General features: G+C 43.1%; 1 protein-coding gene across 1 annotated transcript; it reads right to left on the bottom strand.

The window, feature by feature from the left end:
• Window positions 1-8,089: 8,089 nt before the first annotated feature.
• LOC140126341 (START domain-containing protein 10-like) lies at window positions 8,090-38,727 on the bottom strand. Its single transcript, XM_072145652.1, has 6 exons — window positions 37,869-38,727; window positions 14,163-14,310; window positions 13,972-14,075; window positions 12,081-12,198; window positions 11,176-11,228; window positions 8,090-8,641 (listed from the first exon to the last, which is right to left on the bottom strand). The coding sequence occupies exons 1-6, from the start codon at window positions 38,013-38,015 to the stop codon at window positions 8,411-8,413; spliced, it is 801 nt and encodes a 266-aa protein (XP_072001753.1). The 5' UTR covers window positions 38,016-38,727; the 3' UTR covers window positions 8,090-8,410.
• Between the last annotated feature and the right edge of the window lie 29,419 nt (window positions 38,728-68,146).

Here is a 68,146-nt window from a genome sequence, read left to right as displayed (position 1 = left end):
AGGTGCCTCGGCTTATACTCGGTTCGGCTTATACTCGAGTATATACGGTATATTTCCTTTAATGAGTTTTCAGGGATTTTGATATTTGCAGTGGGGATCAACACTGTGCAGCGTACATAACAAAAATCAGACAGCTCTATACACTTTCTAGTGGCTGTGTTGGGTTACTACAGCGCAGCTCCCATTTATGATTCCCTGATCTCCCTATTACTGGATTCTTGTTACATGTAAGGGATGTATTTCACGATCATCTATTGGATAGTAAAGCGCACATATGTTCTTCCATTACTTGAGCCCACCCTGTAACACATCAGAGATCATATGATTTATCTATAAATACTTATATCACAAGCTAAAAAATACCAAAAACGCCCCCTATTTACAGCTGTTTCCCTCAGCATCAGTCACATTGATTTCCGTGGAATATTACTATACAATAATATACATCAATTTGCAACAAACAAGGACCCATATATCCTCCCTATCTATGGGCGATACTTGAGCTCCCTCTAACTTTAAGCTTCTATTATGCAACTTCCTACAAAGTTTTGCTGAAAATTTGGCTGTATACAAAGGGGACTTCCCCATAATGAAACGACACGGACTCTAGTCATTGTATATAGACCGTCGTCCTTGTATTCTGCGCTGTATATTCTCCTGCATCTAAACAAAGGAAAATCAGATTGCTCGCAGGTTCTTTGTTAGGTGACATACTCGCTAGGGCTCAGGGCTGACGACTTATCTCAGGTCAAACACAACTTCCCATTTCCTGGACTATACAGTGTCCGGAAGACAGACGTCAGGACTCAATCAGTGGCAGGAAGTCAATGAGCGACTCTGTTGAGTCAAAATGTAGCCCTATGATTTATGAAACCTCTTCTTTGTCTAGTGATACAACCCATAATCCTTCTGTGCTGTATATTCACCCTATGTAGTCTAGGGAAAAGGGGGATTCATGATTGAAACATGCACTGTATAGAAGTAGCTGCTCCAATATTACTGCCATATCATTCATGCCTGGGGAAATGTAAGGAAAAAAAGATGTCCTTGAGGATATTCAGGAAATTTAATGCAGTGTTGAATGTGCAAATAATTGGTTTGATGAGTGATGGGTCTTTGGGAACAAGCCGGCTTATTCACATGAACAACGCAAGCTCACTAAATCGCGCTAAATAAACACTCACCACGCCCCCTTTAACCTGATAAAATCGTGTTAAAAGCGGTGTGATGTGACTGTTATGGAGTCGTTCAGGAGCTGGCTCTCCTTAGTGAGTGGAACCTAATGAGCCAGCTCGCTAAGAAGAGCCAGACATATTTAACTCACATACGCCTCCTGCTGGCCTGCCCCATACATAGAGCGGCCACCTGTCCAGTATCCTGCCTGCCTGGCTTGTATTTTTTCTATTATATCAGTATACACTCACCGGCCAATTTATTAGGTACACCATGCTAGTAACGGGTTGGACCCCCTTTTGCCTTCAGAACTGCCTCAATTCTTCGTGGCATAGATTCAACAAGGTGCTGGAAGCATTCCTCAGAGATTTTGGTCCATATTGACATGATGGCATCACACAGTTGCCGCAGATTTGTCGGCTGCACATCCATGATGCGAATCTCCGGTTCCACCACATCCCAAAGATGCTCTATTGGATTGAGATCTGGTGACTGTGGAGGCCATTTGAGTACAGTGAACTCATTGTCATGTTCAAGAAACCAGTCTGAGATGATTCCAGCTTTATGACATGGCGCATTATCCTGCTGAAAGTAGCCATCAGATGTTGGGTACATTGTGGTCATAAAGGGATGGACATGGTCAGCAACAATACTCAGGTAGGCTGTGGCGTTGCAACAATGCTCAATTGGTACCAAGGGGCCCAAAGAGTGCCAAGAAAATATTCCCCACACCATGACACCACCACCACCAGCCTGAACCGTTGATACAAGGCAGGATGGATCCATGCTTTCATGTTGTTGACGCCAAATTCTGACCCTACCATCCGAATGTCGCAGCAGAAATCGAGACTCATGAGACCAGGCAACGTTTTTGCAATCTTCTACTGTCCAATTTCGATGAGCTTGTGCAAATTGTAGCCTCAGTTTCCTGTTCTTAGCTGAAAGGAGTGGCACCCGGTGTGGTCTTCTGCTGCTGTAGCCCATCTGCCTCAAAGTTCGACGTACTGTGCGTTCAGAGATGCTCTTCTGCCTACCTTGGTTGTAACGGGTGGCGATTGAATCACTGTGGCCTTTCTATCAGCTAGAACCAGTCTGCCCATTCTCCTCTGACCTATGGCATCAACAAGGCATTTCCGCCCACAGAACTGCCGCTCACTGGAAGTTTTTTCTTTTTCGGACCATTCTCTGTAAACCCTAGAAATGGTTGTGCGTGAAAATCCCAGTAGATCAGCAGTTTCTGAAATACTCAGACCAGCGCTTCTGGCACCAACCAACCATTCCACGTTCAAAGGCACTCAAATCACCTTTCTTCCCCATACTCATGCTCGGTTTGAACTGCAGGAGATTGTCTTGGCCATGTCTACATGCCTAAATGCACTGAGTTGCCGCCATGTGATTGGCTGATTAGAAATTAAGTGTTAACGAGCAGTTGGACAGGTGTACCTAATAAAGTGGCCGGTGAGTGTATATTTTACCAACTTTATTAGCCAATTAGAGATGAGCAAACATATTCATTGGTTCACAGATTTGGTAAGAAGATTCCGTTTGCCGGGACTAAAACAAACCAAAATCACCAAATGTTTTTTTTTCAGAGCTTGTACCCCAAGGGGGTGTGCCAAGGGGGGCAGAGTAGGCCAGAAAAGGGCATTCCTGTCAGGCACCTGTGCACTACCTATAGTTCCATGCACAGGCTATAGTGCAATTCTATGACATGCAGAAGCCCCCAGAAGAGACCCTTGTGGCAAAACGAGAGCTGCAGGGGGAACATCAAATGCTGGCGCACGATGGCCGGTTGGAACAAATTTGCTAGTGGGCAACAAGTCACTAAAGGTTTTCGTGTTTTAATGCATTTTTGTCTTCCAATCAGATGTTACAATTAGGTCAAACAGATTTTGAGAATTATTTAAGTGATCATGAGCATTTTCTTTAAAAAAAAACTTATACAATGGCTTAGTAATATATATACACACTTGCCATGTTGTTGTATTTTTAGGTGTATTATATTAGTGGAATTGTTATTTCAGGAACATAATGACAATGTGATAGACGGGTAAAAGACACTGTCTAAAATAGTACATCATGTACACTCTCATCACCACCATTTGTTTTAGCCTTTCACTCCCATTATGTTATTTAAGGTGTTATACTTTGTTTGCGGATGTGGGTGTGGACAGGAGGAGATGAATTTCCTGTCTATTTTAAAGCATGATTTTCTATATTTAACCAGCCTTTAAAATGAGTGGGCTTGATATAATGGATGGGAATACAAACACATAGAATAACAATGCAACGACTCAATAACATAATAGTATCTATCATTCCGTTGCAAACAAAAAATGTAATGGTGATATACTTATCCAGGTAAGATCAGTTTAATTTCAAGTTACAGTTTATATTACTCACACACATACAAAAAGTGAACTTCTTGCGAAAGGTGGGATCTCTTGCAAAATATACACTCACCGGCCACTTTATTAGGTACACCTGTCCAACTGCTCGTTAACACTTAATTTCTAATCAGCCAATCACATGGCGGCAACTCAATGTATTTAGGCATGTAGACATGGTCAGAACAATCTCCTGCAGTTCAAACCGAGCATCAGTATGGGGAAGAAAGGGGATTTGAGTGCCTTTGAACGTGGCATGGTTGTTAGTGCCAGATGGGCTGGTCTTAGTATTTCAGAAACTACTGATCTACTGGGATTTTTACGCACAACCATCTCTAGGGTTTACAGAGAATGGTCCAAAAAAGAAAAAACATCCAGTGAGCGGCAGTTGATGTTTGTTGATGCCAGAGGTCAGAGGAGAATGGGCAGACTGGTTCGAGCTGATTGGAAAAACGTTGCCTGGTCTGATGAGTCTCGATTTCTGCTGCGACATTCGGATGGTAGGGTCAGAATTTGGCGTCAACAACATGAAAGCATGGATCCATCCTGCCTTGTATCAACGGTTCAGGTTGGTGGTGGTGGTGTCATGGTGTGGGGAATATTTTCTTGGCACTCTTTGGGCCCCTTGGTACCAATTGAGCATCGTTGCAACGCTACAGCCTACCTGAGTATTGTTGCTGACCATGTCCATCCCTTTATGACCACAATGTACCCAACATCTGATGGCTACTTTCAGCAGGATAATGCGCCATGTCATAAAGTTGGAATCATCTCAGACTGGTTTATTGAACATGACAATGAGGTCACTGTACTCAAATGGCCTCCACAGTCACCAGATCTCAATCCAATAGAGCATCTTTGGGATGTGGTGGAACGGGAGATTCGCATCATGGATGTGTAGCCGACAAATCTGCAACAACTGTGTGATGCCATCATGTCAATATGGACCAAAATCTCTGAGGAATGCTTCCAGCACCTTGTTGAATCTATGCCACGAAGAATTGAGGCAGTTCTGAAGGCAAAAGGGGGTCCAACCTGTTACTAGCATGGTGTACCTAATAAAGTGGCCGGTGAGTGTATATTGGATCCAAAAACTGAAAATATACGTGTCAAATATTTTTCAAAAATGTATTCAATGATATCAAACCCGTGGTCAACTTTAAAATCTTAAATGGGGAACCCCATGTTTTTATTTCAGATTCGGATGCCCAATTTCTGGGGAAGATCTGTATCTGCATCTGCAGTGCAAATTACACGAAGCGTCTGACCTATTTTTCTATATATATACTTATATGGATATCTGTACATACTTATTTCATGCAATAGAATGCAAATTAATGATTTCATTTCATACTATGTGATATTCTAGATTTTTTTTTTTAAGGTCTGATCTCTCGCCAATTGCAGGTTTCCTCATTCTTTGTAGGTGGGGAATTTTCTCCACTGTATCAAGGCTCGGGGTTAGTGAACCCCCTGGACCACCGTGGACGATGACACAAGCCGATACCTGGAACCAGAATCTAAGTGACATCCGGTATTCACAGGTTGGTCTTGCTGCAGCGTGTTAGCACCAGGTCGTTCCACAGGTGCGACATGTCCGCGGTGGCAGCCTAGGTCAAGGTACAGGAACACAAGGCAGGCTCAAGGTCGGGGACAGGCGGATAGTCAGGATAGGCGGCAATGGTGCAAAATCAGGAACGGAGCGGGAGGTCAGGGCTGAAAGAGCAAGGTCAGGGTCAGGTCCGGGGGTCAAAACAGGAGGTCAGAATACTAAAAAACGCAACCAGGAAGCTTTCTCATAGGTAAGTAGTACTAAGTATCCGGCGGGAGAACCCGGCTTTTAAAGAAAACTCGGAAGGGACAGGATGGGAGCAGGAACACGGAAAGGTGAGTTAGCTTGGGACCGGGCGCCGCCACGGATAGGGGCACGGGTGGGCCTGCGATCCGATACGTGGATCACAGTGACAGCCTTGACACACTTTTAATAAAGCAGGGGGTTAGCAGAAGCTGAAGCAACAAAGACGGAACAAAAATTATGATTTCACACAGTTTTATTGCTGAAGAAAATATATATTTAAGCACACTTTTTTTCCTGTTAATATCAGGTCACATCACACTTGCATTGTACAGAAGAGATCATTCAGGAGATTTCATAAATGCTAAAGGAAATGTTCCTCTATTCTTTGGGCCAACAATTTTATCTGTTATAAAATCTAGTGACGTTATACATCTCTCTACTTTATTAAAAACTATGGCTTTTCTTTTCTATACAAATATTAATGGACAAGAGGAACTTGTTTTACCGATTCCCTTCAAACTGCTGCCTACAAAATATTTGTGGAAAAACAACGGAGCAGCTCATTTTATTAAGGAAAAAAAAAATATTTTAATCTTGCAAAAAAAAAAAGTGTTTGATAAATGTTTTCATTAAATAATTATGAAGAACCTTTTATATGATTATTCACCCCGGAAGTGAAACTCATTGCCCCAAAGCTAGTTTGGTCCTACAAGCTCAGAATTGAGCTCAGCATGTCCATTCAGTCCACTGATTCTAGGTATAGTCCTGTAAATTCTGCTTGTGCACAGAGAAAGTTGTTAGACCCAACTCACTTGTGGGCAATCAGATTACCGGACATCTACTGTCTAATCAATGGGATAGGGCCTAACTTGCTGATCAGTGGGGGTCTCTGTGCTAAGACCCCCACAGATCAAGAAAACCAGGGGTCTGATGGGGACCCTCTTACCTCCGTCGGACCCCTTGTTGCTCTGTCAGATTAATGGAGCAGACGGCCGCGTATTACAGTACTGCTCCATTAATCTCTATGGAGCTGAAGTCGATATGGCTGACAGACCCCTTGTTTTCGTGATCTGTGGGGGTCGGGAGATCAGCAAGATAGCCCTATCAACTTTTCTTTGTGGGAAAACCCCTTTAAACTTTAATTTGCATATACATAAAATACCTTCAGAGGTTACTCCAGTGTGGAGTAACTTCTGAGGGCCCCGAGGGCCAAGTCTTCTTCATGCAGCAAGCAGCCTATATAGAGTCCCATGCACTCCATGCTGCCTGTGAATGCAGCGTCTACAGGCTCAGTGGCATGGATAAGTAGGGGATGGCACTCTGCAGAGGATACATGGGGCACGGAGTAGCCTTAGCCCTGGGAGCTCACAGAGGTTACTCCACGCATGAGCTTAAAGTTTAAAAACGGATAGGTAGCTTTCAATTTACTATGGAAAATGCTTTTAAAATGATGAGCTACAAAAATAATAAGGCATATGGAGGGTCTCATTTATGAGGAAAGATCAAAACAACTAGATTTATTTGGTCTGGAAAAGAGACGACTAAGAGGGGACATGATTCATTTATATGAATATATGAATGCTCCAGACAAAAAAAAAAAAAAAAAGTGGTTGAAAGTTGTTCCAGGTTAAATAAAAAAAGACGAGGGGGCACTGTCTCCGTCTGGAGAAAACAAAGGTTAAATCACCTGAGATGACAGGGCTTTTTTACTATGAGAACTGTCAATCTATGGAATAGCCTGCCTCAGGCTCTGGTCATAGCAGGGACAGCAGAGAGCTCCAAGGTCTAGATGCCCTTTTACACCTAAATAACATTAACAGTTATGTTATATAGAATTGTTTCCCATCTCTTCCTCATCCAAACCATTCCCTTCCTTGGTTGAATGTGACGAATATGAGTCTTTTCAACCGTAATAAAACGGGTGTCAACAATGAATTACCCTCCTCCTTGTCCACAGAGCATGTCTGCGGAGTCTGACCCCATGCTGGCAAAGTCAGATGTTGAAGTGGTCACTTCATGTTACCAGGAGGAATAACAGAAGGCCATCACAACACAGTGGCAGGGTGACAGAGACATGTTGTATTACATGCTTTTAAAAGTTTGTTCACTTTTGCATACAGATCTCAAAAACAATCATTTTAAAACCCATAATGTTAGGGACTTGCTTGCTGCTTGACAACACAATATACTGTATTAGTATCTAACTGTTGGCTCAGTCCGATTGTTGCGGGTCATGTCTCGCTTAAATTATACATTTTATTATGCCTAGTGGATGGCCTGAAGCGTAGTGCTGCAATACTTATACTTTTGTACTTATGGTACTTTTTTTTTTTTAATCATTATATAAGTCTTGCCTGGAAAGTTTAGTTTCAGCGAAAACTTTGAAGCCATTCATTTTTTATTTCAGAAATAAATAGAGCAGGTAATAATAGTAAACTTTGTAATATGCTTCATTAAGTAAAGCAGCTGCCCTGTGGCCATTTTTCTCCTTCTTCTTTCTCCTGTAGTGAGCAGAGTATCTGAAGTTCCATAGACAATACAGACATAAGCAAAGGAAATTAAAGATTAACTCATTCATTACCTAGAAAATATCTCCCTTAATGATTCAGGTGTAAGGTGGTTAGTCTTTCCAGAGACTCTCTGTAAAGAGTTAACAGGACAGAAAGCTGATTTACACAAACTGCTAACATAAAAAAAGAAAGTTTAAGAAAAAGAAGGATACTGGGACATATTTCTTTGATAAAGTATATTACAAAATTTACTATTATCATCTGCACCATTGATTTATGCAATTCTGTTAAAAGTTTCGTTACACTTTATGTTCATATAGATGGACTAAAGAGAATATCAAATCAAAAATAATGAATTTTCTCCAAAATTTGGATATACAACTACCATAGGGTTTAAGGATATGTGGTTGAATCTATTATCAAGAGTAAACTGTACAAAGTGAGTGAAGTCATTGAGGGTTAATTGTAAGTGGTAGCTGAACACGAGAGTTAGAAAACCATCCTAAGGTTTTATCTAGAGTTTCTATTCTTCGGAAAAGCGCTTAGGAATCCTTGGTGGGGCCGTCCTCATCATCACTGATGTGCATCCTCACTTCAGACACTCCACTTTCATCAATGTTTTCCAGCTCATCCGCCCGCTGGATGGACAAGTCTTCCAGATTGACTGCGGGCAGCGTGTTCTGCTCCGGGTAGACCCACGGCTTAAAATGAGGGTCGTGTTTTCTCTTCCATTCGGGATACTTTATACCAGCCTTGTAAATCTTCTTCATCGCCTGCAGAAATCCGAGATATTGTAAGAAAACAGAAATGCTACAAAAGGTAACTGCTGCGGCTAAACATGTGATCAACTTTACAGTGATCACATGGGATTTATATAAAACCTACCCACCTATCCAAAACATAAAAAGTCTATATACTCGAGTATAAACCAAGGTCCCTAACTTTGCCACAAATAACTGGGAAAACTTATTGACTCAAGCATAAGCCTATGGTCAGAAATGCATTGGTCACAGGCTCCTCTGTGCAGCCAACCACCCCCCTACTGATGAAATGTCCCATGCAGTCAGCCTCTTCTCTTAAGAGATGCCCCCCCCATTGATAAAATGCCCCATGCAGCCAGGCCCCCCTCTACTGATGATGATGAAAGGCCCCATGAAGCCAGGCCCCCCTCTACTGATGATGATGAAATGCCCCATGCAGCCAGACCCCCCCCCCCCAGTGATGAAATGCCCCATGCAGCCAGGCCTCCTTCTGATGAAATGCCCCCTGCAACCCCCTTTGCCTTTCTTCCAAAACTGTTATTTTGGGGCGATTATACCCCATTGATTAATGTTACTATACTTCTCAAGGGGTTTAGTTTTCAACTGGGGTCACCTTTTAGGGGTTTCTCTTGTTCTAGTATGTTATAGGCTCAGCAAATGCTACATTGTGCCCTAAAATTTGTTTCAGCAAAATTTGACCTCCAAAAGCGTGGTGGCGCTCCTTCCCTTTTGCGCTCAGTTATAGGCCCATAAAGAGGTTTACATCCACACATGGGGTATTGTCAAACTCAAGAGAAACTGCACAACAAAATCTGAGATGTGTTTTCTCATTTTATCCTGCAGAAATTGTAGGGCTAAACAAACTTTTTGTCACAATTTAAAAAGGCCATATGGAAACTCCATTTTGTTTTATTACATGTTCGATGCCTAAACTAATAACAATAATAATATTAACAATAATGTTTAAAAGTTTGAGGGGTGTAATTTTAAAATCCCTTCGAAGTACCACATTTTAAAGTTCTATTTATTAGAAACACCCCACAAATATGAATAGGTGTTAATGGAGACTGGAGCCCCTTAGGCCAATTTGCATAATTTTAAAGCCCTTTTCTTATTAAAAACAAGTGCATAAGAAGTTTAAAGAAGAGCAGATCTTGGTAGAGCTATCACACACCGATATGTCAGTGTGCTTGGGTTACTATCATTGATCCTGGAGGACCTTTATATTTTGGTTGAAATGTTTTGCATTTTAATAAAAAATAAATTTACCACTATATACCAATATAAGGTGAAGTTTATGCGATTTATAACTTTTTTACGTGTCAGTGACGTGGCAGATTTGAAAAACTGGGCTGGGTCCTTAGAGAGGTTTCCCCACAAAACAAGTTAGGCCCTAGGTACCTCGGACCCCCCGTTCTCCTTATTTGTAGTGGTCTCATCACCGAGACCACCACTGATCAGCAAGATAGGTCCTATCCTGTGGCCCGATTTATTTTGTGGGAAAACCTTTTTAAGGTGAAAATAATCTGGATTAATAAGAGCCCTTTGTAGTTTTAGTTTCCCAAAGTTTTTCTACAGTTCCTAAAAAATTACAATTGTCAATAACTGCATTTGAGAGGTGCTTAACTTTTTTAGGGCAAAAAAAACCTCTCAGATTTTTTTTTGTGCAAAAATTACCAAACTTTTAACCATTGTGCACCAGTTAGCCACTTTCTTGAACGACCTTCCCTGCGTCTCACAATTGGCTACAATTACCAAATTTAACTAAGGTAAGAACAATCCCCTAGAAGGTTCTCCAATATTGTACCTGCCCTGGAAAACTTGCCCCTTCTGACTGTATGAGCCGCAGCTTATGTTACCAGGGAAGTCTCTCCAATGTCTTTGGATGGGCCAAGGACATCGGCACAAACCATGGGACATGGGAGTTGTGTTCAGAGAGAGGGGGCGTACATATGGGAATGAGCACAGGTTAGCGCTCGGCCCCATTACTCGCTGGAAGTCCTGAAAGTCTTGCAGGTCACATGATCTGCCGCTGGTACAGCCAGAAAGGGAAAGTTTACCAGGGTAAGTAAAATGTGCATGACTTTATTAAGGGATTCTACTTACCCCGTTAACATTTTAAAAATGGTGTCCAACCCCATATATCTCTGATATCTCTGTTGTACTTCTCAAGACTGGCAAATAAGATGCGGAAGCAGGGGCAGAATCAAACTAGCACATACTCAGGGCTGTGGGAATATTATAGCCCCTACAAGTCTGGAATTCTTGAAGAATGCTTTTAATCTACGGTTTCAAGACCTTTAAAAGGACCTTCAACGGTCCAGAAATGGCTCTTGTGAATTTCATGGGTGAAGGTCCTTCGGAGTATAAAATTTGGTGGGTGATCATGGGCCCTGGGAATCGCCTATATTATAAACCACTAATAGCCTCTCAATTAGACACGACTTGTTGCAGTCCTAGTCTGAATTTATTACTTTTTTGGTGTGATGTTAATTTGCAGTATACATATCTATCTGTACACACACGTTAAACAAATACGTTTTTACCTTGGGAGCGACAAATTGAGAAACTTTATTCACCACCCACTTTGGTAATGATCCTTTATTGAAAAAGAAAAAGATTGTTAACCACATATCTAAAAACATGCCTGACTCTAAAAAGTAAATCTACTTGAAGTTGACTGAACCCTTGCAGTAGAGCATTTTTTTTTTCACCAAAAAATTAACAAAAATCAACAGCGCCACCTTATGGTCAAATTGTCTTACTCCTTCCTAAAAAGCTGTAGAATTTATAGAAATATTAAATCCTCATCAAGAGAACCTCTTTATGTATAGTTTATTACAGCTTCTTTGTGAAATAAAAGTGTTTACGTATCTTGATTGGCTCTTTTTAGGCGCAAAGATTGCTCATAGGATTTAAACAGCGGTACAATGAGGAGTCGCCCCGAAAAGTATGGAGTAAATGTGTGTGTCTTGAGGATTGTATTGTTTCTAGAAGTCTCTTTACTCCATAATAGAATACAGGCAGTCCCGAGGTTACATACAAGATAGGGTCTGTAGGTTTGTTAAGTTGAATTTGTATGCAAATCGGAACCGTATACTTTATCATGGCAACTCCAGACAGATGTTTTTTGTCTCTGTGGCAATTTCATTTTAAAAATGTTGGGTTGTCATCAGAACCCGGATTAACACTAAAGCTTTATTACAGACACATTTAATAACTGTTACAGCTGTTTATTGTAGTCTAGGGCTAAAGTACAGAAAATTACCAAATACCAGAGGTCCGTTTGTAACTAGGGGTCGTCTGTAAGTCGGGTGTTCTTAAGTAGGGGACCGCCTGTATACATCCTTCTCCAAAGTGAGAACATTGCAATAAAAAAAGTTTCATAAGATTTCTTATTTTTAGGGACACTATACTAATACTACATAGAGTGATAACACGCTCAGATTACCTTTAGGGTCGACTTGCGTAAGGTAGTAGAGGATACAGCTGTTGTCTCCATTGGATTTAATAAGATATCCAGTCTGCAAGGAAACTGCTCTCACAAAGTCTTTTCTAGGAGGATGTTTCTGCAATGTGAAGTTAAAAAGTTAAATCAAACCCCCATGCCCGATGTTAAAAAAAAAAGATTTTATCTATTGGCCATCACCGAATTTCAGACCCAGACAATTATGGTAAATGTATACCGTAATTTAAAAAATCATCCGTCTTTACAAGTATATGGAGAGCACCGCACATATCAAGAAGGTGGGACGTGTACTGTTATATTCATGAGGTTAACGCTCCCCTAGAGACCAGTGTATTTACAAGTGCAAAATATTCTATGTTTTAGCCAAAAGTTTTCTTCTATCTCCTAGACTACGCTTTGCATTCAATAGGTACTGCATTCATTTCTGTAAAAGTCAGGAGGGAGACCAGAGCGGGGTCTTCACATTTGGAAGAAGCTGGTTTGATTCTGTGACCAAACGATACTAAAACTTAAAAAGGGAACCCGTCATCACTGAGGTTCCAATAGCCCAATGTATGTTCAATACAAAACTGCATGTGTTAAATATTTCTGGTGCTTTGTAATCCATTATTTTACCTTCCCTGGCTCCCTGCCAGCATTGTGTGGAGAGGCTCGGGGCAATTCAATAGTCAATGATCGCTTTCTCCACAATCCCTCCTCCCTTCCACAGTCTATCTTCTGCTTCAGGAAAAGCAGAGGAGGGATTGTGGAGACTTTTGAATTGTAATCCCCCACATCCCGGGACTCACCAGAGTGGCAGGGAACAGCTTTGTAATGAACATACAATGGGATTTTGGGACCTGTCATCAAATAAAAATGACCTTTGTGATGACAAGTTCCCTTTTTGTGTCATTTACAAGCCTACTTTGTGGATGGGCATGCGGCTTCTTCAACAAATCCTAAAATCCTAAAAGATTTGGTACATCTCAATACTTGACATATATTAGATACTTTTCTTTAACTTGCTCTACTCTTGGTTAGTTTTCTTCAGACCAGTAGAATTCCCCACAATTGGGAAACGTGACCTATAAATTTTATTTTCGGACACTGATTCTATAGTATGTAGAAATATCCTTTTTATCACATTATGGAAGCCATTTAAAGACTTAAGAATAGTACACAAAATAGTATGGCCAGTGAACCCCAGCCTTGTATCAAAACTAAGTATCAAAGTCCAGATTGGTGAATTTTTAAAAAAAAATGTAACCTTTAATACGGTACTATTAAAAGGGGAATATATAATGATCATTAAGTAGCATTAAAGAGGACCTGTCACAAGTTTTGGGACCCTAAACCAACTTCTGGGTCCCAAATGGTCATTATGAGTTCTGAGGGTGGGGGGCAATAAAAAAACCTATAAAAACTTACCTAGATGCGTGTCTGAGGGGGCACATTAGACTCACATCTGAAGTTCTCACCGTTGCAGGATGAAGCTGGGAGATGGCCCCGGCTTCGTTGCGCATGCGCTGTACTCATGCTTGCAAGAAAGGGCGGATTCGCTTTACCAGAATAAAGTGTCACAATACATATTGTGCTAAGGTATCAATATCTCATTGGCTGGTGATGCTGTTCCGACCACTGCTGCCTGCCTGCTGCGTGCTTTGTTATTTTAACACCCCCCAACCATGTATAAAAAACAAATTTTTTTTAATTCCTGGACATCCCCTTTAACTATTCCCTAGACAGAAAAGAAACTCCTAGGATGGAAAAATGTGCAAACAGATTTTGGACAATTCTATTGTACTCTACAAAGTCAATCGCCCTCATACGTTGAAATGTTAGTCTGTTTTTTCTAGTACAGAGATAGAAATACTTCTACGTATCCAAGGCTTACCGGGTGTTTCACCGAGTAATTGATTATCATGTAATCATTGCCTAGTGGTAGCCAAGACCTCAGCGTCACAAAATCTCTGTTCTTCAGTGGACTTGGGCACTTCCCTGACATGAAAACAAAAAGATTTTACAATTATCTTATAAGACAAAGATATTATTGGTCTAATATATTGACCATAATAAGCTCCTTACATGAGTAGTACCCCACATCAGCATTGACTGTGAGCCTTCCAATGTCATAGGTATCGATCATGTTCGTATCCCACTTTTTGCGGTAGCTGGTGTCATGGAGAACATCATAGAGAACCTCGGCAGGGACATCTTTACAAATTATACGCATCTGTAAAAAACAGAAAATCCAATGAGAAGAACGATGATAAAGAATACAGTATTTTAGTAGAAATGCAACATGGACAACACAACTTATTGGAAGTGTCGGAAGTTACTGAGCCAATCCAGCTACTACAGCAATTTCTGAAGATCATGATAGTAACGGGAGACATGTCGAATTGCGTAACCTTTGGCCCACCAGAGAAAATATTTTGGAGCCCATCAACCCCAAGAAGTACACTAATACCGTTTGTACATTTGGGAGCTATTCTGGTGTTTAATCCTGGGGTATAATCCTCAGTCCAATGAACACTTCCATAACTGATAAAAGAGAACTTTGGTGCAGGACGCAAGGTAAAAAAGAGTGCAACTGTGAAGCACTCAACGCCCCTGGGTCCTCTCCTGCTCCTTCAGTGCCCTGACTTTGTATGTGCACCAGCATCAAGACCCAGGGCAGGGCAGCCCCAGGAGCAGTAAATATTTGCAAGTTGTACTGTCCTCTTCGGCTACTTTTGCAGCTCTCATGGAGGAAAGAAGCTGCAGTGTGGTGGAAGGAGCAAGAGAGGAACCAGGAAAGCAGAGCCTCATTATCATAATTTTATCATTGTTTTTTCAGCAAAACTGGCTCTGGATTAAACAAGATATGTTTCTGCATCAGTGTAGCTACAGGATTCCCAAGGTATGTTTGGTTCAAAATGCATAAAAGCAAATGGTAGATTTACTTTAATATCAAGAATAGAAATGTAAAAAGGAAATAAATTGTTAGAAAGTATTATATAATTTATGGCGTGTAGTCCGTCCATCACAAGTTTGACGCCAAAGCCCTGGATCAGGCCCCCACCATGTAAATCTTTAGAAGCCTATTACTCTATGATAACTCAACTCTTCTTGTAAATGCTACAATTGGCAGATATCCAATGTAAATCAAATGTGTAAAAACATAATATATACTAACAGCTTTGATATAGGAGAAAAAAAACCCCAATAAAAATAATAGAGGCGTCAGATCTCAGAGGGTCACACTCCGGTCATTAGCCTTTTCGGGACGGCTTTTCATGAAGTAGTCATCACAGCAAGAGTGGAGCTGGGAGGTAACCAGAAACCATTACCTAGTAACCCAAACTGCTCCATGATATCAAGCCTTCAGAGATGGAGTAAATAATTCATGAAGGCCTCCTCCACCGAGTCTCTGTATCCCTCAGAGAAGGAAGTGACTGCTTGTGCAATGAATGGCATGTCAGCGGCCGTCATTAGGGTCACCTGAATATTTAATGAGGCCTCGGCTCTGATGTTGAGTAATTAGAGAGCTGCCCTTTATTTTGCCTGTGTCCGCTTTGTTTTGATTATTTCGCACTTTTATTAATGCAGCGGTTTAATCTCAGCGGGTGAGGGCCGAGGAGACGTGGAAATATCAGGTGCCTGCAGAGCACTCAGAGAATAAATTATGGAGCCTCAGAACTAGGCCTGGGGTATGCAACATCTTAACTATAAAGGCTTGTGGAATAGGTCACTTAAGAAGACACAACTATGGTCAATGCCAGGGTGATGGAATGAATAGCTACGGCTAGAACAAGACTTGTTCCTACTGGAATACGTCCTTTATGGCCATGGTCTGTCCGTGAACCACAGACTGGTCAGAGTCCTGTGTCACAGACTGATAATACTGCTGGGGACCAGGACTCTAACATCATAGAGGTCTTTAGTGAAACAGCAGGAACTCCTTGTATCATCAATTACACATTTACGATGTAAGTAGTACTGCTATCAGCAGTTTTATTGGTCCTTCACACAGTTGTAACAACCCTGCCAATGCATGGTTAGGTAGGTATTGCAAAACTGTCCCTCTCCTTGTCAGGATCTATCTGGTGAGCCTGATCAAGCCCCTCAGAATTGCCCTGGTAATCTTTGTAATTGCAGCTGGAAACCACTGCCTTGGAGGGCAAGAGTTAAGATGTTGATTGTCCTTAACCAATGATATCCTTTGTCTTACTGTAAAGTAAGCTGCAAGCGGATTGGAGAGTGCTGCCACCTCACTAGGGTAGTATAAAACCCCTTGTGGCCGGGAGCACATGGTCTTGGACAGCAGAGTGAGAAGCAAGTCCAGTGTGCAGCTCCTGCAGAGCTGCCATCCAGACACACAACCAGGAAACAGAGGTGTCTCAGGCCGCTGCCTGACACATTAGGCAAGTAAGGACTCTAAGCCCCAGAACAGAGGTCCACTGCCTGGACTCGGATACATCTTTATTAGCCCAGCCTGTAGTTAAAACATGGCTGTGAGCAACCCTTCCTGTGGACCAGCTATCTCTTCCAGCTTTCCAGCCTGCTGAAGTTGCTGCTGTGTTTGTTCTGTGGCCGTTGCCTGATGTTTGTAGCTGAATAAAGAAACCAAGTTATTTTGCACCAAGGTGCCTCCGTGTGATCCCTGGATCAGACTGTTCACCATCACCGGCTCCCCATCCTCCATCACCCATGGATCCCTATTTACACCTCAGGGGTTGCCCCAGGGAGAAACCTATTCCTCTCCCTCCATTTTTCTTGCACACACCACCTGCTGGAGATCTGCCAGGCTGTAGACCAGGCCCCCGGTCCTAATACCAAGCACCGTGATCACAGCGTGCCTATGGCCGCACCAGCCAGCCACTCTGGTATTCAGGACCCCCGCTTCCTTCAGCCACCCAAAAAGGCCCCAGTCACAGGATGACAACAGGTCACAAGTGTGAAACTGCCCTTACCAAGCAGCATGAAGTAATTCAGATGTTGCAGATTGTGAAGTCCATCAGTCCTGGGATTATTAGCAAACATAGGTTTAATGAAATCACTGTATTTTTTTGTACGTTTTAAAGGGTATCAGGGCGAATTCCCATATTGTTTTTAAGCCAAAAGCAGTTGTGGATCATAATGGGTGAGCACCAGGGCCGTATTTAGTGTTGGTGCTGCCCTAGGCACTCAGTACTTACGCCCCCTATTGGAGCAGTAAAGCCAACGCCTCTGCCCATAACCCCCACCATATTACTAGAAGAAATCAGCGCTGGACCCAGGAAGAATCTCTCTAATGATCCTCTGTAAGCATTACAATCAAACACGGCTTCAGGCTGCTTTCACACAATGGGTTTGCCTTGTGTTTTAAAATGCATTGGGAAAAATACTTCATCACATATAAATAAATTTTCTTCTTAAATACCCCTCCACAGGGTCGGCCACCCCCCCTGCCCGGCCGCCCCAGACACTGTGGCACATTTACTTACCTGGTCCATTTGCGTTCCAGTGGCGGCTTCTCCGACGAGCTTCGGGTCTTCAGGCGATTCATGAAGGTCCTGCACCCGATGTCCACCAGGTGTCGCTGCTGCGCCGAGGTTCGCCGAGTTGCGTCGGAGTTCACCGATCTCTTCCTGGTGCATGTAAGTATGGCGCGTGCGACCAATTTTTATTTTTTTTTTAAATGCGGCGGTTTTTTGAATCCGTTGGGTTTTTGTTCGACCACAATCCGTTCGCGTGCGCCAAAATCCCGGGGCAATTCAGGGAAAATTGGTGCAAATCGGAAATATTCGGGTAACACGTCGGGAAAACGCGAATCGGGCCCTTAGTAAATGCCTCCCACTGTGTCCATGGTGCCTATGCATAAATCCGCCCCTGGTGAGCACATATAAAATTGAGAGATTCTACTCCAATTCTTTTTTGATCCTCTCCTGGTTTGGACATTAAAAAAGGCATCTGAAAAACTGAACATGTGAATGCACCTTCAAAGTCAGTGGTTTACAACAGTTTGAAAAAAGCCTCATTCCACCTCTTTTTTGTGGCTTGCTGATGTCCCCATCAGAAGGCTCCATTCATATTGGAGGCTGTGCTCTAGCTGCACAAATTATGGCCAGATCACAGCCCTCATAGGAGGTGTATTACACTCAGCCCCCAAGGATCGCTCACCCCACACTACTCTTCTCCATCCGGTTGTTTCCTTCTCCCAGTTTCCAATCTGGGCGAGTACATGGTCATGTGAATGAGGCCTAAGGGCTTAACACACAGATGACGATTTTATAGCCCCATATCTGAGCCTACAACTCCAGACAAAAAACAACCTGAGAGCAGGTCCTATTCTCGTTTGTGGCTCTAGAATTCTATGGGGCTGACAAAAATAGTGCAACACAGATGTCCACTGTGCATCCATACTTGTGGATCTGTTACTAGGTCACTTAATAGCCTTTATTTTTTGCAGATCTGGAACGTTATCCATTCGGATGACATATGGATAACATATGGCTGGGACCTACGGCTCAGAAACTCAGAAAATTCTGAAGACCCACAGACTGCAAAAATCAGATAACATATTTGAAAAATATGATGGTGTGCAGGCGGCCTCAGTTACAGAAATATCACAGAAGGTAAATAGCTGGTGGTTACAGTGAGTCTCTACTAGTCTATACAGAAGCATAGTACCTGGCACTTATGCTTTGATGTGTCAAACTGTATGCCCCTGTAACCACCATGTGCTTGCCCATAACCACAGCACAGTTTAGTCGTAGCACACCCGATTTCCTGCCATTTCACCCGATACATCAATGTTCCATAATGGTATCCTGTATACAGTGTCCTCAGCAATAATGAATCATATATAGCAGTGATGGCTAACCTATGGCACGGGTGCCAGAGGTGGCACTCAGAGCCCTTTCTGTGGGCACCCAGGCCATCACCAGAGATGACTCCTGATATCTTCCTGCAGTCCCAGACAGCCCAGGACTTGCTGTGCACAGAGCTATTTTAAAGTGACAGCTGTAACTGGGACTATTTTCTGCTTTATTGGTTTCCTCAGGTGCTGGTATCAATGAAAACTGTGACAGAGTATAAATCACAAATTAAATTTCTGTGTTGGCACTTTGCGATAAATAAGTGGGTCTTTGTTGTAGTTTGGGCACTCGGTCTCTAAAAGGTTTGCCATCACTGATATATAGTATTAGTCTCCTCATATGTGGAAGAGAGATACCTGATGGTTGCAATAAGGCTTATATGCCTATGTATATGTAGTATTGTTTGCAGTGGAGGATTACCTAATGTAGGGTGGGCAATTATGCATTTCCCATAGACTACATCATCTAAACACGCTTAACTTTAGCTCCAAGTTGAAACTGCATCACCGTGATAACATGCTAGTGAGGACATCCAGGGCCGCATCTGCCATGAGGCGAGATGAAAATCTCGCCTAGGGCGGCAGAATGCAGACCTCTTTAAAAGCGGCATTTTGCTGCTCCAATGTGGGCGATTCAGGCGTCCAATGTGTGAGATTCCTGTGTCACTCAGCGGAGCCGCGGCTGCCAGAAGAGCCGCGTGAATACGGGAGCCGCGCGCCGTGGGAGCACCCTGCCGCGAGGTAAGTATGAGTTTTATTATTTTTATTGTCCAATTATTAATTAAATGTGGCCATATAAAAGCGATTACTGCTGTACTTCTATATATACTTATATGAGGCCAGATTCCTTTTTTTTTTTTTTTTTTTACTGGGGAGGCTGTGTACATTTATAAGGGGCCAGATCCCATTTACACTGGGGGGGCTGATTACCTAAATTTGGGTAATCATCTGCACTAAATCCCCGTGGCAAAAATTCTAGTAGTTACATGTAGTAATAGCCCAACTCTAGAACATTACACTTGCACATCATGTGCTTAGTTTTAGAATAGAGAATAAGTAAGGAACAAAGATCAAATCTCCATCAGTAAAGAAAGTCTCTGCTGACAGGCCCATCAAAGTATCGGAAGTAGAAAGCACAACTAAGCTATAGTGGAACCTCCAAAAAATGTTCTCCCCAATGATTATGTAATGGGGTCCCATGTTGCCAAAGGAGGGTTGTCATCGGCCGAAATCTTCTCCTCGTGAAAAGTTAGAAGATTGGAGGAGTTAGGAGAAATAAATACGCTGATGGGCTTGGGCTTCTTCCCCTGCTAGCACTCTCTCCCTTTTACGCAATAGTATGTTTTAACCTACACGTTATGGTTAAAAGTTTTAGGATCGCAGTCATGTTGAAGGGAAGATTAGTCGCTCTTATTAGTGGGCAATTTATACTTTTTAAAATGGTATCTGAGCATGTAAAAATTTTGATGTTTTGAATTCTGACTATGAAATAATAAAAAAAATTATTGTGATTCTTGTTACCTTAATAAAAGCCTTGCCCCAGAACAATTGGTGTTCTACACTACAATTCGAGTTTGTGCCAACTGTGTTATAGTAAAAGTGTTTAAAACCTTTTGCAAAGAGCAGAATCGTCCGTTCTTAGAAGATGCCCATTTGCTCTCCAAGCAAGGAGAAGCCCAACAAAGATAGCTGGAAGGAACACGCTACACATGGCTGCCAGCTGTAAAGGTCGGATACATCTAAATTATTCACTTGGCTCAGATGTTTGTTTGGTGCTTCTCTATGATATAATTACTAAGGAGAGTTGACTAGTGACTGGAACATTCAGCTTTTTAGTTGCTTGGCAGCATTCATTGACATTTTATGTGCCATTTTAAAGATGTATAGACTTTAAGAGTCATCTATCGGTCAATCATCAATAATCCTTACGATGGCCAAAATGAGAATCCCATGCTCTTGGTTTGGCGTGACCATGGCCAGGAGGACATGGGCCCAGGAGACAATAAGAACATAAATGTAGGGCTGCAAGCATCTACACTCCAGTTCTAACATCTAAGTGATTGACCGTAGACTCTGAACAGAACAACAGGTTGGACGCTTGATCTACTTGCTGTGGTGTTGTGACTGGATAAAATCAGGATCAGTGAGGTTCCAGTTGACAAGTACATGTTTGTGGGTAGGTGGTATCCCCATTTCTTAACCTATGAGCCCCCCTTCATACATCCTTAATGGGCTGATCCTTCTGCCTTCATACTGGTCATTTGTTGCAAATTGTAGAAAACGCCCACCACTAACATGTGCAGGCAGTGCTTAACCATTTACAATGCAGAGAATACAGAAGAATAGAAGCGCAGTGTCATTTGGAGCATACAGTAAAAGCCGAAAAACAGATCCCACAAGAAATTGCACCACATTTTGCAGTTTTTGGCAGCTTCCCAGTACATAGAATGGAATATTAAATACCATCACTGGAAAGTACAATTTATTACACAGATAATAAGCGCTCATACAGCTCTCTACACGGAAAAATAAAGCTATGGATTTTCGAAGGTGGGGAGTGAAAAATAGAAACACAAAAACAAAAAGGGCCTTGGCGTTAAATATTATCATCATAGTTTATCACGTAGAACGTTAGAGTGAACATCACCCCAAAACCTAAGTTCATCATCACTAGAGTAACAAGGTCTTGAAACTCTATGGCACTTTGTACAACCTCTGCCATTTTGTAACACAGTTCAGAAACCGGAAAATATTTATATACAATTCAGACAAATGAATAAACAGTACAGGTATGAGAGGTAGGTAATATTCACAGTGCAGGGAGTAATGTTTTAATTAAATATATATTTTAACCAATAATTGCGTGGTCTATTAATATATAATATAAATGAGCTCCTAGACCACAATGTTCCATCTCCTCGAGAGAAACCCCTTTGTTGTTACATCAGTGGGGGAACCAAGTCTTGTCTTCTCATTATCTTTCATTTATAATTTATAGGAACAGAAAACGAGTCCTTTGAAACCTCAGGCAGCATCTTGAGTGGCTATTCACAGCCAAGAGGAAACCTACAGCGATAGGGAGACTAGTTGTTCACTAGAAAACCATCAACCCCTTCCTGGCCAAACACACTGATACTTAACTTCAGGCACAAGTTATTATATTGAAGAAGAAACTTGGTTTTTGAGACTCATAATCTCCGATGCCAACTAATATTCTGGACATAGGGCATTTCTCAACCCAAATTGGCATCCAATTCTCAAAATGTAAATACCTTAAGTTTCAGCCCCCAAAAATTATACAGTTATGAGCAACCGTGATTGGGCAGGTTTTCTTATCAATAGCGACCCATGTACAGAGGCTTGTCTGGCAATGCAGCATTATGAGAGCTACACTAGAAGAAAAAAGACCACCTCACCTCTACAGCCAAGAAGGTGCACGGATACAATGCACCTAGGGACTCAGGATACAATGGAAAGGATACTCCAGCACGTCCACAGGATTCATAGAAAAACTTCTCAAGTTATTGGTTCCATTTTAAAATCCACATAAAACATGCTCTTTTCAGCATGAAGCATGTAAAGCCATGTTCATACCTTACTGCTTGTAGTTAATGAGACAATAATAATGTAGTGCATGAATTGAGAAGTGTTTTGATGAATCCTGTGGACGTGCTGGGGTATCCTTTCCATTGCATAATGAGAGTTAGGTTGAGATGATTTCTTACAGAAATATACACAATGCAGGTTTTTTTTTGTTTAAATCTATAATACAACCCCTTTCTACCAGTGTATCCAAGTTATTGGGGATATAGTCTTGAGAGACTCTAATTAGATGAACAATCAATTATCAAATTTACCCCTAATATGCTAAGGCAGACCTGGGCACTGTATGGCTCACAGGCCATATCTGGCCCTCTCTCTCTGACCGGCCTGCATGAGATCATTAAAATATGTGAACTCCATAACCATGGCTCCACGACCCTTGCACCCAAACAACAATCCGCTGAGGCATGACTTGTTCGGTCCTGGATGCTATGATACCAGTTGGCTTCTTGGCTGCCCGATTGTTTTGGAGTCCTCCTAGTTTGGTCTTGATCCTCTATTGCTGCATGTAGTCGTGGAGTTGACGCGCTGATGTGCTGGGATGATACCTTGTTGTGCCTCGTTGCTGGGCAGAAATATTACTTCTGGAAGATGGCCAATATTGTTGGCATTAAGGAAGCTGAAGGCTGCAAGATTTGAGTTGGGTAGAACTGAGTTAAAGGGCATCTACCACCAGGATGAAGGACTGTATGCAAAGGAGCCCAAGACTCCCTATGTGTTAATGGCACCTAAGTCCCTCAGGCTCATTTGCATACAGTCCTTCATCCTGGTGGAAGATGTCCTTTTAGTATATTAGTTGATCCTCTAAAACCATTCCACTTTCTCATGTGGCCCCATGGGAAAATTAATTGCCCACTACTAGTCTAAGAAGTCTTGCTTAGATCAGATAGAACTCTTACACATTAACAGTAGCACGCTCATTTTCGGTCTTATTTATGCTCCGTTGTTTCAATCCTATCCAAGAAAATTGCAACATGCCAAACTTTTGTTTGAGTCGTGTGTGAATCTCACACATCGACGCCAACTGGACGGCACCCGGATGAGAGCCAACTGATCAGTTTTTCACACATGCGTTTCAAAGAAGTAGCAGCTCAAAAACTGGATGCGAAAAAAGAAGGCTTGAAACTCTAAGGATGTAACTGAACATAAACCCCGACAAATACTGACACTTGTTTCATGAGCCATTTCCCTAAGAGTCATCAGGTCTCAAAGCTTGGAGGTAGCAATTTGGGCCGGGGAGCTACACCCAAAAGGGCCCGGTTTACACCTCAATTTGTGGCGTCAGCAAATTAAAAAAAAAAAGCTAGCTGCAGCGCTCTTTTTGCCAACCCTATGAGGTAGTGTGAACTTAGACCAACTCCTGAACTTTGTTTGAACAACGCAAGCCATTTCCGAAAGCACACATGTTCTGCCAATCCAAAGACAATGATGGATATTGGGGGTGGGGTGTAGGGATTTTTAGTCGCATACCTGAATATAACTCTGAATCCTGCAGCGAATGTGGCTAAGTACTGGCTGTAATTCAGGATATAGGTGGATCTATACTTTCCAGAACTGCATCTTCCTAGTCCTCCATTCATTTCACACTTCAGTAATGCTCTTTTGCTGACTGCACACTACTATCCACTTTTTACAAAAGAAAAGACTAAACTTGTTTTTTTACTTAGAAGACGAGAGATTTCTGCCAGGACTGCAGATATTTGGCTGGCGGGTGAAGAACTTGGATGAAATTTCAGAACATATATACGGAATCTGCCTATGAGGATTTTCTCTATTCTTATATAACCAACCTAAATGGCCCAAAGCATCAGAGAACTAGACAAAGGAGTAACATTGGAGATGTGTGGCTTGTTTTTAGACTAACTGAATGGAAATAAAATTGTTAATTTTTTTTTTTGCTCGGTTTTATTATTCTTATGAAATAAAAACTGCATAAGTAAACTTTTTTTCCTAATGCTAGAAATGCAGTTTTCTGCTTTACGTGATAGATCGAAGGCCAAACCTCGCTCCCCCCCTAAAAAAAAAGTTCAAGAAGGAATATCAGATCGACCAAACAGAGATTTAAGAAAATATACTAGAATTTACAAAAGAACAGACTTACTAGAAGGGGATACATATCTAGGTTTTTTATCATTGGAATGGAACACGAGATATACAGTTCTGTATAGTGGCTAGACCGGGATACAGCAGTTTAGCTCCCATATATTTGTCTGGGAGGGAAGTTGCAGCGACTTGGTTCAGCCATCACTTAGAGAAGGGAGCTGTCAGTTTCCTCCTCTTTGAGAAACTCTGACCGATGGGTTACTGCGTGTGCAACCTCACCAATCTGATTTTTTTTAATGGGAAAACCAACTTAGGACTTAATGGATAAAATAAATAGTAGATTTCTTTTACGAGCCAAATGTGCCCTTCTTGGCCATGTCCTCCTATGCCAGCATTTATAGAGGCGATTTCATTATTGCATTCCTAAAAGTCCGTTTTTTTAGTCACCTTGTGTTAAATTTTACAAGCCGAATATCATCGATGACCCCCGTCAATACATAGTTGTGGTATACGGCATGTGCGAATGGTCCAATAACCTCTTCCCACCCTGTATCTGGAGATCATATGCCTTCTACCCTATGGTGCTGTAGTTTTACAAATTGCAGAGTTTGTTCTTAATCTCGACCAACCTCCATTAACCAAATTTAGGAGCCTAAATATTTTAATAGATACAAGATCAGTATAAGGTTTGCAAAACATTTCCAATTAGAATTAGTCTCTTCCGTGCTTCTCATGTAAGCCTTTAGCCCATAAGTATTAGGCATTGTATTATCATCAAACTGCTGTAGGTTACGGACACAGATCCTGCCAGGTCCAATGTTTAATCTGCTTTCCTCTCAGGGCAACGAGTTCCAAATTCCATAGAAATGCAAGTTCTCAAGTTGCGGCTCTAATGACTACATGCATTGTCTTCTCCATTGTGTGTTGTAAGTGGTAAAAGTATGACACAAGTTTTGCAAAGGAAGGAAATTGTAGTTTGTTGCTCGAATAGTTCAGAGCTTCAGTATAATCCAAGATATTAATAATAATGTTATAAACTTCATAAATCTTCTAGGTAGTCATGGATTTTCTGCACAAGTAACCGGTTAATTGTTGTAGAGTGGAGTTTTAATGATCGAAGTCCAAGCGCAAGATATTAGAAGATTCATGAGGAATTACAGACACAAGGAACATTGTGACCAACGTACATATATTTCCACTCAGGTCCCTGGTTCCAAAGCTTTAATAGCATTTTAAGAATTTTTCTCATTTTGAAAAATAGAGGAAATATACTGAGGGAATGAGAACTTGCAGATAACGTTAAAGGTAATCTACCGCCAGGATGAAAGATTGTAAGAACACGGGGCCCCCTCTGGTAGGAACAGTTCTTATGTCTTATACCTTTGTTTTTTCCCCAAAAAAGGAGAGAAAGAGCGAAAAAGAGAGAGAGAAAAAGAAAGAGAAAGAGAAAGAGAAAGAGAGAAAGAGAGAGAGAGAGAGAAAGAGAGAGAAAGAGAGAGAAAGAGAGAGAAAGAGAGAGAAAGAGAGAGAAAGAGAGAGAAAGAGAGAGAGAGAGAAAGAGAGAGAGAAAGAGAGAGAGAAAGAGAGAGAGAAAGAGAGAGAGAAAGAGAGAGAGAAAGAGAGAGAGAAAGAGAGAGAGAAAGAGAGAGAGAGAAAGAGAGAGAGAGAGAGAGAAAGAGAGAGAGGTTTGTGTGATCTGGCAATAGGTTGAAGTTTAAGTTGAAGCTTATATTGAAGCCCTTTGATCCTAATGCAAAATCAGAAACAAGCCCACATAGCATGGTCCCCTCTAATGCCCATGGACCTGGATAACACCATACAACATAAAAGCAGCCTATGTGCTGTGCGCCATATTTACTATGTATTTTTGTTGCTCTACATCTGACAGGGTGGCATGGCTTAAAGGAAATAGGGTTGTTGCCAACATACACCAAAATTATTATCATCTAGAATCAGGTACAAAGTTTTATCTTTGGATCACATAATACCATGGTAATACTTGCTGTATCCTAAAAAGCCATGTTGTATGCAGAAGAAACAGGTATCACACCACCGCTGAACAGGCAATATATAGTATAATTGTCACGGGTGCTCCCGCAATCCCTGTCTCGGATCGCGGGCGCACCCGTGCCCCTCAGCGTCGCTCCGGAGCTCAGCTCATCTCACCTCCCCTGGCTCCAGCGATGTCCTCTCCTGCTCCCGTGGCTTGGCGCGAGCGCTCCCATCTCTTAGGGCGCGCGTGCCAGCTCGCTCAGGTTTAAAGGGCCAGCGCGCCGGTAATTGGCGCTTGCCTGCTATAAGTTTCTGCCTCTTCCTGTGACCCTTGTCGGATCTTCAAGTCGCAGCAAGTCCAACCCGCTTTGCAGTGGGCTCTGGTGAAAACCAGGTGCCACTTAGACTCCGGTCCCAGGGCGGCTAGTACCATCTCCCGCGGTGGTCCAGAGGGTCCACAGACTCCCAGCCCTGACAATAATATACAGCACACGTAGAAATGAAAGCAGAAGAAGGGCAATAACTTAGCGGTCTGGATATACATGACGTTTCAGTGGCTGGCATACAATACTATATTCCGCCTCCATACTTTCTGCAATAAAAATGCATGGCCAGGCTACTATTCCAGGACTGGATATCACAGTCATTGCTGATGCCACACTGTAGCCTGAAAATAAGATGAAAAAAACTTTACTGTACAGTTGCTGGGTAAAAAAAAAATTATATCACAAAACCTCTTTAAATAAATTCCTTATTGCAGTCTTCAGACTTATTTTCCAAGCACTACAGAGAGAATGATTAATGCTACCGGGCTCATTATACAAGTTTTAGCTCCTATGGGATAAACAACTATTGCGCGGACAGTGCTGGGAGCGTGACCACAGCTTTCCTTCGGGGGCTATTTGCTTTGTAGAATATGCACAAGGAGCAATTTCATGATTCTACTGAATGAGCCGTTCTGCATATTCAGACAATTCACATTGTACTGCAGTGCAATAACCTATGGCTGGACGCCAAGTGATCTGCAAACTTATAGATGCATGATGGTTTACAGAATGCAGACATTTTACCCACATTGATAACCCTAGAATATCGAGAAACCTCCAAAGGATCTACTCTTCAAGGAGTTTTTGGTTCTTTGCAATTGATTAGGGTCTTACCCTAGGTATTTCTCCAAAGCAAAAATTTGAAAGGGCCGTAAGATTCCCAGCTGGAACACTACGTTTTGAGTGGTCTTATTGTATTACAGGCCGTGACCAAATTAAGGACACCCGGTTCCTAGTTACAAACACCCCTATCTGTTCACTGTGACCTCTGGTGATGCTCCCCGGATGATGGTAATTTACTGAACTTTATTCCAAGGCTGCAATGGTCAACTGTAATGTGTCTGCAATTCACTTTATTGTTAATCCTTGTTCCCTTGTCAACCCAAATGTTTAAAATCCAATTGTCACAAAAATTAATTTGTCTGGAGTTACACTTGTAAAATATACCTGTTCAGACTTACAATATGTATGTGTGTAACCCAGGGACTACCTGTATAGAATTTAATCAAATGTATAGATTCCCTTTATATTCAGCACCTGCTACGTCCTGACCAGTACTGCAGAGAAATATAATTCCACAGCAACCACTAGGGGGCGCTTAAGAGTCTATTGCATACTGACATATTATGGAAGTCAATGTATATGCAGCATGGTCTATATTCCTATTATTGATGGCCAAAGTTTAATTCATTGTTATGCAGATGCTTTGGAGTTCTACATCGGAAGAATGCAATTTCAAATTCTATTAAAAACGCCAACATTTTAAAAATTAAATAAATGAAAGAGCACTAAATGCTAGACCTATTCTGGCTAAATGATTGATGACAAATTTTGTTGGGACCAGATCATCATGAGGTGGAAGATGTATAATTGTTATAGGAACCTTCTTGACCTCTGTATACAATGTAATTCACATTGAGTAATTTAATCTTCAGAAATCTTTAGGAAACTCCCCCATAAGTGACGTCATTGAAAAGCCCAGGGATCATTTAATCAGGAGATGAAGCCTCCAGCACTTGCCAGACAGATGAGACCTCTGACATTTCAGCAGCAACAAGATACCTCTGCACCATTGTTAAATATTAAAAATAGAACACTAGAAGGCAGGAGCCATCTCTCCGTATATATAATCAGATGACTGCGGCTTGTAAAACACTCGACGGGAGCAAGTTCATGTGTTCTACACATGTCCAGCATATAGATTAATATTAGGCGGCTGCCAAATGAATGGCCATAGTCTTTTACTACATCAACCGAGCAACTTATTCCTAGAGTGGCCGACCGAGGTGGACGGCCATGCCCAGCTGTCCCCTTCCAGTGCCGTATCCTGTGCTGAGATATTGGGGCAGAGCGGAAGCCGAACTCAGCGGAGCTTCCAGGGGCAAAGTCCAGCGAGACAGGGGCGCAGGACCCCGGGAGCGACGGAGGAGGAGAGTACAGCTTTCTTTCTTTTTTTTTTTAAACTTCCCTCCCCAGCCCGTCTGCTAGTTTTTTTTTAAAGAGTCGGACAACCTCTTTAATGAAAATGTCCTCCAGCCAAAGTTTTAACATCACCTATTGTCAGTAGTGATGCAATGATGGGTCAGTGTTATTTATATAGAGGACATTGTATAGGGAGTGGAGGAGATAACACTGACCCATCATTACATCACTACTGACAATAGATGATGTCACAGCTTATCTATATAGAGGTCATTGTACAGAGGGAAGGAGATAAGCTGTGACATCATTTGTCAGTAGTGATGTAATGATGGGTCAGTTATCTATATAGAGGTCATTGTACAGGGAGGGGGAGATAAGCCCTGACATCATCTATTGTCAGTGGTGATATAATGATGGGTCAGTGTTATCTATATAGAGGTCATTGTACAGGGAGGGGGAGGAGATAAGCTGTGACATCATTTACTGTCAGTAGTGATATAATGATGGGTTAGTGTTATCTATATAGAGGTCACTGTACAGGAGGGGGGAGATGAGCGGTGACATCATCTATTGTCAGTAGTGATGTAATGATGGGTCAGTATTAACTATATAGAGGTCATTGTACAGGGAGGGGGAGGAGATAAGCTATGACATCATTTGTCAGTAGTGGTGTAATGATGGATCAGTGGTGTTTTATACAGGAGGTCATTGTACAGGAAAGGGGAGCTGTATTTTTTTTTTCTTTTTGCTGCTGAGACTTGCAAAATGCAGTCTTTATAAATACAAACAACTTACATAGAACCCGTCAGTGTAATTTGGGACACTAATCACCCCGAGCTGCCCGGACTCAAATTGCCTTGACATTTATAGAGGATTGATCCAGAGAAAAAAAAAAAAAAAAAAAACTTTTTAAGTAATACAATTCACAGGTTACTACTGAGGAGGTGCAAGGCCTTCCTCATGCTCACCATGAACTAGTGGATTGTTGAATAATTATATTAGACATAATAACAAGTCGATAAAACATATGATTAAAGTAAACTGTATGTACAGAACAGACACCGCGGTGCTGCAGCTGATGATTTGTAGGGACAAGGGATTACTGTGTGTAGGAAAATAACTATAATCTGTGTGACTGGAAGAGACTACTACACTAACATTTATCATATTATCCCGATTCTGTTTATCTTACCACTGAGGAATGGTATGGGACCACATCCGATATTTCTTTTCTTTGATAACTTTTATTGTGACTCAATAGTAAAATCGTTAGGTTCTGTAGCTTGGTCATAAGAACCAGGACCAACAATAAAGCTTCATTGCAGACACCTTTGATAACGGTTATAGCTGTTTTATGTAGCCTATGCATAAAGTACAGTAAATTATCAAAATCCAGAGGTCCGTTTGTAACTAGGGGTAAGTAAGTCAGGTGTTCTTAAGTAGGGGACCGTCTGTATTAGAGAAGCCATTAGGAACCATGACCTAGATGAGGTGCTATAATGGTAAAGGTACAATAGAATATAACCCCAATAATATCAAATTTATTAAACCATACCCTAACTGCTGACAATTAGGTTCTCACAGTATATAGTTGCTCCCTTCTTACACCAAGAAAAAGAATCACATCTTTTCATTAAAGGGCTTTCCCAGGAATTCTAGTAAACCCCAAGGGGTGGGGGGCGTGAGGGAAAGGGTACCAAAAATGAAAGAAAACACAATTCCCTCTGGTACTTCTGGTATTTGGCCCTGTGTCCTGCCACAAGCATGGGCAGAATGGGGGGCGGTGTTACAGGAACCACTTAATCCTGTGAATAGCCTATGACTGTGGGGTGTCATTCCAAGAAGGCCACTTATTTGCAGAGCAGATCCTGTTTCTCTTGCGAAATCAAAGCCAGATGAAGGTCTGAACACAGGAAGTTTCAGAGCAAGTACACCCCTGCCCTTACTGGGATAATAATAAATAATAATTCCTTTATTTATATAGCGCACACAGATTCTGAAGTGCTACACAGTTTGCAAGATCAGTCCCTGTCCCCATGGGGCTCACAATCTAATCAACCTACCAGTAGGTTTCTGGAGTGTGGGAAGAAACCGGAGGAAACCCACGCAAACATGGAGAGAACATACAAACTCTATGCAAATGTTGACCTGGATGGGACTTGAACCCAGGTCCCCAGTGCTGCAAGGCTTTTCAGAATTCCTGAATAAACTTTAAGACCAGGTTCCCAGAAGATGTAATGGATCAGATCTTGGGGAGGTCCTTGTTCTTTCTGCAGCTTACCACTCACCTGAAAGAGGTATACTCAACTACTCTGGACAAGGCCTATAGTTTTAGACCCAACTGGAACCCAGAAGTGGTGGAACTCCCATAACTACTGTAAACCAACCATTGGCTTCAGTGGATATGTGTAAGAACCAGGAGTACCGCCAACATCCATGCACATGACCAGTGAGGCCTGTGATCGGCCCTCAGTGAGCATGGGGGGCCTCTCCACTTAGAGGCATGACCAATGTTGGCAGGAACGGGAGCCCTGCTGGTGGAAGGGAGCTCTGAGGATAGAAGTGTATGGCATTTTACATTTTTATACTTGTCCAGATACTAATGGAAATTCTAGACTACCCAGAACTCAACAAATGAATGGCAAGCACCGTACTATTATGGTGCATCGTTGTTAAGAATGAATGGAGAGGGCTCATGAGACCCAATCATATAAAGTCGGTTTTGGCGGTAATACTGAGTGGTATCAGTAGAAAGTCCAAACTGTAAGTCCTGGCTTTTGGAAAAATAGGCAAAAATGAAAAAATAGGCAAAAATAGAAAAGGGAACCCGCAGCAATGGGTTGAACCACACTTCAGAGATCCAACTAGAAACCCGCTCTCTTCTAATGGAAACAGACCCACTGACATATTTATATCCCCGACTATTACTAAGTGATATTTGGAGACCCAACACATTTCCAAGAAAGACACAGACTTGCAATATAACTTCATACACAACATTGAGAAAATGTTGTATTGGCAAATTTTATTTTTTTTTTCCCGGAGATCATCGCCTGATATCTCATCTAACTGTAGATGGTCCCTAAGGAACCTTTCCCTTGAAAAGCCGTCATGACAATTTATTGAATATTAATGCAAAGAAACATCCTGACAGAGTAAAAAAGAAAGTTTCATAGTTTTTATTGATATATTTGCATTTTTTTAAAGGAAATTTTCAAAACTTCTGGATACCGCGGTGGCCTGACAACTGTTAAATAAGACGTCTTGTTTAAAATTGCCTAATATATTTCTGCTACTCCCTGCCAAAGATGCACAGCGAACCGCACTGTAAATTGAATCATTTTCTAGGTGAGATATAAAACCATCACTTTATTGCTTGCCTGGAGCGATGCAGACACATTGCCTGGGAAAGATACTGTATGCTTTGTGCTAAGAAAGAAGCAATTGGATTTGGGGAGGGGCACCACGCATATATCACGCATTTTGAGAAGATGAAAAAAAAGCGCCATTTGTGGTATGAAAATTGGAAGAATTTCCTCCCGAATATCCCAGACACAAGATGCCCCAGATTTGTCAAGTTGAAGTTTATTTAAAAGCAATGTCATGATTTCCTGCCTAGTGGAGTTGTAGTACTAGTATTGACTAAGCTTCCTCCGCACTGTTTACCGCCACGGAAGTGACACCAACATTTGACAAGAGTGTTTGATCTTCCAGAAATACCCTGAAAGCCAAATGTTTCATGTGTCAGGAGCTGCAGATGAAAGCCATTTCACGCACTGAAACTCAGCTACAGTCTACAAAAAGAAGTTTATTACTGAAGCAGAAATAAAGAGTTTGTGCTATAAAATGTAGGCCACAAAGAGTTAAACTTACATTTCTTTAGTTTGGCGAAAGTAATTCCGTATATATGTTGAATTATAGGATACAGGGTATATTTTTTAAGATATGGGGTGGGGTTGTATCAGTCACCCACATAGACAGAAGGGTGTTTTTTAAAATTCAAATATTATTTTTATTTTATTATTGTAATCATGGTATTATTTTTTTATTTTTCTTATTTTTTTTTACAATAATAAAAATAATATTAACAAGGGTTCCATGATTTCCTAAAGATACACCTTTAAATAGCTCCACTTTTCAGAAAATATTAACAGTTATGGCTCTTAGAAGAAGAAGATGCAAAAAAAAAAAAAATCTTTGATCTCCCAAATTTACATATAGCGTAAAATTACTCAGAATTGGGGTTTTTCTTAATTCTCCTCGAAAAGACTTAAATTTTGTTAAAAATATTAATTACAAGTTCACCAAGATGATACAATTAGCCTACATTCACAATGGACTTATGATTTCTCCAGTCCCGTATTTACGGGCCGTATATACGTGACGTTTTTCATCCGTATGCAGCACGTATGTAACCCGTATGTATGTATTTTATACGTCCCCATAGACTTCTAGGGCATACGGAACTGAAATACGGGAGAAAATAGGACATGCTCTATATTTTTATACGGCTAGTATAAACGGTACAGAACGGAGTTAACAACAGCAATATAAATGGTCAGACGTATTGTCAATTGAAATTAATGTGGCCGTATGTAATCCGTAAAAAAACGGTACGGTACGGTACGGATACGGCCGTTTTCATACGTCCGTGTGAATGTAACCTTAAATATACAATGTATCACATGAAAAACTCACCCACAAATAAAGAACACTCTGGTTTTGTGTTAAATTAAAGTAAATAATGTTTTTTTTAATTTACAGATTACTCCTCCCATGTGTGTAGTTGCCAGCTCTCCCAAAATGCCTTGGATACTTCTAAAATGAGGGGAAATTGTGCTGTATCAATGTAATGTAAGTTGGCCAGTATAACCTTGTGTCAAACATTGCTTCTTAAAGAAAGTACTTCACAGTTCTGCGGAGCCACATAAAGGGGGTTTCTACTATGCCTTCTCCACCAGTTATTTGGCGGAGAAGGCACTCCATTTTGAGCTTCTCTGCGGCCCGTGCCACTTTGGCCGTGACAGCATGGAGAATGGAGTAGGAGTTGGACAGGCAAGGGCGTCAGCGCCCCGACCCACCATATTCACTATAGTATCTGCCAGAAAACCGCTGGAGACTATAGCTGAAATTGATGCCAAGTCAGACCTGCTCTAAACAGGTCCGACCAGCTGGAGATCCTAAGTCCAGAGCCTCTTAGTAGATTTGCACCCCTTGTACCAGTGGTGGGAGAGGGGGGGGGGGTAGTGGAAATATTAAGATTGGTGTTGAAAACGACAGTCTTCATAAATTTCCGCCATTTTGTATTACTTGATTACTTGTTCTGGCCCTGGAGTATTAACCCTGAAATTTAGAAATGTGATTTCCATCTGGTCTTCAGAACTAAAACTTTAAACCTAGAGACCCTATAGCAGTGATGGCAAACCTATGGCGCGGGTGCCAGAGGTAGCACTTAAGTGAGTCATCTCTGTGGGCACCCAGGCCCTCACGCAGCACAGAGTTTGTCAGACAGGTTGAGTTACTTAAATTTAAATCTACCATCAGAATTAAGCATGATAAACCAGGCGTACTCATGGATGCAGGCACCAGAACATTGGTAATCTTCCTATATTTGGTATCCATGGCCTCCTTCCGAAAATTACGCTAATGCCTGAATGGGCTCCTGGGGGGGGGGGGGTACAAGAGCATTCCCACAGAAAACACTACAACACAGCCTGGTAACTAATCAAGGTGTATTTAAAGCATCAATCCACATACATAGTAGTGGAATACAAGTCACACCGTGATAAATCACAGCTTCACCCTTGTGTAGGGCAGCAATCAGGCACAAATAGTGGGAGATTTATCAGTGCTTCTATCATAGGCTTTATCATACCCCGGCGCTCCACGCTCCCCCACAGTCCTTATTTCTTTGGGACATACCAAACAGGCAGAGTAGGGCCACTAGGCAGGGCGGGTGCAATACGATGAAGAGCACATCATGTGATGTTTCGGGGGAACCTCCCTCTTCCTCAGATGTCTATAATAAGTTGCAGCCTCGTCACCTTGTAATAAGTGGGTTTTGGGCTGTAGTTTGGGCACTCGGCCTCTAACAGGTTTAGCATCTCCACCCCATAGGATGAGTGGATATTACCTCCTCAACCTTCCAGCATCATCTGATAGGCTTAAAAAAGAGGGGACAAACCTCAGAAGAGTCTGCACCCATTTCCAGGATCTTGGTCAATTTATACACAAAACGGTGGATTCTTGTGGGGGGTCACATTCTATACAGTGCACCCATCTTTAAAGGGCATCAATCAAGGGTTGAATTAGGGCACATACACCAAACACCCACACAGCTACGGAACAAAATGTATGTGAAATACTATTATTTGACCCAGTTCACACCTGTGCTCAGACCTCGGCTATGATCACTTAAACAATAACGCATGAGACTAACGGATCCATTAACGTGTCGATTGATTTCAGTGGACTTTTCCCGCCATCCTTGTGTATTTGCATCGCTTGCTTTCCCATCTCATGTATGAATGCAGTTGTGAACTGAGCCTTAGTGGTCTGAGGCCAAGTTCAGACGATGCGTTGTGTCAAGTTTTTTGCTGCGTTTTTGACGCATCCCAAAGGCTTCAGCCTTGATCACAAGCTGAGGTTACATTGCGTTTCCACTGCATTTGCTAAAACGTAATGTAACCTCCACATTTGATCACTATTCAAGCCTTTGGAATGAGCCACGCAAATCCACCAATTGGAACAGATCAGTCACAGGCATAACACGTCCATAACACAAGAGGTCTATGTGGACCACACAAAAAGCCAATGTAAAGAACATAATACAGACATGGGAATAGGGCCTAACGCTATGAATGGGTACTGACGCCACGTTCACACACACATTACTGTTAACATTTGCATTTACTAAAAACATTGCAAGCGCATGTTTTAACATTGCGTTAACAAATGGGAACAGTAATGTAATTAGGTAAATCAACTCTCCTGAGCTGTTTAATGAGTTTTAAAACACAATGAAAACACAACCAAAACGCAACGTGTGAACTCACCTTGAGGGCGCATTCACACAATGCGTTGTGTCACGTCACGGTTTTTGTTGTGTTTTTGACGCATTCAAAAGGCTTCAGCCTTGATCACATGTTGAAATAACATTGAGTTTTAGCAACTACAATAGAAACATAATGGGGCTCATTTACTAAGGGCCCCGCGGGCCGCACTTTCATCGGACATCCTGACAGGGACAGGGATTTAAAAGGGGTTTTTGACGCACGCGATCAGATTTTGGCACAATCGTGACGGCTTTTGGGCGACAGAAATCAGGGGGGCGGGCCGTCGGACGATCAGACGGATTCGGACAAACCGTGTAATTTAACTTCAAAATTGTGTTGCAAGCCAAGCACTTACATGCACCAGGAGGAGGATGGTGCACTCCGGCGGACCTCAGCGGGGAAGCGACAGATGCAGGAATTCAGGAGCACGATCTAAGTGAATCGCAGCCGAGTACATTCCAGATGGACAATGCACTTTCGGGAACTCCGAGGGACCGGGTAAGCAAATGTGCCCCAATGTCACTTCAACATGTGAAGAAGGTTGAAGCCTTTGGAATGCGTCAAAAACGCATCTTGTGTATGCTCCCTGAAGCTTCAGGTTACACCTCGGCAAGACTACCTTGGGGAGGGAATCAGGTTTATATTTCCCTATATTTCCCTAAATAGTCTACCGACCGCATGGTGGATTTAGCGTCCTAATAAATGCAGGTTATTGGGATATGCTGCAGTGTAAACGGATGGCATCCACAACTTACCAGTATATTCAGTAACTATGTATATACTATTATAGAATAACACAGTAGTGAATGTATGTATTTAGCTTCGTATACATGTATGTACCTGTATAGGGAGATGCGCTAAGAAAACCTATAAAGGATGTCGTGTAGTATAGGGATATATACTACTATATTTGGTGCGCATACCATGTCATATTCTCTTTACTACAGAGCAATCACATGGTTGTAGTTTTACTTTGTCTTTTGAGATTTTTCCCTACTTTTCTCATATGTGATCTTATCTCATTTCTCAATAGAATAAAATATGGGATGACTTTTTGTACAGGATAGAAATTCCATCAACATCAAATGTATGAGTAGGAGCTATCCAAGTACTGCCACAGGGAAAGACCCGAACCAAGGGGCAGTAGAGACCAGTGGCGTAACTAGAAGATGATGGGCATCAGGCAAAGACTATAATGTATGGTTTATAGTAATAGTCTTCTCATCTTGGGCCCAGGTGCGATTGCAAACTCTGCACCCCCTCAAGTTAAGCCCCTGGCAGAGATGTCTGTAACGTATTATAACAACCATAAATGATCCTTCTTATATTGATGGTGCCAGGGATAACAGTCATAAGGCAATTCTCTACTTCTTCACACTCAGCCTTACTATTGCAGAGGAAGGACATGGTCTTTTCATTTGGACTCATCAAATTTGTGTTGTACATGTAAGATGTAGCAGAGCTGATCACGTGTCATTGAGCCAAACTCTGTGCAATGTTAAAGTACGTTTCCCGTGGCAGAGAAACAGAAATTTATCATAATTAATGGATAATAGTATAAGAGCGTATTAAAAGTCTGATCCAGCTCTGCTCCATCTGTATGTAGTAGTCTCTATGGACGCATATAATATAATGGTGCATTACACAAAAGGTACTACAAAGTATCCGCACTATACGTCTAAAGCTTCCCTTAACCCCTTGTGTTCAGCGCTCCATATACGATGCGGATACTATACTATTCACATACACACTATTACAATGATACTACATCAATAAAGTTTGTATTTACCTTGAGTTTCTTCACCGCCCGGCCGCTGTCTTGCTCCTGGCTCCACACAGTCACTCCCCCCTTGTTGTATTGGCACTGCCAGCCATCAGGACTCTCACACTGCTCCCGGAAGGAGTTAAAATCTGCATCGTCCGGGATGTGCACCATCTTTCCCCAATTCTGTACTCCAAGCAGTGGGTTAACTCCGAGCTCTTAGTTCACATTAAAATCTTCCTTACATGTATCTTTACTCTTCTTGGATTGCAGTTGGGTCTGTGGTGTTAGGCTTTGCTGAAGCGAATTCTCTGTATTTCCATATTGTATATGGGGATATATGTATTGTTATCCCTCTTGCAATGGATTTCCAATATCTCAGTGATCCCAGAACTGAAGTGCACACCTCCAGGCTTGTATTCCAATAAGCTCTGCTACTTGTCTCTGGTTTCCTATACCCCAGCTCTCAGAGTCCTATATTATTTAGCAGGTAACATCATACAGGTGTCTTGGATTCCTCACCCAGCCCATTGCATCCACTCCCTCCTCTTCATTCCCAAGCATCCCTCCCCTCTCCGGGAGCCAAATCTCCATCTGTCTGACTTTACAGCAGTCACGGTTTCAGCTGTTCTCAGAGCAGCTTCATCCTCAAGTCCATACCCCAGGCCTGGAGGACTAGGGCTAGTGCTGGATCTGAGAGCTGGAAGTCATGCAGCAATCTCCAAAATGTCCTGGCACTGCACTAGTACTGCAGAGGACGGAGCAGGATCTGGAATAGAGCCGAAGCCAGAGATTTAGGAAGAAGCAAAAGTCAGGAAAAGACCTGATCCGTGAAATAGGACAATGCAGCCTGTCCAGAGCTGACGTGTCGCCACTATATCATCCTCTCTGCAGTGCACTGCATCCAAGTGGTGCAGAGAGATGTGTAATGGATATCACAGCAGTGTTCCCACAGCACTGGAGATAAAGCTGGATAATGATTCCTGTAATGGACCACATTTACATGATCCTAATTAAACGCAATCCTATATAAAACCAGAGATTACACACTTACTCAACTCAGCTTCACTCCTTTTTATATCAATGCATATAGTTTCATAACAGCTGTGCCCATCCATCGTCTAACCACTTTGTGCATATTACAGTTAATAATAATTCCTTTATTTTATACAGTGCAGCGATGCACAGAGCTTGCCAAATCAGTCCCTGTCCCCAATGGGGCTCACAGTCTAATAAACCTACCAGTATGTTTTGGAGTGTGGGAGGAAACCGGAGGACCCGGAAGAAACCCACGCAAACACGGAGAGAACATATCTTCTTGGGACCTGCCCCTATTACCAAGAGTGGAAAGTCTACAAAGAGCTGCTCCAAATCTAAGGCCGATGTAACACGTGGCGTTTTTGGTGCGTCGTTTTCATCAGTTTTGCATATTGCCTTTTTAAATGGGTTTTTGGATAAAGTGTCTTAACTTTGCGTTCTCACCCTTGCGGTGAATTTTCATTGCACTTTTCAAAGCGGTTACGTTTTTTGAAAACACATGCAGTAGTGATCTGCGTTTTGAAACACATGTGATTACATGCACAAACAGCAGGGAGAACACAATCACTTCGTTTTTACAAATTCCAAGGGACACAGATGTATTCATTTAACGCACATCAAGCCTTGCATTTTTTTAAAACGCAAGCAATCATTCAAAAAAGGCATGCGTTTTCAATGCGCTGGAAAACGCAACAAAAATACAACGTGTGTCACCAGCCTAAGGTCTCATGAACACATTGCATTTTAGTTGCGTTTACATTTTGTTTTGAAACACTATACAACAGCTATAACACCTATAAAAGAAAGTTATAAAAAGCAGCACGAAGTGCAGGGACAAGATATCCAACGCTCCGGGCTGCAAATTATGTACACCCCTTGCACCACCCTCTCCTATGCTGAATGCCACTAGATGCACCTTCCTCTTAATCTTGCTGCTCAGTTAAAATGGGACCTATACTCGCTTGATCAAAGAGGCTTAGGGAAAAAAAAAGTAGGCAGATTTTAGTTATCCCAAGTTCTAGTTTTTGGAACTTTAGGAGTTTCTGTTGGCTAGTGCTTGCTTGAGAACATCAGGACTGAACATCCTTATAGTAGGACTATCAGATATCCCATTACCCCATTTTTGGGGCACTTGGCAGAGCTACAAGTGACAATCAGGTGAGCACCCCAATTCAGGGGTAGGTTTTCATTTCCCTACTTGGAAGATATCCCCTGATCAACTGACCTCTGTTTTCAGGTCCAACTCCTGCTGCAGAAAACAATTACCAAACCATGACGCTTCCTCCACCACCTTTCACTGACTTTTTTACACACTTTGGGTTTAGTCTTTCCTCAATTTATTGACAAACATAATATTTCTTTTCAGATCCAAATAAATTAAAATTGCTTTCATCACTAAATGAACCATGGACCACGTCTCCACTGTCTACACAACATGCTCCTCAGCAAAGCGGAGTCTAGCCTTTTAATTCTTTCTGCTAATGAGAGGTTTGGTGACTGCAGTGTGGGGTTTGAGTCTAAATGCTCTTAAATGTTGAGATACTGTATGACAAGACAGATCCTTAACCTTAACCAGTGCTGAGCTGGTGAGCAGTTCCGGCTGCAGTATAGAAACAATTACCCATGGAGAGTCTCTGCATTATCCTATACTCTCTTATATTTGTCTATTGAGGATGACCAGCCTTCTTGAGAGATTTGAATGGGTTTGTGATATTTTAAAGACGCAATTGGAATAACCAATTTCTCTTGCCACGGCTGACATGGTCACGCCTATTGCTCACCTGGAAAACGTGCTACCAGAGGGCTTCAGTATCTTTGGAATGCCAAAACATTTTTGCAAAGTCAGTGAAAACCAGAAAGTTGGACTGTAAGTTAAATAGGATATACCAATACCGAAACAAATGAGAGAAGACCAGTATACATTGCTGATTCTATATACATGTACACATATACACTGCCACCTACCTGTTTATACTATATCCATATACTCTTCATATACACTGCTGATCATACTATCACACACACTCATTCGAAATTCATTCTGGTCTGTGTGTTTTTTCTATCACCTGTTCTCCCCCTAGTTCGCATGTACTGAACAGCGCCGCTCCTCCTCTAGGGTGGACGGGACGGTTTACTCATTGGGGGTGGGACTTTGTCCAGGCCGGCTGTCTTCGCGACCATAAATTCCATTCACATTGTTATACTGTAATATATAATAAAGATTTGATAACATCCCTACGTAAATTCTCCAATCTAAACTTTAAGTTGCAATTTACCAAGTGCCTAATTGTGTAATGTACTGTACATACTGTACTATATAACGTCAAGACCTGATTTTACTAAGATCAAAGTATTCATTGTTTGAAGGAGGGTATTATTATGAGGACCCACTATAGGAGTCAAGTAGTATTCAGTATGTTAAGAGGCTTGAGATGCAATTGTAGGCCTTTATGCAAATAGCATTCCTGGCATACATCAGGTCTATGCATGAGTTACAGTGACATCCATCATCTCTAGTGTCTGTTTGTAAAAAAAATTATAGTACAAAGTTCATACCAGGGAATAAAGGTCAAAAAGGCAAATAAGTCCAGAGAGTCCGGGTCTGCGGTGAACAGTTTCCTTCTTTACGTTAGAAATTCAGGTGCAAAGCAATCCAAGCAAATCAAAGCGCTCCTCTCAGTGCCCAAATTTTAGTCTATGCTAAAATGTATTTTAGTTGCTATGCGCCGGTACACAGGTTGGGTTCCTGACGTCCATTTTTTTCGGCTAAAGAAGCAGCAGGTCAGGTCCAGGATATTCATTGACTTCAATAAAGGGAACCTGTCACCAGGAGACCCCTTTTTAGACCCCGGAACTTTCGCTGAACACGTCAGTCATTCTCGCTCCTGCGTTGTCAGCATCTCTCGTGCTGTGCGCACGGACATGCTCAGATCAAGCGGTGCTGGCCGCAAGATGACTAGACAATGAGGCGCCGGGAGCCACGCAAACTATTTAGCTACTCCAACTCGGCAGTGTAGTGTGGCGCATGCACGCAGAACAAGAGATGCTGACCGCGCAGGCGCGGTGAATGCGTGATGCGATCAGCGATAGCTCTGGACAGTGGGCGGGATATGGATAGGTGACATCTGCAGCGAACCATAGGGTGAAATAATGACGGAGAAGGCCCAGTGAGGCCCGGGATTAGTCTTTTGAAAATCACACAAGGAGGAGGGTGGGGGGAACTACTCCTCTTCAGCCATGCCCAGGGGGCAACTTGACTAGTCACAGAGCACATGTCATTCTAGGGTAATATATAAGTTATCTTTTGTTCGGTTAAACCGATTTTTCATACAAAAAATGTTTAGCAGTGTATGTGGAATGCTCTATGTAGATGGGCGAGGTGCTAAAATAGGGGTCTCCTGGTGACATTCCCTTTTATGATACTGGAGATTATTGACCATGGAAGTCTACATACTACCCTTGGATGGTTTTCACGCACAACAGCAAGTTGGCTGTAGGTGAGAACTCCCTTTGAAGTTTATGTTTATTTTACAAATTTTCATAACATTATTACCTGAGGCGCTGCCCTCCGTAGTTTGTTTTGTTCTGTTCTTTACGGCATAACAAGAAAAAAGTGAACAACGCAATACAGGCAACGTTCTGTTTCTTTTCAAAGGGGGAATCACAAAAGACAACATGGTAAAAATCACTAAGAAATTGCTGTTACACTTTCCATATGCCAATTATATAATGGTTTCTTTTAGGTGTATGAGGTCTGTAAAATTATGCTGACAGATTCCTGTACAAGTATAACCTTCTTGTCTAGGTCGGTGGTGGTGGATCCACTGAATCGCTGCGAGCGGTAAAGTAAGCCAACACCTGGGATTGGAGTCTATGTGGCACCTGGTATTCACCAAAGCCTGCCGTAAAGTGGGTTGGACTTGCTGCGGCGGGATACCACCAGGTCGCTCCACAGGTACGACTTGCTCATGGTAGTGGCAAAGGCGAGGTTCAGAGACGGCAGACAGAACTGCGGGGTACGCCTGACTAAGTAAGGAAGGTGCCCCTGGACTGGTGCTGCTCTTTTAGGATAGTTCAAGTTGAAGGTCAGGGATTGGTGGCACTTTAATTAAAAGGGGGCTGGGTTTATAGCTTATCTCCACCCTGCTACCTCATACTTATTCACGCCTACAGGCATCAGAGATTTAAGCTGGTGTAAGGGGTGGGTGCTTCCTCTTTGTCAAAAGCTTGGCAGAGAAGCGGTGCTGTGTCCAGGTCTGAAGCCTGTGAATTATGGAGGACCCTCTTGCAGCCTTCCGTGCCCGCATGCAAACGGAGGGTGAAGGCTGGCTGCAACAGTTTCTGTCATCGGTGCAAGCTCCTGATGCGGCGCCTGCGGGCGAGACACGCGGGACGACCGCCGCCCGCCGGCTCGGCTTAGCTCCTCCTCCTCTCCCTCCCCCCGCTCCTCTCGTCCCCGTTACGATCGGTCACTTACCAGTTCCAAAATTCCCCGGAGCTCTGGTGGCCCCACGCCCCCTGCTGCTGCGAGCCAGGCGCACGGCGCCCCTGCGGACGGGAGGGCGCTTCAGGCTTGTGTCGCAGCTCTCGTCCTGCCTCTTGCCACCGCCAACTTCCAGTCTCCTGAGCCCAGACCGGAAGTACTTTCTCCGCAGTGCGTGGCCGCCATTTTACATTCCCCACGCGCTCCTCTCATTGTCATGGGGAACACAGCCAGCTCTGGTCCCTCCTCCTCCGAGACCTCCGCTCACTCCCAGGTGGGTGGCGGGGTCTCGGTGCCGGCCCAGCTTGGGGCGGTGGGTCCGTCCCCGGCCCCCCCCCTCTATTCAAACCCCACCGGCAGGTGAGCCTTCTTCTGTGGAGCAGGCGCTACAGCCCTGCGCCTCTCCCACGCTTCCCCCGGCGTGCATGCCCCCTCAGGGTCTGTCAGGACCAGGGTTCCCCTCTCAGGTACTGACGCCGGCCATAGGGACAGGTCAGCCCCTTCAACAACAGCCACAGCTTCATGGTCCTGGTGCTTTGTCCTCTGGGGGTCAGGCAGGGCAGCCTGCTACCGAGCAGTACTGCTCACCCATCCGACTGGTGAGTTTCAATATGCGGGTGCTTGGGGGGGTGGGGGGGTGCGGGGTGTTCTGATATTGTAGCATCTTTGAAGGCATTGTTAGATAAGTACCCCTCTCCTTCGGCACCGGCAGTCATGCCCGCTCCCTCCACTGTTTCCGTGATACACAAGGATTCTGTTTATTGCAGCGTTAGCCCCCTCGGCTCTCGTGTGGATGACGAGGTTAAGGCAAAGATCTGGGCTAACGCATATATAGATATCTGGTCTCTCATTTCTGTGGATCAACATACGGTGGATAAGGAGCAGGTTGTTGTGACAGCAAGGTCGCAGCATCGGAAACCAAGGAAACCATTAACAATTGGCTGCAGGCTTTTTCGGTGCTGGGGTGCGTGATGGGTCAGAAACCTATAAGTCACATGGGGGTTCCGCCTGGTGGCGGTATGATGAAGATTTTCGCAGGCGGTTGTCTTTGGAGCCAGAGATGAGTTGGGGTGTGAAGGCGGCTGATGATTGGATTCGCTTGATGGTGTCTCAACGTCCCCCCTTTCACCCGGGGGCCGCTGGCCAGACCGGGAATACTGGCCACGGTTCGGCGGCTGTTAGACGCCCAGGGGCCTGCTGGCTCTTCAACGAAGGCCATTGCATGTTCTACGGGCTGTGTAAGTACAAGCACGAGTGCTCCACGTGCGGCGGGAACCATTTGGCAGTCAAGTGCTCTCGTCCGGCCGTTAGGCACAGGGGGAAGGGCGCTGGTGCTGAACATAAAGACCCCGGTGAACGTTTCGGAGATGTCCCACTGGCTCGGTCGGTATTCTGATAAGGAGGCCAGCTTTGTTTCGGTTTTTCGTTCGGTTTCTTTATCCCCTTCAATTTTTCTCCAGTGGGCTCTTTTGCATGTCATCTCAAGTCCGCGGAAGAGCACCCTGATGTCCTTAGGGATAAGGTGGGGAAGGAGGTGGAGATGGGTTGCATTGAGGGCGCATTTTCATTTCCACCGTTTTCAAACCTGAGGGTTTCCCCCTTGGGAGTGGTTCCAAAGAAGGAACCTGGTAAGTTCCGACTCATTCACCACCTATCTTTCCCTAAGGGTTCGTCGGTGAATGATGGGATTTCTCCTGAGCAGGCGTCCGTATCATACGTCTCTTTTGACAGGGCAGTTTTCTTGTTGCGACAGGCGGGTAAGGGGGCGTTGCTGGCAAAGTCGGACAAAGTCGGCTTTCCGGCTCCTGCCTGTGCACCCAGATTGCTATCATCTTTTGGGTTGCATGGTCGATGGGATGTATTATTACGATACCTGCCTCCCCATGGGCTGCTCCATTTCTTGCAAATATTTTGAGCTTTTCAGTTCATTCCTGGAGTGGGTGGTCCGGTATGAAACTGGTTTTCGGTCGGTCACACATTACCTGGATGATTTTCTGTTCGTGGGACCGGCTGCTTCCCCGGTCTGTTCACATCTGTTGAAGTCCTTACAGTTTTTTATGGCGCGCTTTGGGGTCCCTTTATGGGCGGAAAAGACGGAGGGCCCTTGCGCGGTTTTGTCCTTTTTGGGTATCGAGCTTGATTCCGAAGCGATGGTGTTTCGTTTGCCTAGGGAGAAGCTCGACAGGCTCTTGGCGTTGGTGAGGGGGTTTTGCTCAGTTAGGAAGGTCTCGCTGCGGCATATGCAGTCATTGGGTTTGCTGGTTTTTGCATGTCGGGTCATGCCCATGGGCAGGGTTTTTTCGCGGCGCTTGTCCCTGGCCACTAAAGGGATTTGCCACCCTGAGCATCGTATTCGTATTTCCGCCCCGCTTCGGGCTGATTTGCGGGTATGGGAGAGTTTTTTGCTGGGGTATAACGGCATGACGTGCTGGCAGGCCCCGGAGGTACCTAATTATGACATTTCGCTTTTCACGGACGCTGCGGGCGCGCATGGTTTTGGGGCAATTTTTGGGTCCGCATGGTGCGCGGAGACCTGGCCACCGGAATGGTGGACTTTGGGGTTGGTTCGTAATTTGACGTTGTTAGAACTATTCCCGATCGTTGTGGCAGTTGAGTTATGGGGTCATTCGTTTGCGAATAAACAAGTTTGTTTTTGGACTGATAATTTGGGGGTTGTTTGCTGTTAACAAACTGACTTCTTCTTCCCTTCCAGTGTTGGCATTGCTGAGGCATCTGGTCCTTAGATGTTTGGAATGGAACATTATGTTCAGGGCCCAGCATGTTCCGGGAGTTGACAATGTAATTGCTGACCCGTTATCTCGACTTGACTTTCAGGTTTTCCGGCAGCGGTTCCTGGGAGCAGAGTTGGAGGGGTGTCCGTGCCCTCCCCATATGTGGAGCCTGATCCACGGTTGATGGCGATGGTTCGATCCTCGGTTACCCCGGCAACATGGCAGCAGTATGGTAAGGCGTGGTGGGCTTGGTTGCGAGCAGCGGGGGACAGGGACATATGGCGGGACCCTGCTATGAGAACAAGGGTCACTCAGGATTACTTGTTGAGCATGAGGGATGCGGGTATATCGGGGGCAGTGGCGCCATGTCGTTTAGCTGGGGTGTCCTTCTGTTTGCAATTTTTTGGGTTGGCCGACCCCACAAAGTCTTTTGTCATCAGACAGGCCTTGAAGGGTTGGCGTAGGGAGCATATCCCTGGCGAATCGAGGCGGCCGGTTTCTTTCACCCTGCTGTGCGACCTGATTAAGGGGTGTTCCGTGGTTTGTTCCTCCCCCTTTGAATCTTTGCTTTTTTCGACAGCGTTTAGCTTGGCTTTTTTCGGTGCATTCCGGATAGGAGAATTAGTCCCCCCTTCCGTGTCTAGACCAGGCGGGTTGCTAAAGGCGGATGTGGCATTGGGTGCGGGTATTGTCCGCCTAAGGGTGCTGCGCTCTAAGACTGATGTTTTTGGCCGGGGCCCCAGGCCGGCGGTTTGGTTATTGGGGCATTCCTACATTTTCTGGGCGGGCCAGAGGGCTGTATGTCGTCTGGGAGGCTGGAGCCTTGGGTTTCACCAAGCTGATGTGTGTTGGAGGGGCATTCAAGGTTTGAGATGGGTCCAGGTGCTCCCTGAAGCAGTGTCAATTAGCAGATCTGCCTCTGGCCCGGTGGTGTTGGTTTTGCATGCAGGGGGTAATGATCTTTGCACAGTATGGGTGGCCGAGTTACTTACTCTTATGCGCCAGGATCTTGAGCACATTATGTCATTTTTTTCTGAAGTAGTGGTAGTGTGGTCGGAGATGATTCCCCGGGTGGTTTGGATGGGAGCTTGTGATCGCTCGGCAGTGGAGAGGGCTAGACGCACCATTAATACAAGAATGTACCGTTATGTTCAGGGGAGGTGTGGAGTAGTTGTGCGTCACAGGGAACTGGAGGGCAATAATGCCAATCTGATGCGTTATGTTGGGGCCCACTTAAACGATATTGGTATGGATATTTTCTTGTCGGGTATTCAAGACGGTATCGAGCAGGCTCTCTTTTTGTTGGGTGGTGGTCGCAGCACCGTGTAGGGGTACACGGTCCTGCTAGTGGCGGAAAGTGAGCGATGGAGGTGAAGGCTCGGTTGGCCGACTTGGCAGCTGGGAGGCCAGCTGGCATACAGCGGCCGGGCCAATGGAATGTTTTTACAATCAAGTGCCTTTACGAGTTCAAGAGTTTTTGGAAATTGTTAATTAAAATAAAGCTGTGACCATTTTTTATACCCAACAAAAGAGAGTGTGTGGTTTTATGGTTATTCGTTTTGGTAATGTGATTTTTGGATTAAAGGGCCTGAGAGAGTTCGTAATGGTTTTTGGGGTTCATGCCACCCAGTCTGCGGGGTACGCCTGACTAAGTAAGGAAGGTGCCCCTGGACTGGTGGCTGCTCTTTTAGTATAGTTCAAGTTGAAGGTCAGGGATTGGTGGCACTTTAATTAAAAGGGGGCTGGGTTTATAGCTTATCTCCACCCTGCTACCTCATAATTATTCACGCCTACAGGCGTTAGGGATTTAAGCTGGTGTAAGGGGTGGGTGCTTCCTCTTTGTCAAAAGCTTGGCAGAGAAGCGGTCCAGCCCTCCCGCCCTATTTTGTTGTTCGTTTTTCTTGTTAATTTATTGTTCTTTTAGTTTCCTCAAGTCACAGCTGGCGGAAAGTGAGCGATGGAGGTGAAGGCTCGGTTGGCCGACTTGGCAGCTGGGAGGCCAGCTGGCATACAGCGGCCGGGCCAATGGAACGTTTTTACAATCAAGTGCCTTTACGAGTTCAAGAGTTTTTGGAAATTGTTAATTAAAATAAAGCTGTGACCATTTTTTATACCCGACAAAAGAGAGTGTGTGGTTTTATGGTTATTTGTTTTGGTAAAGTGATTTTTGGATTAAAGGGCCTGAGAGAGTTCTTAATGGTTTTTGGGGTTCATGCCACCCAGTCCAGAGTTGTAGTCAGGCAAGAGGTCAGGATGGGAGTCAGGAACTTAGCAGACGCTCAAGGCAGGCGGCAGAGAATCGAGGTCAGAAAACAAAGCAGAGGTCACAACGGATAAATCACAAGAGTCTCAATAACAAAGCTTTCTCTAAGGCAACTGGGCACAAAGATCCGGCAGGAGTCAAAGAACCCGGCCGGCCAGCACCAATTAGTGGCGCGCTGTCCCTTTAAACTTCATGCATGCGCCGGGCCACAGGAGCTGGCGCTGGAGCTTGGATGGGTGAGTAAGCCTGCAGCCGCTGCGAACAAGGAGGTACAGGGGTGCACCCGTGACCCAAGACATGGGGTACAGGAGAGCCATGACACTTCTCTACTGTCTGTTACGATCGGGTGAGTCTGCTGTATTTAGAAGGTCTGAGCTGGAGGTAGGTGGAGCTCATTTCTGCATAGTTTTGTATCTATAGGCACATACATATTCCAGACTTGTTATAACATGCAGCCCCTGACTAAAGCTACATATTAAAAGTGAACGATCAGCTAAAGTCAATGTAATCCATTAAGATCTTTTTACGCTTTTGTTTAGAACCATTAAAAATGCATCTGGCAGAAACAGAAGCCAGGATGCAGTTGTGAGCGCAGCATCTAAGATTAATGATTGGTAACATTCTTAGACCTATAAAGATTTTATGTGTCCTGCAGAGGTATGGGGAGTAGTCACAACACTGCAGCTATATTTCATTATGAACACTGATGCAAACTTAAGGGAAATGCAATATTAATGAGGGCCCTGCACCAACACACATGAACGTGTCTGAGACAAGTGGGATGGGATTTCCAGCTGCGCCAAACCTGGGGCAGAGACTGATGAGAATCATATGATAATCCACTATGCACAAGGCCATATTTGTCTGGCAAAATGACAAACACCAGAATGGCAAACAAATTTAATTCATTAATTCCTTTAGTTATATAGCGGCAACAGATTATGCAGCGCTGTACAGAGCTTGCCAAATCATTCCCTGTCCGCAATGGGGCTCACAATCTAATCAACCTACCAGTATGTTTTGGAGTGTGGAAGGAAACCTGAGGACCCAGAGGAAACCCACGTGCAACATCCCCCACTGGGGCCTAGCCTTTTCTTGGGGCCTGGAGACGGGCCCCGGAATACCGGAGTGGCTGGCTGTTGCGGCCTAGGCATGCTAGTGTCACAGTGCTTGGTATGGGGACCAGAGGGCTGTCCTACAGCCTGGCAGGTCTCCAGCAGGTGGTGCTGGCAAGAAATGATATGGAGGGCGAGGCTGTAGGACTGGTACTCCCTGGGGCAGCCCTTAGAGTCTGTAGTATGTGTCCCTGGTAGATGGATGGGTCGCTCTTGGTGGTGATACAGCCGTAGCAGGGACCAGACGGAGGCAATGTTGTGCATAAAAGTAACTTACAGTTCTTTATTCAACCAAAGGTAACAACACGCCAAACGATTCTGTACAAGTGCAGTACTGGAGTGATTGTGGAGAGGAACCTCAGGAGTTGTGTCACCAGCCTGGATGCAGGGGCAGGCTGAGATGGAGCTGTGTCCAATCCTGGAAGCTGCAGCTTTGTCCTGTTAGTCCTGTGTCACTCTGTATGTGGTTGCTGAGGCCTAGGAGCTCCTCATGTGGTGAGAGCTGGGCCTGAGAGATCTGCTCTCTAGCAAAGCTGGGTCTCAAGAGCTAAGTCTGCTCACTAGAAGAGCTGGGCCTGAAGAGAACTAACTCCTCCCCTGACTAAGGGTTTAGTTACACCCTAGTCAGGTGGTCTCCTCCTCCAATCACACTCCAGTTACAATAGTGGAACATCATTGGATGATAACATAACATTGCTGTAACCCTTGCCTATCCAGGCAGAATCTACCGCGGCACAATTTCCTGAGTATATGTGTAGTGTCCTGCAGGGGAGCTGATCAGACTCACTACCAGGGGGACACACATATATGGGGCTTATTCGCAACAACTCCTCTGCCTTGCATTGGCAGGGATGTTGCACACGCAAACACAGAGAGAGCATAAGAACTCTTTGCAGATGTTGATCTGGATGGGACTTGAACCCAGAACCCCAGTGCTGTAAGGCTGTAGTGCTAACCACTGAGCCACCGTGCTCCGACTTCGACTCCACAATTTTCCTAACTCTGACTCTGATTCCCACATACCTGGGAAATGTTAAGTGATAAATTTATAGTAATAATAATAATAATAATAATAATGGTTTTAATCACCATTAGGATAAGATAACCAAGTTTTTTTTATACAGAACATAAAAAAGTATTTATTGGAATGCAACCTTTTAATAACTTACCATATTTTTCAGACTATAAGACACTTCTTACTATAGGACACACCCCAGATTTAGGCTTCCAAAAAAAGGAAAAATATATTTTACACCAATTAAAATATCCCTGTTGGTCGCACTAAAGCACAGCACACACAGACCTAGATTTACACAGAGAGCCCTGCATCATCCATAGTTACACAGTCAGCTCTGCATCATCCATTCACATACACACTCAGCTCTGCATCATCCATCTTCATACATACTCAGCTCTGCATCAACCATCCACATACACAATCGGCTCTACATCATCCATCCACATATACAATCAGCTCTGCATCATCCATCCACATACACACTCAGCTCTGCATCATCCATCCACATACACACTCAGCTCTGCATCATCCATCCACATACACACTCAGCTCTGCATCATCCATCCACATACACACTCAGCACTGCATCATCCATCCACATACACACTCAACTCTGCATCATCCATCCACAAACACACTCAGCTCTGCATCATCCATCCACATATACACTCAGCTCTGCATCATCCATCCATAAACACACTGATCACTGCATCCTCCATCCACATACACACTCAACTCAGCTATACACACTCAGCACAGCTATACACACTCTGCACAGCTATACAGTCTCAGCCCAGCTATACACACACACAGAACCACACACACACACACACATACTTCCCCCATTCCCCTTCTTCTTACCCTGTCCCAGGGCAGCATGGCAATATGAGACCTGTGGTGATGTAAGAAGCATGTGATCAGTCACATGATTCTGACATCACCACAGTTCCTGTACCTGTAGGACACCCGGGAGAGGGGAGAGCTGTAGGGAGGCTCCTCTCTGGGAGATCGGGTGCAGCTCTATGTCAGGGCATCACCCGATCTCCCTTACAGCGGTCAGGAGGGTCTGGCAGTGTTGGATCCACCTGACCTCTGGTCTATAAGACGCAGGCAAGATTTTTTCTTGCTAAAAAGTGCGTCTTATAGTCCAGAAAATATGGTATAGCGTTAATAAATTTAAATTATGCAAAACACTATGTGGGGAAAAAATATTTTCAACAAAAGTGTATTAAATAATAATTGTTTAGTGAGTCTATGAATTTGTTCTTAGAAACATTATCGTATCCCGCAGATCCTCCTTTGTGGTGGCCTCAAGTCTGACCTTATTATAATGAGGCTGGAGAACAGCCAGATGTAGGAAGTGAATTCCAGGCTTGCACGGGCTATAATATTCATATAGCCCAGAGCCCATGGTAGTCTTAATCTACCACTGCTACCCTTGGGGAGTGAGGCTTCTTTTTGGTTCCAGAAGTTTCTGCCGCTGTGCAAAGATCTGTCGGCGTCCACTTGATTATTTTTTCAATTTAGTTACTTTAGCTTTGAGTGTGTTCTACCAGGAGAAGCGCTCACACAGTCCTCCATTCACTTCTGTGGGACTTTGGAGATAGCTTGGACGATTGTACCGTAGAAATGAATGGAGGGTTTAAACTAATGATATAACACTTGACGTGGACTGGATGTCACTGTTGCAGCATTGACATTTGGGGCTCATGCACACGACCATCAGGAGGCATCGGCCATCATAGACGGCTATGGTGCATGGGCTCGGTACAGTGAGCGCAATAACCGCTCACCGTCCCGAAATAGATAGATCCTGCTCTATATTTGGCCATTTCGACAGCTGTGCAGCTACTATTTTCCATGGAGAGGGGCGGGAGCATGAGCCCTTACTCAAAATTATCTGCCATATACATGTGCAACACCCCTGCCGATACAAGGCAGAGGGGTTGTTGCGTATACGTCCCAATATGTAGCTTGCAACCTGTGTGGAGTCTGATCAACCCCACAGCAGGTCACTACACAACACAGGGAACACTGCAGCGGTAGATCCTGCCTGGTAAGGCAGGAGTTAATTGCTTAATGTGATGTCATTCCATCGGCCAATCACATCTGTTATCTTATTGTATTGTAAGCTGGGATGCCATTGGAGGAGTAACCACCACCTGACCAGTGGGAGTAATAAAACCTCTGGTCAGGAAAGTTCTATAGAACAGTCTCTGAGAGTTGCTCAGAAGACTGACAAGAGTCAGTCAGACAGACTAGTTCAGTTGGTCTCTGAGGGAGACCAGTACCAGACCAGTCTAGTCAGACAGAGGAGAGCTTAGCTCACTGCCTGAGCAGCTCTGAGGAGTTAGTGAGAGAAAAGGGGTATCATCCTACCTTCAAGGGTGATATCTGAAGTAACCCAGGACAAGCTGAAGCGTCCTACTAGGACACAGCTATCTCCCAACCTGCCCCTGCATCCAGGCTGGTGATCAATCCCTGTGGTTCCCTCTCTAAGTGCATCCCCAGCCTGTTACCATTGTCAAGATTTGTTTGGCACGTTATCCACTGTTCCTGTTGGTTCCAATAAAGAACTGTAAGTTACATTGTACAACGTCTGCCTCCATCTGCTCCCTGCTACTACGGCTGTCACCATCACTGGGCCCCCTATCCATTACACAGGGACTCATACTCCAGACCCCAAAGGGCTGCCCCAGGGAGAACTACTACAGCAGCCTCTCCCTCATCATTTCTTGCCAACACCACCTGCTGGAGACCTGCCAGGCTGTAGGACAGCCCTCCGGTCACCATACCAAGCACCGTGACACTAGCGTGCCTAGGCCGCAACCGCCAGCCACTCAGGTACTGCGGGCCCCGGCTGACTCCAGGCCCCGAGAAAAGGCTAGGCCCCGGTGGGGGATGTTGCACATGCATTTCTTCAATTGCATGTTTTAACATTTTTTTTTACCTGTGATGATAATTTCCCATAAATGTATCCATATTGTCTCTTAAAAACTAGATAATTGTCGTTAGATACGACCTCCGCTGCTGAAGTGATAGTACAAAGAAACAAATAGTTGTTGCATATGAAATATCTGGGAGTTACTACATGTCCCACACCCGTCTTGTGGTAATGAACACTGAATCCAGATGGTCAGGTGCCTCAATAGCACATGTGTGGTCACCACTGCCAGGATGCAGGCTGGTCGTATCCAAGAACAACAATCTTGTTTCTCAGGGACAACATGGTTAAATGTATGGGAAATTATCTTCACACAGGTAAACATTTTTTAATAAGATGCAATTGAAGAAATGTATATATATGGTAGCTGAGTTAACTTAAATTTGAATGTCAGGATGATAATACACCTTATAGTCCAAGCATGTTCTTTAAGTTTTTATTCCAATAGGCATCACTTTTTTTACATATATTTTTCATTCCAGCTTATTTTTTATGTAGAATTATTTTAAGCTGTCTTAAGCATTTCTTTTTTTTCTTCAGTAAATGGAAACGGGGGTTAATACAACAACACCTCTGTACCTCTGTTAAGTAAAATTATTAAAGAAAATGCCCAGTTTATTGCTTTAAATATAATTACTATGTATAGTAGTCATCTCATGTCAACACATTTATGGCCACAACAGGGTCAAGGAGATAGTGGCCACAATAAGGGACAGGTGAGGGTGTCCATTTATCCAGAATTGCGCGACATAAAAAAAAATCACAATTCTCTTTTTTTTTTTTTTTAATTATTATTTTTTATTTTTCAAGAATACAAACACACAAAGGCAAACCTCCAAATTCACAATTCTAATGGGGATGGAAATAAAAATATGTGATTGTAAATAGAAGAGAACTATATGGGCTCGTTCAGGTATTTTCTGGATTTATATTTTGGGACTATTGCTCCCTCTGGTGGTAGATTTGTAGTATTTACTGCAACTTTAAAATTATATTTGTGAGCTAATACGTAATGTAGCGAAAAGCAGTCAAGATAATAATAAACTAAAATTAAAAATGTAAAAAAGATGGAAATAGAGCTGCCAAAGAAAAAGAAGCCAGGTACCCAGAATCAAATTCTGCAGTATTTTACAGGCGCGGAAAATTGAGTTTTGAAGAATCATTCAGAGCTGGAACTGGATCAAAGTGGAGGATTTTACTGTGGAGGAAATTACTGATCTGGTCTCTATTTTCCTCAAAAATACCTCCACATCCGTGGTTTTCTACTGCTGTATAAGGGCTTTTTATGTTTGTAAAACTTTTTTTTAGTTGTTAACCCCTTCAGGACGCAATGTTTTTTAGTTTATTTGTCACTCTCCACCTTCAAAAATGTATAACTTTTTCCGTGTACAGAGCTGTGTGAGGGCTTATTTTCTGTATAACCAATTTTACTTCACAGTGACGTTATTTATTATTCCATGCCGTGTACTAGGAAGCTGGAAAACAATTCCAAATGTGGTGAAATTGGTGAAAAAATCGCATTTGTGTCTTTTTCTTGTGGGCTTGGTTTTTACGACTTTCACTATGCACTCCGAATGATACGTTTACTTTATTCTTTGGTTCGGTGCGATCACAGGGATACAAAATTTGTACAGGTTTCATTGTATACAACTTCAAAAATTAAAACTGTACAAAATATTTTTTTTTTGCCATCTTCTGACACTAATAACTTTTTCATACTTTGGTGTAAGGAGCTGTGTAAGGTTTCACTTTTTGCAAGATGAGCTGATGTTTTCATTGCTGCCAATTAGAGGACCGTGTGACCTTTTAATAACTTTTGATCACATTTATATGTGATGTAAAATGGTGTAAAAGTGGCGTTTCTGACATTTGGGCGCTATTTTCTGTTATGGGGTTCACCACCAGGAATAACTATTTTTATCTATTGATACATCAGCATTTTGGGATGCGGCAATACCTAACATGTTTTTGATTTTTACTGTTTATTTAGTTTTATATCAGTTCTTGGCTAAGAGGGATGATTACATTTTTTTGCTATTTTATTCTTTTTATTATTTTTTAAACTTTTTTATGCATTTTTATTAAAATGTAAAGAATTTTTATAAATTTAATTAAAATTTTAACTTTTTTTAGACCATCTAGGGTGTTTTAACCCTAGATGGTCTGATCGCTCCTACCATATATTACAATACTCCTTTATTGCAGTATATGGCACTTTTAAGAAGGATTCATGACAAAGAGCCACTGGCGCATTGTAATGAATCTCCAGAAGCCTCGGTTCTGACGAAGACCCAAGCCTTTCATGGCAACTGATCACCACTCCCAGATGATGTCACGGGGAGCGGCAATCTAAAAAAAGATGGCGCTGCCCACACTCCGCCTTCTTTTAAATGCTCCACCATCGGCAATCAAAGAGTTATGACCCACGATTGGTGTTAGCACCGATCGCAGGTATTAGCAGTGGCTGTTTGCTGCAATATGCAGCAAATTCTACCTCTGTATGACGAGGGTTCACCTGCTCTTCTCTAGCGATGACGTCATCATATTGTATCTGCCAGCCTCAGCCACAGTGAAGAATGTAGATAGAGTTGAAGTCCAATCATACCTCCTGCCACCATGAACTTCTACTGGACCAACCCAAATAACTGGGAATATCCTGTCCTGAGACAGTGAGGGGTATGTAATTGTGTGGATATGGACATTTTTGGAGAAGCCTTTAAAAATCATATAAAATTAGTCATGCCTAATACCACACTTCACCTTAAACTCTTGACCTAAAAGGTCCACATGGCAGAAGTCCCACCTAGTGAAGGGATCCTAGTAACATCAGTGAGTCATACGAGAGTCATGCCTTTATAATTCACATTGCATCACATGTGACCACAGGGGGATCTTCCTCCAGCATAATTTTAATATAAAAGTAAAAGTTTTCCAATAACCATAAAAAATGTTTCCTTTATAGTTTAAAAATAGTTTAGCAGCTGAAGCCTCAGCACTTTCTCTTGGACCCCTCATCCATGATGGTACCTAGAAGGCAGGATTATTACATTAAAATGTAATTAATGTTTGGCACGGGACCCGCCATCTTCTCTCATTACTATTCATAGATTTTAGGCTTAATGAGCCTGTAGTTTGACTAAGATATCTTTACTAAATGATTTCAGAATTTATTAGAACTTTTCACTTACACTTTTAGCTTTTTTTAAAGAAGAAATCGTCTTTATTCCTGCTAGAAGTACTGACCCTATAATGATCTGTTGCTAATATTATGTGTCCTTTATTAGCATATATACATAATATTATGCACTATAGATACAGTTGAATGCAATGGGGGAATGGCGTATGCATGTGTGTGCAGGGGTGAACCAGCCATGAGGCAAGTTGAGCGTCTTGCCTCAGACAGCACTGCCTACAGATGGGCCTACTGAGGGGCAGCATCAGGGATGCAGTCAGCTGCTACAAATCAGAACCTGACACTTAAAAATAATGGGGCACATTTACTTACCCGATACCTGTGCCGCGATTCAAGAAGATCTTGCGCCCAATAAGTGCATGTAAGGTAAATCCCGTGGTATGTCCGAATCCGTTGGGTCATCTGACGGCCCGTCCCCGGTTTGTGTCGCATGTAAGCCGGCACGATTGCGACTAAATCTGATTGCGTGCGACAAAATCGCCTACTAAATACCTGTCCCTCCGGTGCGATCCCCCAAACCTGATGGAAATGCGGCCGCGGGACCCTTAGTTAATAAGCCCCAATGTGTGCGTTATTGCATGGAGGACCCACTTACTAATAGAATAACCTACTATATATATCTACTAAATAAAGGAGAGGGGGCACCATCACTCCCCTCAAGAAGCAGAGATTTTAGGTTCACCCCTGTGTGTGTGTATATTATTTTGTTGATCACACTAGGAGGCATTATTATGGATATAAGAGGCGGAAATTATACAGGGCAGGGTATGACGGGCACAGTATATGTCCCATGTTAAGGCTAGTGAGTATCTACTGTAGATCCACTATTTGAGATAAAAAAACAACAAAAAAACTTTTCTCCATAGCGTCTCCAAAATGCTCATAACATTCACACAAATCTCCATCTTACCATTTCTGTCCCTTGTATGGTTTCGGTTCAAAATGAGTGAAGCAGCAGCCATTTTTTATCCTTCCCTCGTATTTTAGTAAATACTTTCATTCACCCTTTTCTTCTTAAGTCATGGATGTTGCCTTCTCAGAGATGCTCCCCAGTTAATACTTCTTAAAAAATGTAGGAATAACTTGAAAATTTAAAGGATGTGACTCAAAACCCATGGGCTATGGGCTGTATCATGAATGTCCTGAGGAAGGTGGGGAGGAGTCCCTTCTTTATTTATTTCTGCAGTTTAAGGATCTTGGGAGAACCTTCAAAGGTCCACTAAGTGCTGTTGATTGCATATGTGTTGAGATCCAACTTACTTTAGGGATGGAGGTCCCTCCATTTTCTCTAGAGGCAATATCAAACTTGGTGGGTGGTTTGGGTGAACATGGGTCCCAGCCTGCCGCCCCAAACCTTTATATTGCCTAGACCAGTGGTGGTGTACATATGGCACAGGTGCCAGAGGTGGCACTCAGAGCCCTCTCTATAGGCACCCGTGACATCACCCCACCAGAGACTTCGCCAGACAGGACTCAAGGCCTCTTGCAGTCCCAGGCAGACCAGGAACCTAGAAGGATGCTACAATGATAGCCACAGCTTTTTCTCCTTCTTTTTACTGTATTGGTGTCCTCAGCTGCCTATACAATTTAAACATGTGACAGAGCAGGGACAAGTTACTTGTCGCACTTGTCGCAGGTAATTGTCGCATCGGCACTTTGGGAAAAATATGTGGGTTTTGGATGTAGTTTGGACACTCGGTGTCTAAAAGGTTTGCCATCACTGGTCTAGACCCATCAATTAATCACTTTGTAATACCATAATGTGAAACAATGTTGACTTGAAAAGATCATGATCATGTGTATCTCCTATCTGGACATGTCCATATTAAAGGAAAGAGAAGGACGGACATTTTGTGACTTCCATGCATTGTTATGTAGTGTGGTAGTATTCTACCTAAAAAATCTGCATTAAACAATATATTTGTGCCAATTTTTCCTATTAATCCTAATACAGGCAGTCCCCGGGTTACATACAAGATAGGGTCTGGAGGTTTGTTCTTAAGTTGAATTTGTATGTAAGTCAAAACTGCATATTTTATAATTGTAGACCCAGACAAAAAAAAATTTGTCCCCAGTGACAATTGGAGTTTAAACATTTTTTGCTGTAATGGGACCAAGGATTATCAATAAAGCTTCATTACAGACACCGTACAGCTGATTATTGCAATCTGGGACTATAGTAAAGCATTCAGAAAGCTTCACCAGAGGTCAGAGGGGTCTGTCTGTAACTATGGGTTGTCTGTAAGTCGGGTGTCCTTAAGTAGGGGACCGCCTGTACATTACTAAACTTCTGATGGCACCCTGGTGATGAATCTGGCATTTACTAGTCGTAATAAATCGTACCCTATGTGTTTAATAAAAAATTCTGCGCTTCAATTAATAATGAACATTTTGTGTCCGGCACAGGCAGTAGCCCAGGGCTCATTGACTGTGTTTATACTGCTGATACTGGCGGTTCTTTACACGATTTACTCATTTACATTCACAAGGCAATGTCTAGTCTGCAGAATGAATTTTGCATTTCTCAGCTTTGTTTATAAAACAGCCTTCTAAATGGAGGAGATGTATTATACTTCAACACTAGATGGTACTATGGGGTACATCAGCACTACTTAATAATGGAACGTTTTGCTATTCTTATAGCCAAAAAAATAATCTTTGTAAAAAAAGCAAAAAAAGAAGCAAAAAAGAATAAAAAGTACAACTTTTATGACCAAATAACCTGCAAACCTTTCATCCCGTTATAAAGAAGGAGCTAGCTGGTGTCCTTCACTTTATATCAGGTAATCTGGTGGCAAAGCCTAACCCTGAGAATGAGCACTTAGTTTGGTGATGATCCAGGTAGTTCTGAATGATATAGTTTGGTAGTATCTTTGTTTAGCATAGTTTATACGGTTGAAAAAAGACACTTGTCCATCAAGTTCAACAAAGGACGGGAAGGGATTGGATGAGGAAGGGATTTAGGGGAAACAATTCTATATAACATAACCATCAATGTTATTTAGGTGTAAAAAGGCATCTAGACCCTTCTTGAAGCTATCCGCTGTCCCTGCTGTGACCAGCGCCTGAGGCAGGCTATTCCACAGATTGACAGTTCTCATAGTAAAAAAAGCCCTGTCGCCTCCGGTGATTAAACCTTGATATCTCCAGACGGAGACAGTGCCCTCTCATCTTTTGATTTGATTTAATCTGAAACAACTTACCACCATATTTTTTGTATGGACCATTCATATATTTATATAAATGAATCATGTCCCCTCGTAGTCGTCTCTTTTCCAGACTAAATAAATCAAGTTGTTTTAATCTTTCCTGATAACTCAGACCCTTCATAGGGTAGGAATTTTTCCCTAATTTGGTCCAATTGGAATCAGTGTTGTAGTTTCCTCCCACCCCCTTTCTCTAGATCAACACTATAGTATTGTACGTTGGAATTCATGGTCCGACATCAACCTTGTTTACTATGATATTATGATTCTTGACCACAATAGGGTACACATCAAAAAGATCACTTCCATCTCTTTTACTAGATTTATCACTTGTTCATCTTCTGTCCAGTCTTTATTTCCAATGATTTTGGTTCCACATAGCCCTGGAGAGTGTTTTTTAACCCCATAACGCAAAAAGACGTTCATGCACGTCCTGTAGCGGAGGGGGGAGTATGAGGCGGGTTCACGAGCTGAGCCCTCTTCATACTCACTGGGTGTTTGCTGCACCCTTTGCTAACATCTGCGTTCAGTGCTAGGACCGTTTCCGTGTGTTAACCCTTTGCCGACAGGCATTAATGAGCTGGCGGCGCCCACGCGGATCATCATTTGGATCATCGCTCCCAGTGACATCATGCGGGAGCGGCGATTTGTTGCCATGACAGCCTTGGGTCACACAGATCCGAGTTTGTCATGTTTTAGGCTATCTATTACATTGTGCGATTTTCACATTGTAATAGATGGTGTGCAAAATCCCCATATACTGCCCTACTCCAGTATAGCAGTATATGTCAGCAGAAGAAGGAACAGAAAAAGCAACACAGGGAAATATTTTTTGAATGAAATACCCCTGTGAAAAATAACACCAGTAAGGCTGCCCGGGGGGACCGGAATATCTTACATATTGTACTCCAAAAGGAGTACAATATGTGCTCTATTTTTTAACCAGCCCATGTCTGTATAATATCTTCCACATACCTCCACCATATATCCGGGCATGACTGCCTTCTTTTCTGTGTTTCATCTGTATGTACCTTGCATTAATTCATGTATTTTACCATTTAATATTATTTAATTTATATTAATAAAGATTGCATCAATTTCTATTTCTGTGCTTTTGCAGTCCTGCCCTATTTTTCTCCTTTTGGAGTACAATATGTAAGATATGGCAGTATATGGTACGATCAATCAGGCAACCTAGGGTTAAATTACCCTAAGGGGTCTGAAAAATAGTAAAAAAAAAGTTTTCAAAAAATTCTATTAAATTCAAATCACCCCCCTTTCCCCTAGAACTGATATATATATATATATATATATATATATAAACAGTAAAGATCATAAACATGTTATATATCACCACGCCCCAAAATTTCCAATCTATCAGAATATAATAAAGTTTTTCCCTGCGTTAAACCCTGTAACGGAAAATAGAGCCCAAATTAGAAAATGTCACTTTTTCACCATTTTGCAAAATATAAGAAATTCAATAAAAATGATCAAAAGGTCCCACAGTCCTCAAAATGCTAGCATTGAAAACATCATCACAAGTTGCAAATAATTACACTAGTCACAGATTCTTACAGCAAAATGAAGAATATTTTTTTTGTACAGGAGGTTTTAATTTTTGTAAATGTATAAAAACATTATAAAACCTATACAAATATGGTATCTGCATGATCTTAATAACATAAAGAATAAAGTAGACATGTGATTTGGGGCGCACAATGAAAGCCGTAAAATCCAAGCCCACAAGAAAATAGCGCAAATGCGTTTTTTCATCATTTTCACTGCATTCAGAAATGTTTTCCCGCTTCCCAGCACACGGCATGGAATATTAAATACCGTCACTATGAATTGCAATGTGTTACCCAGGAAACAAGCCCATACACAGCTCTGTACATATAAAAATAAAAAAGTTATAGATTTTTGAAGGTGGTGAGTGAGAAATTAAAACAGAAAAAACGAAAAAGGGCCTGGCCCTTAAGGGGTTAAAGGGAATCAACCACTCAAAAAACCAAAAAAAAAACCTTCGCTCCTATTCATCTCTATCCAGGTGCTGTACATAACTAGTCTTGACACGCCGGGATCACCTAAAAAAGAAAGTTATAATTAGCAGCACAGACGGTGAGGAAAAGAATATACTGCTGACACACATTCTACATAAAAAGTTTGTGGCCATAGGAAAAATATGTTTGTCTGTAGGAAGCTTATTCACAGCTCAGATCCGCCGGAGTTCACCATCTTCTTCCCGGTACATTTAAGTGTATTGGTTGCGACTTCACAAAGATGAAATATGAAGCGGCACTCACCAGATTCGTGTGCAGAAGTTTTATGTGATGACATGGACAGAAAATGAAGACAGCGGCAAGCGACGGACCGTTTCGCGCTTGTGTGGCGCTTTCTCAAGCCTACCTTGGTTGCGACACAATTTTGAGCTCAGTCCGAATCAATCGGATCGTCCGACGACCCGCCCCCTGATTTCTGTCGCATGAAAGCTGAAGCCGCTGCGCCAAAATCTGATCGTGTGCGACACAATCCCCTGTCACAGCGGTGCAAATCCAGAAAATGTCGGGAAGTCCAACGGAAATGCGATCTGCGGACCCTTTGTAAATAAGCCCCATAGTGTGCTCACCACAAAGTGACCGGGCACCATAGATGTCAATGGGGACCGTATGCAAATGGTGCAGCCGCATGTTGGTCCCCATTACGTTTGTGTGAATGAGCCCTGATATAATTCAGCTATGTTTGATCGATCACTATAGCAAGCGCGCAGAAATCGGGTAGCCCACTCTGCTGCCGGCCACGCCCCCTTCATGCCCACCTGACGTGGAGGTGACGGCACTGGCACACCACCAGCAATTGCAATTATTTCAAGGCTTGTATTCCGGAAAACTGGTGCACAAGCTCTGATAAATATCCATCATTGCCAGTAATGGGATGCTATACTGTTTTTTTAAGCTGCATAAAGGGTCCACCTGAAAAAACTTACCGTACATTCAATATTAGGAGGTACCAAAGATGTAGAAAATTGTGGGATAAAAATTTTTTTTTTTACTTATGTCAGGAAATGTATTGTCTACACTATTCTTGTTGTCAAACAAACCTAAATCTTTCTAAAATCCCTGGAGGATTTGCTGATCTCCACTACAAAACATATCCAGCATAGCTGTCAAAGATCCAAGTAAATGGAAGTAATGGGACTAGTGTAGACAGAACCAACAACCATAGCTGGTGTGTAACAGTAAGGCTACATTCACACTGTTGCAGTGCGCAGCTCACTCCCGCCCCTCTCCATACGAAGATATGGCGCACGGCGCCGTACTATGGAGAAAGATAGGACATGTCCTATCTTTTTCCGGGGTACGGAGCGGTACGGTGCCACACGTGTGGGCGCCGTGCGCCTATTGCCGTCTATGGGGGATGTATATCGGCCGTATATACGTCGCCCGTATATACGTCCCCCATCCGGTCGTGTGAATGTAGCCTAAACGAGACAGCTGTCCATCCTTTATTTTAAGGATTATGGGTGCAATGGACTCATTAGGAGACCTATTACTTCTCTACTATATATGAGAATTTTGGAGGTCTAAGCTTTGTTCACATTGCTGTAACAGCCTATGTTCGGGTCTCTTTTAGCATCTCCATCATGTTTGACAGAAAGAATAGAAAAAATGAAGCATGCTGCCATCAAAATACCAGAGATGAACTCTGACTATAAGTAAAGGGTTAATTGGGTTACACTTACCAGTACGAACAAAGGCATTCAGCACCTGTATGGAAGAATGCTTATTCTAATAGAAGAGCAGGGGCTTTTCCATCAACAATATGGAGTGTAATAATTAGTCTATGTATGGGGTCAGATATGAGGTTTTTTTTAAGTTAGCAACAAACCTTATGGGGTTTTCTTTCTTTGGACCACATATTTTAACTAGAAAAGTCTGTATGTTATGTGTAGAGATGAGTAGACCCGATGGTTGGGTTTGCTGCCTGACCCAGTGTACCCCTGGCCAATTATAGCCATAGGTAGTTGCTAGGGGAGTTGCTGGATTAGCTGTTCAGGCAGCAATTTTATGAGATAGAGACTATAGCCTGACAGAGCGTAAGCACCTACACACACCTACTCTAAATTCTGGGCTAATGTAAAGATGACACTCCTCTAAATATTGTGCGGTCCTGATTGCATTCATCAGGGATCTGATAATTCACTATGTGATCAACATACTAGTCGATGCTATCAGAACAGTTGTATAGTCAAACACATTGTTAGTGTGACACATGTAGATAGCGTGTCCCCACAAAGATATTAACGGCAATCGCCCGCGGGAGCGCCGGATACTTAATCCTAAAACCCCACCCCCTTGTGGCGTCACTGAGTTGCTTCGGACCAATGCGGGAACGCCAAGAAGATGGACCTCCCTGCAGTGGTCAATCCCCGTGATGTAAATAGACATTGGGGCCAATGGACCGACCAGAAGCGGGTACACCTCCTGTCATGTGATCACACGTCAGCGGTGTGTCCAGGGGACCGCCCCGACAGTGCGAAAGACACTGCCATTGGATGCTACAGGGATGGGGAAAGATCCCCGTAAGCTATCTGGCTAGCTTAGATGTGGGCACAATGGCTTTGTGGTGGATCTTCTCAGATTCATACTTGAGGAGAACATATTTCTTTTTGAGAGTAGGCTCTTCCACCAGCTGAGGGGGACAGCTATGGGGAGCCCAATGGCCCCCAGCTACGCTAATTTCTACCTCCGCTGTTGGGAGGACCGTCTAGTCTTCTCAGAGGAACTTGCCAGGTGGACATCTCATATATCCATCTGGCTTCGATATATAGATGACGTGCTCTTGTGGTCATCTTCCTCCTCAGATTTTGATAAATTTGTCCAGGCATTAAATGTGAATGATTTAGGTCTGAAGTTCAAGAGTGAAATTCAGGAACAGTCATTCGCTTTTTTGGACATATGCATCTCAAAAACAACTGATGGTCATTTACAGACTAAAGTACATAGGGAGGACACGACGACTAACAGCTTACTGCGCTGGGAAAGCTGTCCCCCTTTTCCCTTCAAAAGAGGGATACCAATGGGGCAGTTTCTCAAACTACGACGTAACTGTAGCCATGTTGAGGACTTCCTGTCGCAAGCTAAAGATCTGAGCGACAGATTCACACAGAGGGGTTTTCCTAGAAGGACAGTAACCAAAGCCTTCCAACATGCCTTGACCTCAAGACGTGAAGATCTCTTAGTCCCAAAAACTAGGGAAAGTGATAACACTCTACATCTGATTGACACCTTGATGTACACGCAAACTCTGTTAAACAGATCCTCAAGAAATACTGGCGGATCTTGAGACAGGATCCTGACTTGAGAGATGTTTTTTTACCCTATCCGCCCGTCACCTATTGCCGGGGTAAAAACCTCCGTCACAGGTTGTACATAGCCACCTCGAACCGTCATGGTCACCCCATGCTTGGCTTTCGGATAGGACAGGGACTTTTAAATGTTTCAACTGTAGTGTGTGTCTGCTGGTCCTTGTGGGGAACACCTTCCAAAGTGTCAGTAATGGGAGAAGTTTGCGAACTGTAGGACAGAGGGAGCTGTCTACATCCTGACATGCCCATGTCCCTTGAACTACGTGGAAAAAACTTACCGTCCTATTAAAGTCAGGATCCAAGAACATGCCGGAGACATCAGGAACCAAAGAACCACCACGGTGACAAGACATTTCGCCAGCTGTCATAACAGCAATTCCAATCTTTTACGGTTCCAAGTCATAGAAAAAGTGAGACCACCAAAAAGGGGGAGGCAACTGGGACAGGTTGATCCAACAAAAGGAGACCAAAGGGATTTTTACCCTGGACATGGACGACCCTAATGGACTTAATGAAAGTCTGTCTTTTGTCAGCTTCCTGTGACTGTTGTGTTCTTTAATGTGGGAATCACACATTAGTTTCTCCCTGGTTCCTGTTTTGTTTCCTAATTCATTAGTCCCCTCTTTGTTAAGGAGCCTTCTCCACTTTTCTCTATACCCTTATGTCCTCTTTGTGTACCCCAATGTCATCTTGTTTGGTGGATGCTAGGCTTGTATAAACCCTGTCTATTTGTTGGAATTTAATTTTCAACCAGCCGCTATCGTCTAGTTTTTATCATCTTGTGTTATCCTTTATTATTTTTTATAACAGGTGTACGCATTACCTATGCTGGCCGAGGATACTAAACGACGAGTATCTTATTATTACCCCTTCTGCATTATTTTTCTACCCTTTCCCCCTCACCTGGCTGACTGGCGGGAGTGGCTTCTTATCTTTGTTTATTTCTCCATCCCCATAGCATCCAATGGCAGTGTCTTTCGCACTGTCGGGGGGGGGGGGGGGGGGGTTCCCCTCAACACGCCGCTGACATGTGATCACATGACCGGAGGTGTCCCCGCCTCCGGACGGTCCATTGGCCGCAATGTCCAATGACATCACGGGGATTGACCACAACAGGGAGGCCCGTCTTCTCAGCGTTCCCACATTATTCCAAAGCCACTCAGTGACGCCACAAGGGGGTGGGGTTTTAGGATTAAGTATCCGGCGTTCCCCACAGGCGATTGCCATTGATATCTTTGCGGGGACACGCTATCTACATGTGTCACACTAACAATGTGTTTGACTATACAACTGTTCTGACAGCATTGACTAGTATGTTGATCACATAGTGAATCCCTGATGAATGCAATCAGGACCGCACAATATTTGAAAGAGTGCCAGCTTTAGATAGTCATCTTTACATTAGCCCAGAATTTAGAGTAGGTGTGTGTAGGTGCTCACGCTTTGTCAGGCTATAGTCTCTATCTCATAAAATTGCTTTCAAGCCTCCCAATATGCATTGTTGATGAATCAACACTTATCATGTTGTAGCTGGGGTCGGACTTTGATTTTTAAAGCACAAATATAGTTTAGGGTCCTTATCTTTTTGTACCTCAATAAAGGTTATGTTTTAACCATTTCATATACTCTCGTACTCCCCACCGTGAATGATTTCTATTATAGAGAGGTGAACAAATTTGATATCTCCATTCATTGAATAAAGGTAGTAGAAGATAAAATGATGACCCCACACTAACATATGAAAACAATGTTATTTTGTATTGTGTTAAGGGGTTAATAAAGCAAAAGTCATTTAAACATTGCATACACAATAATGTAAAGGTCACATATAGGGTTGACCCCGCTTTGATTTCCCAGGTGCCATCTTATGTCTTCCCGTTACATGGAACTCTTTACTGTTCCTGGTCCTCTTACTTTGGATCGCCAGTGTGACCACTCACCTTACAGGACACATAAAGCTCCTGCCATCTTCTACATCCCTTGTAGCTTCTTTGGCACCTTCTGCTTATCGTATGCTTATGAACACTTAAGCCTTTGGATCCTTCTCTGTAACTTTTGTGTAATTTCACCAATATATTCTACTATAAGGTGAAGTCAAATATTTTTCTGAGCAACTTCTGAATCCGAGGTTCCTCAAAGTTGTTCCCTAATGCAGCCCTAATTCTATTATTAGGGTGTTATTATTAAAATTTTGCTTAACAGTACAATTTGACAATGCAGTCCTCAGACCGAAAGCGGAATGATTGGACTTCATAGATGTGCCTGGGGTAAGAGATGTCGGAGATGATCACTGGGGTCAGAGGTGGACCTGGAATGACTTCCTACATATGGTACTAGAATCTACGTCTTGTGGAATGGAGGATATGTCCCTTCTGCCGGATTTCAATCTATGTTTTAAGGACATTTGGAGGAGCTTCAAATGTTCTGAAATAGCTCTTGTCTACATGTGTATTGAGAGGAGGAACAGAAGTACAAGGATTTCATGAGTGAAGGTCCCTCTGAATATAACAATTGGTCCATATTATAATCCTCTACTGCCCGGGGTGCATAGCCCTTCCTACTACTGAGCCTATGGTAATAAAAAATTAACTTCATGGTTTGTTTTTATAATTCTTATGTTTCAAATAAAATTTCTATTAACCACCCACAACATGAGTAATATCATTAGATGTTGGCCAGTGTATACACAGGAACAATTAAGGAATGCTTCTCAAATATAAAAAAGCATTGAAGTCTGAAAAGTGTGTCCGGCTTTACATTCCTTAAACTACTGAGTCCTTGTCGTTTCCAATGTTTGTTTAATAAATGTTACGTTGAAATAGGTATTTGCTCAAGGTAAAACTTCCAGCACAATATCCCAGAGCAAAGTGAAACATGCAATTTAATAAAATTCTTTGAGACATTGTAAAATTCAAGGATATCAGCTTCTTATTTCTTCCAGTCTT

The sequence above is a fragment of the Engystomops pustulosus genome, chromosome 4 (assembly GCF_040894005.1).
Source record: "Engystomops pustulosus chromosome 4, aEngPut4.maternal, whole genome shotgun sequence".
NCBI classification, from domain to species: Eukaryota; Metazoa; Chordata; class Amphibia; order Anura; family Leptodactylidae; genus Engystomops; species Engystomops pustulosus.
Note: the sequence above shows the minus strand (reverse complement) of the source record. Positions and strands in the feature narration are given on the sequence as shown.

Bases quoted from the DNA above. Each gene is read 5' to 3' on its own strand.
- LOC140126341 (XM_072145652.1), bottom strand. From the start codon at position 38,015: ATGGTGCACATCCCGGACGATGCAGATTTTAACTCCTTCCGGGAGCAG. The intron at 14,311-37,868 runs GTAAATACAAAC...TGTTTTTTACAG, and splicing joins GGGCGGTGAAGAAACTCAAG to ATGCGTATAATTTGTAAAGA. The intron at 12,199-13,971 runs GTAAGCCTTGGA...TTCACATTGCAG, and splicing joins ATTACTCGGTGAAACACCCG to AAACATCCTCCTAGAAAAGA.